Genomic DNA, 60948 nt, shown 5'->3' on the forward strand with positions numbered 1-60948 from the left:
AGAACGTCTGCACGTCTCAGAAGCTGAGCGGTATCTGCTTTCACACACATATGAACATACATTATCGATTTGTACACATATACTGCGTATTAATATTTAGATTGTTTATGTTCCCTATACATTAACTTGAATGATCTTATTAGTGAAAATGAAATGATACCCTGAGGCCAGAAATCATCATCAGAGGCCATTTTATATTACAAGACAATAGCTTCCGGTTTCTGGAAACCAGTCTAAAAGAGACAAACATTACCCAATGTGAGTTTTTCAGTACCCGGGATGATGCTCAGAGGCCAGGAATCAACTCCATACTTCATTTTGAAATCCTAGTTTGCGACTTCCGGTTTCTAGAAAACATCCTTCAATTGCCAAATATAATCCAACAAAGGTATACCAATTTTTGGATTTCAGAATATTGATGTTGTATTTGAAGGAATAATTAGAGTATTTGAAATTTGACATAATATTTGTACTAAATAAATAGTTTTTCTATCATGATGACTCGTAATTTCGAACTTTGATCAAAGCAGCTAGTTTTAAACAGCCTTTGGGTTTTGATTCATTGTAAGTTTGAGGAACAACCCCTTCGTTTGACACCTGTTTTCTTTAAAATAAGTCGTGTAATCTTTGAGAGAATAAACTTCCAATATTTTTTTTTTACAATCTAACACATAATGGTTAAAATAAAAGTCCGATTACACTGGTCAACACAAATGTGTCCCCGAAGGTCAAACTGAGAAAACATGAAAAATCATAGCTTTTGAACCATTTTTGTGAATTTTTTTCTTTCTAGGGTAAATACTGTGAGCTTTAGAGCAGCATTTCTTTCGATTTTGTTACCCAGTGTTATAATCAAATGAAATGAGTTCGAATAAAGCAACTGAACCTTAAAGTTAAAACTAAGATTATTAAAATCAGTCATGCCATCATTGGTAAAACGAGTGAATTTAAAAAGTTTTCTGAACACGTTTCTTTTCATAACCTTCGAACTACATGTTCAATCATCATAAAATTTGTTATTTAGGGGTTTTGAAGACAGTCCGTTTATTTGATACCTATTTCGTTCAAATCGGTTGTGTAGTCTCTGAAATGATGGAGTTTCATAACTTTTACATTGTGATACATAACAGACAAAGCTACAGTCCGATTATAATAAAATTCAACAGGGTCTTATAAGGCAACTAGACTTTTCTATTGCAACTTATTTTGTGAAAATCGGTCCATCCATCTCTGAGAAACATGAGTGAGTTTAAACAGTCTTTGAAACACGTTTCTTTGCATAACTTTGGAACTACTTGTCCAATCATTATAAAATTATTTTATAAATGGTTCAAAAAACAAGCCCGTTTTTTAACCAATTTTGTTCAAATCGGTTGAGTAGTTTCTGAGATAATGAAGTTTTGTAATTTTCACATTTTGATACGTAACCTCGAAACTAAAAATCCGAATACAATCAAATTCAATAGGGTCTTATGGGACAACTAGACCTCTGATTTGCAATTAATTCCATGGAAATCAGTCCATCCATCTCAGAGAAAATCGAGTGAGATTGGGAGAGCGTTACATACATACATACATACACACACACAGAAAATGCTCAGCTCGTCGAACTAAGTCGATTGATATACGATATTCGACCCTTTGGAGCACTTTTATACCTTTGGTTTTTTCAGTGATTGCTATACTGCCGTTCAAAGTATATCTGTCCCATGTTCTATGGAAACCTTATGGACGCTGGGACAGTTATGCTTGGAACGGCAGTATACCTTTCTAGGAGAAAGGCAAAAAGACTACGGTACCAGCTGAGGTCCCGTAGTTTGCAAACTCGCACAAAACTAACGCTGTAAAGGACACCTGATCATACCGGTGACTCTGTGCAAAAATAATCATGATGCGTTCCTGCAAATTTGGCGAATTGATGATTGGAGCCTCGAAGCCTCAATTTTGGCAACGCTAACTGTTTCACTAACCTGCTCGAAAATGACGGCGTCACTGAATAATGATTTAGCGAATTAAATAAATGGAGCCCACCACGATTTCATGCATAACATACCAGGACCAAAATCGCTACTTCGACCCAACTAAATTAAAAACAAGAAACTTTTTATGAGCTTCTCTCGACTCGTACTTTTCAAATTAAAACAGTTTACTACCCAAAGGGGGGGTATTCAGAGCCCAACCGTAATCGTGCAACTCAGCAGCTGGACTGAATTTGCTTCGCGACTGAAATACATGGAAGATAATTAGTAACCGAGCCGTTAACTTGTAACAAGTTTGCAGCAGAAGTAATCTTTTTTTTTTAATTCCAAGCTCACATCTCACCAGCATCACTCGAGCGAATATTTTCAAGAACCACCACTTCTAGTAACCCAGTTACGAACCAAAGGAATCCTCTTACTCATAGCGCTACATTGTAGCGCTAGAGGGTAGATTATAGGAAGGATACACGCAAAAGTTGGATGGTGTGAAACCACATCAATATTGTGTGTTTTTAGCACAACTTTTGATTAAAATCGCAACCAGCACAACTAATGTGTGTTAAGGACAACGCAACTAAGGCTCTAGTGTATTGTCAAGGTATTTGGTGGCTACAAACCACTACACTTACAAAATATCAACCGGTGTTGGTTTAGTCATGATGATTTGTACTGGTATTGGTAAGGGTTTTCAGATGGCTGCTATCCAATGAGCATAAAAGAGAGGTGAGGAGGAGAGTGCATTTTTCTAGTATTAGTAAATGCTTCAAATGTAAACAACTAGACGAACTCAATGGTAAACTCAAATAGCTACGTCACTATTTGGCATCATCTCTGGGCAGAAGGGGGCAAGCAGAGGGGCGCGTGCAAGTGTTAGTAGGTTTTCTCCTCACCTCTCTTTCATACTCATTGGCTGCTATCGTTAAAGCAGTGTAACCAGCAATCATTAATATTTTGGGTACTGACTAGATTTGATAAAACATTAACTGATCGATTCACTTTCATGAATCAGTGGCTGGAATCTGAGCATACATTTCTTCTAAGAAAAGAAAATTTCATTGATAGTACATTTCTCATGTGTACTTCTTCATTCAAAAACTGTACCAAAATTTGTACCTACCTAAAAAATTTGTGTTACATTGAGAGATTTGTTATGTTAACCCTAAAAACAATACAGAAGTTGCAAACTACTGATTAAGTTGATGATACTTATTCATATTCTTAAGCCTGTATTACACTCTTTGACCAATGGTCAGATCAGAGCTGCGATTAATCCAAGCAACATGCTGACTATGACGAGAAAGAAAATATCATCGCACTCGTTTCTTTCTCTTATGAATAGCCAGCAACCATCACAGTAAGCGTGGAGATCCGACAAGTGATTCAATATCTTGTCTCTTTTGTAGCCATTTTCTGGTTCTCATTGTCGACCGTCGTGAATATACAGAGTTCACTCGGAAATATCACTGCAATGCAAATCAAGGTGATTTTTGGAATATCAGAAATCGTTTCAGTAGCGTGATTATGTCAATGCCAGCTAGAAGTTTGTTGCTATCAGGATTTTTTAAATTTGATCTGCTTTGCGGTCCGTGACGATCCCAACTCAAAATATGGCCACCAATGAACTAGGTTTAGAATTTCAAACCAGTGGTTATAGGAGTCGCTTGATGGGCTGGCACAACAACCCCGAGTTTTCGGAACACAACCGGAACAGGTCCGCATTTTTACATTTTTCAATGAGAGGCATGGTAGGATTTTAAGCACTTCTAAGCACTGCTTTGATCATCGTTACCATGTTACTGAAACATATTCCGGCCATATATCCGAAACCAGTCGATTAACTCCGGCCATCCTCTTCGTTAAAACAAAATATGAATGAAAACTAGAAGGAAAGCAAAACCGTTCCGAACCGAAATTGAACAGTTTCAAAGTTGAACCGTGCCAAAATTTAAGTTTTCTGTTTTGCCACCCGCGATTCATTTTTTGCCACGAACTAACACTGTCTTTAGTTTAACCTACAACAAGCACAATATTCAAGAATCAAATTAATAAACTCATGCCGTCAAAAAACAAATAAAAATGCAATATTATTTTTCAGATATGGGATCATTTGAAAAATCTCAATAGAATTCTTTTTATTAAAATTGGTGTTATGAAGAAGCATATTCTCTACTGAGAATAAAAATGAATGATCATACAGATTCAAAATGTACCAAACTAAAATACGCTCAGTTACAAAACGAAGTAATAGTTGTTTATTGACAATGCTTTTAGTCGGCGTGCAGCCAAACCGAACCAAGCGTCGAAAAACATTTACCGCCGCAATTGGTGTGTACAAGCTGTTACAGAGAATTTTTGCTATAATATAGTTATCAAATGCTCAAACGATTTCGTTACTTAATAATAGATAGATTATTACTTCTCAACTGGGTGTCAATAACTGAATCTGAGAAAACGGCGCTTAGTTCGATCTGATCGCACGCCGACCATATATCAATATCATACATATCAATTGAAGAAAAATCATTGATTTTATGTTTGCTATCCTCATAACATCATGCTGTCAAAATGAACTTGATATTTCTGCTGGTTCAATCTCAGTACAGCCATACCCGAATGATGGAGAAAGATAGCAAGAAAAAAATGAGAGTGAGAGTTGACGCTAAGAGAATCATTGTAACATCGCAAACTCTTTTGTAATGAACCATGCATCGTAGTTGGCTGATTCTGGTGTTGCATCATTTTGACGTAATGTCAGTAGTATGATATTGACTTTCCGCAGCTCTGGGTCAGATTTTTGACCTTTTGTCATAATGTTCAAATTTATTTGACATCATGATTGTAGTTTGTCACATTTGAAAATTGGAGAGTGACAAACAATTATCTTTGACCAAATTTTGAGCTGTCAAAAAGTGACAAATATTTGGCCATTGGTCGAAGAGTGTACTACAGCCTTTATTAAATTTGGACTTTGTTTGCCGAGAGAGGCAGCAGGACAGCAACAAAATCTTGAATAAAAGAACGAGTTGGCCCTCCACATCGAACTTTACAGAAACGTATTGTTTCGTTTTCATTCATGTCAAGAGGTGCATCTCGAGTGATTTCAAGTTAACTGAGAGAGAAAAATGCCTGTTTCATAAATGGATACCTAAACAAAATTGTACCCGTCTGTACTTTCGGACAGAAATCTGTAGTCTGTACCATACAAATTTTGTACCAGGTAAAACAAAAAAAAATCTGTATGTTTCCATTTAAATCTGTACCTGTGGCAACACTGACTGCAAGTTTGCACTGTTTGACCGATGCTTTAACGAGTCGGTTGCGGTTTTTGTGTTCCGTTTTTTCGTCGCAAAAGTTTTTCTTTCAGCTCCGATCTCGGATTATTCGTTTGACCGATAGAAAAACCGGTTCCGCGTGTGTGTGTCCTGAAATCCAGGAAATTACTCCAGTTCATCTTTTGCTTCGAAATAAGTTGCGGACGTTTAAAGAACATTTCACGATGAAAATCTGGACCTCCGAGCATGTATTTAACCACCAATGGAAAACTGTGGCGCAGGCAGCTTGGCGCAAACACCCCAACCCAATCAGCAGTTATCGGGAACGACGTGGTCGAGCGTCGGGTTGTGGATGGAATCCTGCACACCCACCAGCTGGTTAGTTACAAATGGCAAATGGTACTTCCGGCAGTGAGCTCAAAAGTTCATTGGTTCCCTCAACGTATGCGATACCAGTGAAAAGTCCACTGTCGATCCGGGGAAACGACAAATGACACTGAAGCCGATCAATCTCACCTTTGGCAGTTCTCTTTCGGTGTACGAAACGCTCACATGGAAGGAAAATTAAACTCAGCGGTAAAAGAATTTGCCACCTCGGCAGCTACCAGTACGTACGAGATCCTCACCCAAACGATAAAATCGCTGGATGACATTACCGACCAGGCACGGAAGAGTATGGATGAGCACAGAGCGACAGCGCAAAAGATTCACAAACAATTAACAAACGCTCCACGACTGCGCCCAACACTGCTGGGGTAGCCCCTACATCGCCGCTGTCCTCGTCTTCATCAGCAACAGTGACAGCGGCGGCTAGCTCCGCTAACAGTAGTTCCACCGGTGGAGGAAACTCTGCCTACCATTCGGCAGCTTCCCGATAAACCGATAAGTATCAACAATAACACCAGTCCACGATCTACTGATAACAGCACAGCAAGAAAAGCAGCTTCTCCATCAACACCATTTTCAGCATCGTTGTCGCAACCATTTATTTGCGACGCGTCAACTCAACCAAGCACAGCGACGGTAGGTACCTTAACTCTATTTGCTTTGGCGGCACGAAGTGCCCCCAGCTGTTCGCACGCCAATGACCAGGCAACAAAACGTCAGTGAAACGGAAGGACGGGAGAGAAAAAAAAAAGGTACTGACGATTGAAGGTGCTAAGTAAAACGTGCGGCGACTAAAGCTTATTAAAACTAAGTGAAAACAGATAAAATTGTGAGCGCATTGATTAAATTGTGAATTGAACTTATGAATTAAAGTACGGTTGGAACTTACGAACTAAAGTACGGTTGGAACATGCGGTATTTATAAAAGTAAGCAAAATCTAATATAGTTCTAAATTATAGCGTTACGCTGCTGCCTAAGAGTGCTAGTAGTATCGCCACTACCGATTGGCTTGATATATGTACACGAAAGGACACTAAACGTGAGTTTTCTGAACTAATTGTTATTCATGCACTATATACACTTATTATAACCTCACTATTCTTAACCATGCATTATATACACTTAATACTATAATAACCGATGTAAACTATATAAAAATGAAAACTAGATATATACTTAACCTAATACTTATGCTATACCGTGATTGTTTCTCCGGTAGGAATTTTTTAACGCCAATTTGGTACGATACATTACGTACGCTAATTTGAATTGCGTTACCGTATACTAGAGTAACCTAAATAAAACGTTATTGAATCGAATCTCTCCGTTCTTGTTATCTTCTTCTGGTATAGAATATCGAAAACTCGCGAATTGTCTCTCAGCGACGAATGTGTGGATTGATTATATATTGCTTTAAGTAGGATATCCGCAATTGAAAAAGAATCAACTGAAGGCATCCCCGGTAGAAAACAAAACAAAGAAAAGTGATACCAATTCTAGTGAAAGTGCTAAACTAGTAAAGTGTAAATATGCCTTTACTAATTTAACGGTCGAGCTGAGTTGACGTGACAATTAAGCATTAAAAAATAAGACAGGTTGTCAGTATTATGGTGAAAACTTAAAATGCTGTTTCCTTTTGGTCATCCTCTGAAGAGAACAAAAAAAAATCAAATTTAAATATGTTATGTCTATCGAATGCGTGGTAAATATCATAGAACAAAAATTCTGGCAACCCAGCACAGTCAGTCAAGGAAGTAGAAAATAAAAATAGTGTTAATACTTCAAATATGAGTTATTTCTTTTCGACTAAGCACCACAATCCGTTACAATCTTATTTTTTTAATGATGGTACCTATTTTGATAATAAAACAGGTTTTTCTTTCATTCTCACTCAGAAAAATCATGGAGTCATTTATTTCCAAATCAATGTAATAGGCGTTTATTCGATATAGACCAACAATTTTAGATTGGAACAAACACTGTTTCGAGATAGTCATATCACTATTTTAAAATCCATCGAAAACACTCGGACAATAGGGAGGCTACTTACACGACGCGTCGCAAGACAAGACACATCACTTATTCTTCTTACCACATAAAAATATACTTGAAGACTATTCTGAAAATTTAATTATTTGTCTACAAAAATGAATCATCAGCTTGTTGTTAATCAAAATTCAAAGTGACAAAACATTCCGCATTTCGTGGGACAGTCACCCGCTCAGGCAGAATATTTTTCTTTCAACTGTCCTGCGATAGAGCTTTGACCAACTCAATATAAAAAATATCGATCGAAAGTTAAAAAGAAGAAAATCTAAGTAAAAGGAAGTAAAAATAGAATAAATATATACTCAATTTGTTCATTGTTCACCTGCAATGTCGTCACACACGTTGTTAGCAAGCAGAGTTATTCTACTATTCAGCTATCATCTTTAGTTTTCTGATGTCAATGCCATTTAAAATGAAACTGAATACGGACGGAAAGGATAATTGTGAAGTAGAACATAAATGGAATAAATATAAAATTACCATCAGTAAAAATCGGTCGTGCCCATCATGCGGCCCGGCAGTAAAGTCCTCCTCCAGTGTCAGTTCATTTTGATTCAATCCATGAGAATTTCGCGAGTTATTCTGCTATTTGACAACCAGGGCCATTTTAGCAAACATCGGGATCAGTACATTGTTGCTGACTTGTCCTATACCAGCTCCACAGTCTAGTGCCCACAATTTAGCAAGATATTAACGATTTCACAAGAACTATACCAATCCGCGAATATCGTTAACTGAAACACTAGAAAATCTTCTCAACAAAAGTGGACTCGTTTTGTTTAGCATATTAGCAATATTTTTATGCCTTTGGATGACGTTATTAAGCAGTATCTTCGTTGGTTTTACTTTTGTTTCCATTGTATTTGGGTCTGATTTCAGTTTAAACACATAAACATAAAAATAAACCTGAAGCAAAACGCAAATAGATTGAGCACGTCAACATTGCGGTTTGATTGTGACTGCCAGATTGTTATGTTATTATTTGCATTTGGCCCAGCGTTATTTGCAGGGGGGATCTATCTGTCAAGCATCGTGTAACCAACATATTCGGCAATATGGCGTTTGTTTTGGTTTCGGTTCTGTTTGGTCACGAAACTGATCGATGTGAAATATTATAGAATTAAAACGTTTTTTATCAAAACTCGAGAAACCGCGGAAAACTTTCACGAATGTGTTGTGCAGTGATTTTTCCCCCATTATTGTTCCTAGTTACAGCGTCATGGACCAACAAACGTCATGGACCAGAGTTGATCTGCGATGACGCACACATATATGAAATTTGACAGCAGTGAATCCCCTCTGGTTGATTGAAAGTTATTCGCAAATCTGAGCCAATGAGATTTAAACAGGTGAGGAAAAAGACATAAATCTCGAAAAACAAGCAAAACGTACTTTTGGGTTGCGTCGTAGATCTCGAAAGCAAGCAAATGCCATGTAAAGCGGTTTTCCGCATCGTTTAATGGCTACTGAAAATTAATGAGAAAACATTTTACGTAATGTGTAATATTTCGAAGTTTTATGCTGTGTGGAATTTAAACCATCTTTATTCACATTACGATAGTATGAATTAGGATGAAATTCTTAAAATCAGTTGTCCTTATCTAGGTCCGTGAGGAATGCCAAAACATTAGAGTCAATTCTCTCATCGCAATAGTTAATATTATAAAAAAAAATCTGTAGAAATTTTAATACAGAGTCGCATTCCGGTGCGTATTGAAGGTGGAAAACTGCGTGTAGTTTAAAAAGCATATCTACGGCAGCAACAATGCTTGTGCATTTGAACATTAGATTGTCCAAAATAACGAAGTGGTTGGTTATGGAACTAATATCTAATCCGATTGCAACTATGTACGATTGAATGGTGGTAGCTCTTGCTTTTGCAATCATACGGCGTTCAGCAATAGTTTCTGAAATTTTGGCTTCACTCTGTAATTTAAAAGTAGTAGTCGTCATACAGTTTACATTATTTAACTAAAAATTTATCACACTTACTTCTATATGCGTTATGAAACTATGTCTACAGTCCCGTAGCGTTGGTTTAAATTTTTTGGGTCCTTTTACAACGAAATATTGGCGTAATATCAGAGGCAGTGAATAGAAAGCTAAAAAACATTCAATGTCTAGAATAAAAATACAGTTGAAAAATATAAATTATTGAAAAACTCTTGAAAATTTTACCCAAATTACAGGTGCTGCCAAAACTTTAGCCACTGTCACCATTACATCTTTGTCTTCGTTGACAAACGAATTGTACTCCGAATAAATGTATCTGAAACGTTTCAGGAATTTTGGAACGATTTCATGAAAATTTGTTGCATCAGGGTGAATTGTCTTGAAATCTACATTAATCTGAAAATGGAAAACGATGTATTATTTCTAGATGTTTCTCTTTTCATTTCTTTTTAAATATATACCAACGATATAGCGTCTTCGAAATGACTTACGATTTCCCAGTCTTAGAGTTCCTGTTAGAGCTTCGTGGCGGCGGAGAGAGTAGCAACTGACCCACGCTTCCAAAATTTCCTCTTTATGGGATATTCCAATGTCCTTCAGAAGCATTTTAGCGGCTGAAAAGTTACATACAACAATCAGGCCAATCTGTAATGTAATTTGATATTAAACTTACCGAGACAACAATTCTGATCTGCTTCGTCTAGAAATACCCACTCATCAACAGTGGACTCAGTCTTCTCAGTTGTTGCTTCGAGTTTGTTTTCCGAAAACCGTTTATCGACCCTTTGCAAATATCTGTAGCGATTAAACAGTAGTCCAGTAGCTGCTTTCTTGTTTGTTGATGGGACGTACCACGTACGTAAGTTTTCTTTGGGTAGTTCCTTTTTTATAATTTCAGCCATCTCGCTAAAAGTTTTGCACCCGGTATGGCCTTTCCCTAGCCGGAAAAAGTGCTCTACAACCGCTTTTTGAATCATTTTTCTGCAGGTTGCAGTGTAAACCTTATTTCCATCTCTTCGGTATATCTGCAGAAATTCTTGGCCGGAATCGTATCTTTCGCATATTTCAATCAGGCAGGGTCTATAATGAAAAGGTTTCATTTACATAAGCTTCAAAGTTCCAAGGTAACGATAATGGTAATCTTTGAACTTACCTCACGAGGACTTGGAGGTTTTTCCAGGTCTGCCTGCGTTGCCTTATCGGAAGTTAGATTTTTCAATGCGTTGCAGAAATCTATTCTGTCCCGCAGGACCGGGAGTAATGCGATTAGTTCACTTTTATTGTCAGCCAGATATTTGAAGTCATTTAATGTAATTGCCGCTGTGTCGAAAATCGAGACGAGGTGGCCTAATTTGTTAAGGTTCAAAAAATCTCTCGTGCGTTCGTCAGCCATTTTTCTCACTTTTACTAACGATACAAAGACTCGCACTGCAGAACGACGTGATGCTGATGTTTAACTAAAACGACATTTATCCCTAATAAACAGGAACCAAAACGAAACAAAATTTATACAGTTTAACAATAACCGATATAGTCGGGACCATAGCCCGAATAGGTTGTTAAGCACGTTGAATGGTTATTGATTACGCGGGATGTCATATATCAAAGTATTTTGAAACCTATTTTCAATGTACTTTGGTCACATGTGACGGCTGAGTGTTGCCATCGGCACAGCTGTCAGCTACCACACCATGTCAATTTTGCCTATCGTTACCAATAAAAATAACAAATAATTAGTTCAAATGTATTTACGCGATTCTTTCATCAGTTCTGCTGTAGTTTTCGACCATAAAAAGCATACTATTTATTTCCGTTTTGTGCAAGGTATCATATAAATTAGTATCACATGAATTTCGACTAAATCTCCGTATTGCACAACGAAATGGTGAACAAGCTAATCCATAGCCGTATGTCTTTGCAGCAACAGGCAACATTGTTGGCTTAGTTCTGGAGATCAACTGTCTTACTGAATACGCGTTTTATATTCACGGTGTTGCAACAGCGGAATTCAAGAAGGGACAGAAAATAGACGAGGCAGTCAAGATGACCAGTGCCCATACTATGCTTCCGTACGAGTATTACTCACTGCAATTTTGCTTACCAAAAAATGGCATTCTTGTCAACAAAAGTGAGAACTTGGAAGAGGTTTCACGAGGTGATCGAATCGATCGAATACACCTTTCGACGTTCGGAAGGCCGGGAATGTCCGCTGCAAGCTATTGTGCAATAGTAAAGATGAGAAGGTAGCCGAACATGATATGAATACGTTGTGCATCTCATACTTAGGGTATACTGGTTTAATGGTCATCATGTTTAACTTATAAACTGGAACAATTGGATTTTTCGTAGCGTAGAGTTTCATATGACAAATTTACGAAGATTGACTTGTTACAATTCACTTCGTTCTTGCTGCTTTTTACTCACCAGCTTGGGGTCGTTACTTAGGTCTCCCGAAGAAAACTCTATTAGGCGGACTTTCAACCCGCCTAAACCGATGGTCACTGAGCGAAATACCCACATCGTATCTTACTCTTAAGCGGAAACAATCTAAAAGGACTCACAATTATCACTAGAAAAGCTTCTTTCATCAATCCAGGATTACCATCGATACTTGGGTACCATCTGACGATAGTTCTTGGATGCGGGAGAATATCTTCGAACGTATTTCTCACAAATTCGTATGCCTTTCGTGAATAATAGCCCAACTTTGTCGCAAAATCTCTAACCTTGTTCGAGTATGGCTGGTTCTTACGATGTTCGAAATTATAGGTAGGGAAAAACAAACGTATTTATTATCAAATAAAACATTATTAAAAAGAAACATTTCTACATAATAAAGAAATAATAAATGAACTACTTGAAAGATGAATTGGATGGATAGTACTTTTAAAAAATAATTTTACATCTACCTAGGAAAATTTCGCAAAAGGCAAAATGATTTTCCGGTGTTTCAGCTCATTCAAAACTTCGTTCAATTTCAATACTTTGCTTCCTAATCGGAAATTTTGTTATATCAATCGATTATTCGTTGCAGAGCACTTGTCAACTGCCAATGAAATATAGGTAGAGCTTCTACTGCTCAATCTAGGCTTGTACGTTCCAAATTCATGACAACGGCGTATTGAAATCTGTAACAATATGATACAATAATCTTAGAGAGATATGAACGAACTTTGCAAACCTTTTATGTTGAGAAATCGATGACTGCGTTGCTTCTCCAAAACAGACATTCACAACAGATGTAAGTTGGTAGCTATCTTCTTCCATCTCGTTTAGAAATAAATCCGGAGGAGCATCCTTCAGTAATCCAGTCCATCCTTTTTCTATGCGGAAGCCACTTGGCTTAGAATGCCGTGAGCATAATCTAGCGTACTTTCCTATCTCCTCCAATGTGCGCTCGTTAACTGCTCCGGAAAATGACAAAATGTTCCACTACTTTTCACGACGGTCTGGATTCGAGGGAATGTCTAGAGGAACAATTAATAACATTAAATAAATGATAGTTTAATAATAAGACAGTAAGATTCACCTGTGTGTTGAAAGCCCGTTTTCTTCTTGATCGAGTGAATTCGACGAGCACATACGCGATTTCTAATAAGGCAGCGCATTTCGCATTTCACTACGCCAAATACCACTTATTAAAATGTCTTATTAAAGCTTCTAAATTGTTCGTATTCCAAAATCAACATCGAAATAAACAGAGTGGTATCAGAGAGCGAAAAGAGTAAACATGTTTGCCAGTCCCTTGGTTGCCATAGAAATTAGTAACGCTACGGTGGGTTTATAGAATTAAACATGGTTTTGCGAACGGTGTATACGAAACGTTTTGAGCAAAACTGTGTTTTCATTATTTTTTGCAAATTATTTATTGATATTTTTAAATGACCGAATTCATCGCCATTAATCGGTCGCATAAAAGTTCTAATATCCTAGGTTCTAATAATCCTGTTCACTGACCGTTCATAAATTTTTGTTTGCTGCTTGCACTACTCCACAGGTAGCGGCCATTAATACATTCGATGTGAAGAATAAAGTGCTGTGTATATGATCTATATGATACATATTTTGCTCTCAATCTATGTCAATGTATTTATTGTACAACTGTTGCGTTGTGCTTTTCACACTTCTTTTGTGTAAAAATAACGCAAAAGTTGTGCGAAATGAGAAGACACATTAGTTGGTTAAGGCTTGAACTTTTGCGTGTACATTTCATTGAAAATATCCCAACAACGACAGAAAAACAGACGGTCCAACTAATGTAACTAACAGAAGCTTTCCATTCGAACAATTCAAAACGAGGCTGAATTTCTTACGAACAAACAAAACGATTCAATCACGATCGAATGCTTTTGATAAGCAAACAGGACAAACAGGGTTAGCATGCTGCTCACGTCGATTTGGCTGAAAACGTTAGTATAGCATTTGCCTTCTTTTGACTTGGCGAAACAATAACGCCCGCTCTTGCATCAATCCGAACCTGGCAAGAATTGCGATTCGAGAGGCTCTAGCATATTCTCCTGCTGCTTGTTGTCGTTGTGGCGAGAAGCAATCGGATCACCGGAAGAGACCGCATCTAGCGGACAAGCACGAGTAACCCTGATGCGTTTGCTTATTCATGGCAGGGACGTTGAATCGACGGATAGAAAGTTCGGGTGGTCTACTGGTGCCGGCTACCTTTGGGCCACCACCATTTCGAGTGATTTAGAAGCTCGAAATCCCTTCGACGAGATTTGCTGACTCCATGGCAAAGGAAGCTTATACGTAATCTGCAGAACGGATGCTGCTGCGAGGTCACATCTGAAGCAGGTGTGTATCGATGTGGCTCCAACAGCGTATGTGCTTTATTTACATATATGCAGTCGAATGTGTGAACGATAAGAGCATTTATGAATGCAATGCTGCTCTTCCCTCATAATAACTGTTGCCCACGTTACTTTCGGGGTTTAGGATAATCGTATTACTCTGCTGTTTTTTTTTTTTTTTTTTGTTGCTCTTGAGCATTGCATTTGGATGATACTGAATTCGGCATGTAGTAAAAAGCTAGTATCTTTAAAAACTGGTGTTGGCTTTATCTATATTTATTAACGTTTTAATTTCAGTCCATCGTAAAATTAAACAAAAATAATTTGAAGCATGTCACGTCCAGATACCAACAGGAATGTAGCTAGTGAATAAAACATATAACATACTTAAGAACGACATTAAGTTCTACAGAACTTGCGGTTCGAGGAAAGATGATTATCCCTTCCAGAGAAGTAGAAGCACTTGGTATAATATTTGAAGGTCGACAGTATACAATAAAAAAAATCTAGCACTATTCAGCTTTACTTGCTTACTAGTCTATACCCAGTGTTATTGCATTCTCAGTACTCCAACCACTTCATTAGCGTTTCAATGCCATTTGTTCAAGTGAACAATCCCATCAAACGCTGCAGTAAAAGATGCATTACAAATGCGCACATCGTAAAATTAACCGCGAAGCAAATGACATTACATATAAACTTGGTATTTATTTGCATCATAGAGGACGACTCCGGAGACGAACCAACCCACCACTCCCGCTTTTTGTGCAGGATTCCAGGTTAACCAGCCTCCGCAGAACACCAACATGTAAGAGTGCGTTGTGATCAAGTCAGCGCTACTACTCCGTCCTCGCGGTGTATTCCTAGGAACTTTCCCGAGCAACAACGATTTGTTGTTTTGTTTCCGCTGTCTGGAATTACGAAGGAAATTGCATGCTTTGTGAGTGAAGTTACCGTATGCCTTGGCTTCGGGGTGGTTAGCAACTTAGCATTTTCCCAGTACCTTTATCTTTTACTCTACGCTTCTTTTAGTCTCATTCGAAGCGCTAAACTTCATCCCCAACCGATGCGAAGAGTCAAACGGCATGATGGTTCAGGGTGACCGAGCAAATGTCCTCAAACGTAAGCGTTAACTAGGAGGGGGAAATGATAAGCGTCAGAACGCTTCCCGCACCCAACCTACGCTAATGGTTGATTCCGGAAAATAGTTGGCCACCTCGAAATGCTGGCCACTGCCGACTTTGCTTCGCAACGTGGATTGCTGCGAACATGATAAAGTTGAAACGAAGCCACCGTGGCAAATATGCTCATTTATTTTACTTTCCAGACTGAGCAGCTTTACTGACTGGCCGGGTAGTAGATGAAGGTCAGCGGGGATAGGGGCGAAATTGGAACAACTTTTTTCTTCCCGTCCCCCAGCTATGTGCTTAGCTAAAAGTTTCGTCTTTTAGTGTGGTTTCACTTATTTAATTTTCTGCTCTCTTTCACTAATGCAGGTGATATTCGTAATTCCGTCACGTAAATGGGATTGCTGGCGGTGTGCGAGCGAGCACGGAGATCATTTCTAGTTTCGGCAGCATGCAGCATCACCACTTGTGCTCGCCTAGTAGTGAAAACTTTTGCACCGGAAAGTGCACTGGCCCGAAACATAAATTGATTGCACCGGGGATCAAACGGGGACTTTATAAATACACATGAACGAGGATCAATACCCACCAGTAAATGAGGGATTTCATACCAACTCACCTAGCCGTTGATAGCACCTTCCATGATTCCAGTGAAACTTTGTGAGCTTGGTAATATTTACCTAAATGATATAAAATAAATCTGTTGAAAAATATAGATTAAAAAATTTTTGTTCTGAAATTGAAACGCGTTTTAAAACAAAAACATGTTTCAAAATCTATGATTAATTTTTTTTGCTACAGAACAGAAGTGCCACAGCGACAATGGTTATTTATTGTAGCTGGCCCTGATTGCTTTACACAGATTACAAGATGCTCGAGCTCATTGATGGAGTTGAGATAGTTGGTTGCAAACCTGTGTCTCAATTCGGTGCTACATGATTGATGACACCAGTGACCGTCTTGGGATTCTTACTCCATGCCAATGCAGTAATAGGTAACTTCGAAATTAGTTGAAGCAAAGCAATTGCGCAAAGCTCTCAGGTTCAGCATCGGTTATGACTTTGCCGATTTTCTTTAAATGCTAAAGAACAGAACAGTCCAGTGAGGAGTCCCGTGATGATGCGTAGTCGATGCATGCGCATGAGCATGAGCATGAGCATTGACGACCTTACATATCGTAGTTGCACCTCCGTGATTGACCTGAGCTAGTGAAGTTGCACAGAGAACCAAATAGATAGTTTTTGGGATATTATACCATCTTCAATGTACAACAATTCAGTAACTCTCACTTTAGAAAGATCATAAACGGCGCCGGTCACGTCCTTACAGTCGTTGGAGAAAAATAGAGAGAGGATTGTTAGTTCGACAAACGTTGTTTTGAAACCGAGTTCACCTCTGCATCTCTACGGATGTCACAGGAAGGGTATTTGTGTTAGTATGATGGGGTAGGAAAGATCAGGATTCGCCGTGGTAGGCAATACGATCAGATATTTTCAAATCCCGCGCTCGAAGAATAATTTTTTAAACCAAGTGATAAATCGTCAGATTCGAAAGCTAACCGCGAATCAACGAGCTGAATCGCAGGCACCGATTTTATGTCCTGTGAGAATAAGCTACGCGATACGAATCTCCAGATCACCAGTCACAGCAAACCGAACTTAAACGATTAATCACTGTACTTAAAACAAACCCTATCTTTCTTTTTTTTTTGTTATTTCAGAATCAATAAAGTTGATATAGTTAATGATAAAAACAGTACTGTGAACATTTAATATATATCGCGATAACGTTGTTTGAAGCGGCTACTACACGGTATTCAGTTGCTATCTTCATCTCATTTGACATGTGACTTATATTTGAATGCGAGTTGTGAAAAGAAAATTATTTTCAAACGCGGGTATGGTCGCATCCATGATATCAATCGTTAACGCAAAAAATACCTATTAAAAGACAAGAAGATAAATTTAGGAAAAAAGGAGACGCACACACCTAAATCAAAACGTCCTAAATTAATTGTGTTGCGTCTATGAATATATAGCAAAAATTTAGATTGGAGCAAAAAATTATCATTCAAAAGCCAGAGAAGTCATAAACAGCAAAGAAAAAACAATTAATATTAAAACAAAGTAATCGAACAAATTTTAATTTCAAAACTTCAAAACATTTTAACAATAAAATAATTTGCGAAACAGACAAACAAGTTGTGCGGTACGCGTCTTTTTTCAGGTAATAAATATGAATATCAACAATGAGAAAATATAATAAAACGCTGCGATTTGCGCCATCTAGCCTCATAATCATAGGATAAAACTCACACGCGGATACTAGAAAATAAGTATTTGATTCAGGTCGGCGAAAGCCACCAGCAGTTTAAATAAACATGTCTGTAAATGCATGCACTTATCTTAGACACCGAAGCAGCATTCAGTGAGTCAAGCACGCCACCACGCTCGCACCCGAGCACAAACAAACCGTTTCCATGATTACAGTTGCCGCTCTCTCGGCTTCTGCCTCTCAGCAGAACTTGCCATCCGCGACAAGCATATATTTTTTTTTTTATTCTCGCCTATTTACCGTCGGTCTAGTTCCGCCACTGTTGTTGTGCCAATCACCGACGCCCGGGGAGGCGACTCCACCCAGGACCCTAACTCACGACCCGTTGATTAACGGACCGGCGCCAACGGCTTTACTTCCTCATGCGATGGAAGGCGTGATCCCAGAGATTTTTCGCCTCAGAAAATCTCCCGGTGTCGGCTAGAATTGAATCTAGACCAGTTGGGTTGGTTGTGAGTGGATCACGCCACCTCACAACCATCGACACCTATGTCGGCGGTGGGATTCGAACCCAGGCGTCGAGCGTGGTTGGCGGAGACGTTACCAACTACGCTAGGCCCCCGCTCTCGACAAGCATATGTACAGTGTAACACTAAAGAAGAGGTTTCACTGCGATGAACTTTAGACACAATACACTCTCCGCATGAACACGAACGCGTTTAAGAAATGTCACCAACACAACACTGCGCTATTAAGACAGCCATTTGCAGAGCGATAAACTGTATGTACAACTGAAATAAAATTCTATCACTCGAATTTCACATTTTTTTGTACTATGCACCACAGTTAAACGCGATTTTTAAGGACGCGATAAACAAAGCGTCTCTGTATGCATTAGCATTCCATTTGAATCTCCCGTGATGATGCGTAGTTGATGCGTAAACTAAGGAGCCTTTTGGTAAACGCTAGGTTGGGGCAGATAACTTGTTTAGTGGCTGACAGTCTGAAAAGATTCCGATTTTCGCATGGCTATAGTTGCACTTTAGACATATTATAGCAATGGTGTATATTGCGTATACCTCTGCTTGAAAGACGGTTGACTACTTACCCAGAGAAATAGTAACCTTTATACCAGATCCGTAAACCCTTGATCCAGAGTGGAATCCGATTTTTGAACCATCCGTGTAGAAACAGATGATGCCCGGTTCTCCATGATTTCACATTAAGCGATCTGTTTCAATCAATCTGTATTGAACGTCTATGCTGGGCTTCGCTTCCATCTAATCAGACACTACTAAAAGAATTAGCCTAAACTTCCTTAGAATGCTAAGGTGACCTGTGAGGTCACCTTCCAAAATGGTTATTATGTTATTGGTTATTGGTTATGGTTATTGGTTATGTTTTGACGTAGAATGCGTCTTACGGCAACATATACAGGGACCCAACTTCAATACAGGGATCTAATTTCAAAACCGAAAACATCGAGAGCGTCACGAAAATTGTCCAATTCCAAACGTTTTAAACTCAGTCAGTTTCCAACCGATTTCTGTCATTTATCTAGCAATCAATTGGCAAATCTTTTGAGCACCCGTCCAAATGCAGAAAACTGTAATCTGATTGTTCGAACTATTGTACTATTCAAAATTGTTGAACATTGTCGAAACGCGAAAGTCGACTTTTGATTGATCGCTTGCTGCCTTTCCCTAAAAAGGACGACATAATGGAGCACCTAGTTAGCCGAGAATCCACCAACAATCAGCCAGGTCGCCAAAAGGTGCCCCCAAACAACACGAAGGAGTTCGCTGCCCTTGGCTCCCGGCACCCCATACCTTTGCTCGCCCCGCTGCCGCTGAATCCAACCACCAAACCAGTCACAGCTGCCTTTACGTATGCTGAAGCAACAAGATCCGGTAGCCGTTCACCCCTACCAGGTCTCCAAGGAAACTCGTCCGCAATGACTTTCTCCCAAGCTGCAACTGGCACAACTGACTACGAACCCATGCTCAACATGGAGCAATAAGTTTCACTGGTCGTGGTATGCATCAACACTTTTCGTACTTGCAAAAGTAGAGCTGAACAACTGCAGTCTGCGGTGATAATCGCTTCCAAGTATTGACCGTGATAAGATTGCTAGCTGGAACGCATGCTCCATCAGGGACAAGAATTACGAGCTTGTTGACTTCCTCAACGTACACAAAATAGACATTGCTATCATCACGGAGACGCATCTCAAACCTGAGGTGAACATCTTCCTTCCCGATTTCCGATAGTCTTCTGGAGGAGGTGTGGTTATTGCTCTTCGGCGTGAAATAAGCTGTCATCTGCTACCGAGTTTTCAACTCAAGGTCATCGAGGCCGTGGGACTAGAAGTAACCACTGGAGTCGGTCCTATTAATATCAACGCAGCCTACTGTTCCAAACAAGTCAACGTAAGGGACGGGTCGGCAACGAACCTAAGCAGCGACATCATCAAACTGACTCAGAGGTAGGGGCAGTTCATCATTGCGGGTGACCTCAACGCAAAACACCAAGCCTGGGGCAACAGTCTACGCAACCAAAACGGCCTGATCCTCTCAACGACCTACAAGTAGGCCACTACAACATCCTAGGTCCGGCCGCTCCCATCCAGAGTACACGCAACCATCGACCTGTTCATCATCAATATGGGCAATATCAGTGGGATCCTCTGCTAACCGATTCCAAGTCTCTTGACGTTACTACCATTGAGTCAATGGGACGCTGTTCCAACGATGCGTGGACAACGCAATTGACTACGACGTCCAACCGGAGTCTTCAGAGAGCATCGACCAGTGTCTTCAGTCCATCGATGAGGCGTTATCTCAGGCCCGGGATCTACATGTGCCGGCTTCCAGACTGAACCTAGACAACACAACCAAACGATATATCCAATTCCAGCGCTCTTGCCTGCCGCACCTGAAAACCAATATCAATTGTCTCAACAAAATCATCAAAGCCAGGTTGGTGGATCTGGGAAACAAAAATTTTTCTCAACATCTTCGCTCCCTCCCAGTCGGTGGAAAGCCATTCTGGAGGCTTACCAAAATTTTCAAAACCAAACCGAGACCTATTACCCCTCTATCAACCCCAACACCAATCCCCGATCATTTCCTTCTAACAGCATCTGAAAAAGCCATACACTTGGTCAGCATTCTGTCAACTCTCACAATTTGGGTCATGTCATGGTTAGCCCGCACGAGCATGCCGTCCAGGAAGTAATAACTAGAGTCGCCGATCTTCCCTCAGTCATTCCCGATGAATTTAAAGCATCTGCTGATGAGGTGTTAGCTGCCATCAAGCGTACCAAGAACATGAAGGCAGCCGGTGTCGACGAGGTCCTCAACCTTGAGTTGAAAAACTTGAGTCGAAAATTTTTCGAACACCTGGCAGCGATCTTCAATAAGTGTCTTTAGCTCAGCTACTTTCCGTCTCGCTGGAAGTTAGCTAAAGTGATCCCCATCCACATACCCGGTAAGGACCCTACCAACGCTAAAAACTATCGTCCCATCCGCTTATTATCGTGCATCTCGAAGTTTTTCGAAAAATTGATTCTTAGTCGCTTACTAGAATTCGTAAACCAGAATAACATCTTCCCCTTAGAACAGTTCAGGTTTAGACAGGGTCACTCCACCGTTCACCAACTGGCTAGAGTTACTCAGATTCTAAGGCGGAACAAGTCCGTTAGTAAAACATCTGCTATGGCATTGTTGGACATCGAAAAGGCGTTCGATAATGTCTGGCATGTTGGCCTGGTGTTTAAGCTGCAGCGATTCAACTTCCCGATCTTCCTCGTGGAGATCATCAAGAATTATCTGTCGAATAGATCATTCCAAGTCTTCCTCTACAACATTCCCTCTGAAACGTTCAACGTAAATGCTGGGGTTCCACAAGGTAGCCTTCTTGGTCCCATTCTGTTCAACATATTTACCTCAGATGCTCCTCCCCTTTTGGGTGGTGACATCCTGTCTATGTTTGCAGACGACACTGCCATTATCTACAAAGGTCGAGTGATTAAAGCTCTGACGCGTAGACTACAAGAGGGTTTGGATGTTTTGTCCGACTATTTCAACAGCTGGAAGATCTGCATCAATGCAGCTAAGACCCAGGCTATTATATTCCCGCATTCAAAATCAACTCGACTTGTTCCACCTGCCAATGTGAGAATCCATCTCAATAACACTCCCATCGAACGGTCGAGTGAGGTTGTCTATCTTGGTCTCTTCCTGGACCAAAAGCTTCTATTTCGTTCGCACGCAGAGAAAACTGTTACCAAGTGCAACATACTGACCAAATCCCTCTATCCTCTCAATCAGTGATGGAAACGAAACGAGTATGATGCAATCATCGTTTAATCTCCACATGTACACATCATGAAGTGTTACAGACCGCGACTAAACTTGAATCCTCTCAACACATAATGAAATGATGATTTTTTTTTATTCTCGCTTATTTTCCGTCGGTCTAGTTCCGCCACTGTTGTGGCCAATCATCGACGCCCAGGAAGAAGACCCCACACCCAGGACCCTAACTCACGACCCGTTTATTAACGGACCGGCGCCAACGGCTTTACTTCCTCATGCGATGGAAGGCGTGATCCCAGAGATTTTTCGCCTCAGAAAATCTCCCGGTGTCAGCTAGGATTGAAACTAGACCAGTTGGGTTGGTTGTGAGTGGATCACGCCACCTCACAACCATCGACACCTATGTCGGCGGTGGGATTCGAACCCAGGCGTCGAGCGTGGTTGGCGGAGACGTTACCAACCACACTAGGCCCCCGCTCAATGAAACGATGATATGGTGCGTAGGTTTCTGGGAGAAAATAAACACATGACTAGACTACATCTGCTCTGAGAAGCGATTCGCTCGTTGCGTTTGTCTCTCCATATGCCGGTCGTTAGGGGAACAAAGAATAGCAGCAGAAGAATATCATGTCGCCTGAGCAGCAGCAATGGTGTGGTGCGGTGAGAAGGAAAGTTTGGGGGAAGGGACTACTTCGGCAGCGGTTGACTTGAGCGAGAGTAGGAGAGCATACATTGTCATTTTCCTTCTTTTTCTGACAAAAAATCTTATTCATGGGTAATAACATAACAAGATCTGATCGCTCTGTGTAACAGAGACGAATAACTTCATATACCGAGTTGTGCGCATTGAAACCATATGTTGTGGTGTACGCTAACGACAAGCAATATAGCGTAAAAAGGAAAGCAAAGAGAGTGAACCAACACCGATACTTAGTTATTCGCATACTGACGACGATGTCAACGCATCTTAGGCTTCCTTTATATGTATTCAAAATTGCTAGAGGTGATATTTTTCCATCGCTGCTCTCAATAATAGGAAATCCACCCTTTCCCTCACCAACAAGCTTGCCGTTCACAAGTAAATAATTTTACCGGTAATAGAGTACGCTTGGCCTGTCTGGGATCCTAAACACCTCTCCGAGGACACGGAACTGTGAGATCCAACGCCTGGCTGGTCTTCAGGTGCTTGAGGAACGGAGAAAAACATCATTGACTAGGTTCAGAGAGTCCTGCGCCAGGTCACCTCACCAGATCATTCGTGAGCTGGTACCTTAGTTCTAATCTAGTTTTAAGTTAGTTAACGTGTGTAAATATCTATAGCGTGTGACGCTAGCTATAGAAGGCGTGCGGCTAGCATGCCTGGCTTGCTATCTAGCGTGCGTGGCTTGCTATATAGCGTGTGTTGCTAGCGTGATTGGCTAGCTATATAGTGTGTGTGGCTTGCTATATAGCATGCGTGGCTTGCTATATAGCGTGCGTGGCTTGCTATATAGCGTGTGTGGCTTGCTATATAGCGTGCGTGGCTTGCTATATAGCGTGTGTGGCTAGTAGTATAGCGATTAAAATTTTCATTTATAATTGCAAAAAAAATCTCCTTATTTTGAATTTTATTATCACTGTAAATCATTCAGAACTAAATAAAAAATTTGTCATGTTGAAAAAGTTATTCAGTTGTCAATAAATGGCATTGACAAACAATTAACCTTTTTTGACTTCAGCTAAGCCTCAAAGTTTGTCTGAAGAATTTTTGAGCTTGTGAGCCTGAATCACATAATTTCTCGCTCAAGTCTTACTATTTGCAGCAATAAGTTGTAACATTATCTACGCTTTCGTAAAATGCAGAAAATTGTTATTTGAATGCACTGTTAGATGGGAAATGCACTATTTGCCCTCGTCTATAGTTTATTCGTAGCCACTGCCTAAATTAAGATAACTATGTGCAAGTTGATACAAAAGTCAACCTCAAAACAATTCAATTTCATTCTTGTTTTGGATACGGCAGTAAGTGAAACCGTATAGCTGCTCAAAGCTTCTGCTGTTGTTCATTGTCGTTACCTGTGCCGTCTGTAGAGGTAAACGTCTTCAGGAGCAGAGAGACCATTAAATTATTTAACCCCGATTGAGTGTATTCCCAAACCTATTTCAAGAAATTCATTGACATAAGACAGGCTGTCGTATTCTACGTTAACTGTGCGGTCGAGTCTTATAAACAACCTCTTCAATTTTTTTCGCAGCCTTTGTGCACCAAGCCCTTCGTCTAGGCACCACTTCGCATACGATTAGATAGAATTGCGTCACATTTTTTCGAACAATAGGAACAACTCCATCAGCCTAACCAATGATTTCTCGGCCAACCTACGATAGCGGGTAAAGGAACATAGTAACGTGACATCGTGCGTCTGGAACCGAGGTTCTGTAGCTTTTCAACGTTCGATTTGAAGGTTTTTGTCGAGCCAGGAAAGTGGATGTTCATAAGAACCTCCAGCGTTTCTTGGGCAGTGACAGTCAGACTATCATTTCCCTTTTTGTTATTGCTCAAGACCCTTTGTATGATCTTTGCAATAACGTTGCCTTAGGCAGAGTCTGAATATCCTCAGCCTCATACAATGGGACTCTGGATCTTCTGTTGACTTCGCGTGACTCAGCGTTGTATTTAGAGAGGATCCCAGCATCCCAGTTGGACGTGATTTTAGCCCTGTTGAACAAGCATCATTTCACCAAGGAACATCTCGGCAGACAGTATATTTAGTTCAGTTTATTAATGGGGGTTACCCTACACACTAATAAAATGTAAATGCAAATAACTGCTGACTTTTTTCCTGGCAACACTTGCTATTGCTTGTTTACGTTGTTAGTGCACTGTTCTATTTTTCGGTTTTATTTCGATTTAAAGCTCTCAATTTTGATATTTTTTTTCGATCTGTTCACTTTCTCGAACTGCTTTCTACACGAGTGATATTGGATCTAATCTCTGGATCAATTCGTTCGCCGATAAATCTGCTATTTCGTTGTGCTTCGCTCATCTGTGATAGAACAATGGCTTCTACTTGCAAAACTTCGCCGTCAATGGAATTGACAAAGTCATCTGTCGTGGTAACTGCCGATCTCTGTTCCATCGTACATGCATTCCTCAATTGACTTTGGAGGTGATTGCACACAGCAGCAATCTATTTTGGCTATACAATGATTGTGCCAGCATCTTCAACAATTGGCTGCAACTACCCGTTACCACCGCCCCCGCTGCTAATTCATTGCAGCTGTGTCAATCAGTCAAAAAATTAAATTCTGTCGTCACCGATCTCTCGTTTCGCATCGAAAAACACTTCCCGTGCGGACCTGCTGTTCCAGCCCAAAAGATATTTTTATCTCAGCGTCTGCCAGGCGAACAACCAACGCCTAAACGTAGTCGAGAAAACAATGCGAAACTTCGTGCTACTGTCGCTGCTGTTTGTGGCCCCAGAACTATACAACGTGAAATCAAAACTGTAGCAGACGAGCGACAGCAATTTTGGATCTATCTGAATCGTCTCGATCCATGCCACACAACGAATGATATCGCCGCTATGACCCAGGAGTGCCTTAATTCCTTGATGAAACGCCTAAGGCAGTTTTGCTTGTGAAAAAAGATGCGGATATCACTAAGCTGAATTTCGTTACATTCAGAGTGGAAATTCCAAGAGATCTCAAAGAAGCTGCTTTAAGTGCGTCTACGCGGCCGATCGGAGATTTGGTGCGCGAATTTGATTTTGATCAAACACGAGCTGACAGATTTCGTCAATAGTATATGTTGGCCCCAACAAATGCTTTTATTATTAACAGCGAGAGTCAACCGACTCTCGCACAAGATAAGTACCGTACATTTTACGCTCCTGACAACCGCCAAAAGTCGTGTTTGCATATTAGAACACTTGACAACTCGTCGTCCCAGCTGATTATTGGACCGAGGATTTCGTATTCACACGTCACAAACTCACATCGATGACTACCTGCTCGCCTTTTCGGACAGTCACTACGACTTCATCACATTAACGGAAACATGGCTTGATGATCGCACCTTATCTTCCCATCGGTTTGGAGCTGAGTATGAGGGTTTCCGTTGCGATCGCGGCCCCCAAAACAGCCGAAGAAGACCGGTGGAGGTGTACTCATCGCTGTCCGTCGCAGCTTATAGCCCCGAAAAATCGTCGACGCGGCCTGGAACATCCTCGAACAAGTTTCGGTATCGTTCCAGTTATCCGGTCGAAATTTATGCATTTGCTTTGTTTACTTTCCATCGGATAGAACACGCGATAAGCAGCTAATCGACACTCACAGCTAGTCCGTTTTAGCTATCCACGATAGAGTAAAAAGGTTTGACGAGATTGTAGTCATCGGAGATTTTAACTTGCCCAATTTATACTGAGTCCCTAAACGAAGCGGCCTCCTTTATCCAGATCCGGATCGCTCTAACTATCATGCTTGCGCACTTAATCTTCTCGATGGATACAACGCCGCAACGCTCGAGCAAATTAATAACAATGTGAACAAGAACGGATCTGGATCTTTGTTTGGCCACCACCAGGGACTTCGCACCCAAGCTAATCTATGCTCCGGCACCATTGGTTAAAACAGTTTTTTACCATCCGGCTCTTCTTCTTATTTTTGTTGAGCAGAATAGCCTAGACAATTCATATAATCCCACTAATGTCGATATGGCTGTAGATGATTTTCTTTCCATTGTTACCGAATTGATTGCCCGTTTCGTCCCACGAATGAGAGTACGACCCCGAAAATATCTTCCCTGGCAGTCAACACAGAACTAAGACGTTTAAAACGAATTAAGAATGCCACATTCAAAAGATATTCTGCAAGTGGTACGTTATCTCTGCGAAATCACTACCGGCCAGTTAACCAAGAATACAAAACTCTAAGAAAACGGTGCTACGCCAATCATAGGCGGAAAATTTAGAGAAAATTAAAAACCGACCCAAAACAGTTTTAGAACTATGAGAATGCTCAGCGGAAAGAAAAAGGCCTTCCGTGTGTCATGAAACTTGCTACTGAAAAAGCTGACAATTCGTCAGATATTTGCCGACTATTTGCTGCTAAATTTGCAAGTGATTTTGTCGACGAATCTCCTACCACTACCCAGATATCCGCAGACCGCCAGAAAAGTCGCCCTTTCTAGTAGCTCCATCGCTTCGATCGATATCGACGATCGCGCAATTCTTGCCGCTGTGACACTGTAACTAAGTTGAAAAACTCCAACTCTCCCGGCCCTGATGGGATCCCTGCCACACTACTGAAAAAATGCATTCATGAACTAGTAACTCCCCTTAAGCATTTGTTTCGTCTATCTATATCATCCGGAAGATTCCCCTTAGCTTGGAAACAGGCGTTCATGTTTCCGGTACATAAAAAAGTTTGAGTGGTGTTTGACCAATAAATAGTTAATGGGTTCAATGATAGCATTTTCGGTCACGGGTTTCTTTAGAAAACGTTTTACTATGTCACCCATTCGCACAGCCGCTATCTCAACTACATCCTGCCAAAACTTCCCAAGGACGTCAAGTTTGAAGACACAGTCAATATTCTCAATAAATTCTTCGGGCATCAAAAGTCAACGTTGCGGAAGCGGTTCATGTGTCTGCAGTTAGTGAAATGCGTATCTGAAGATATTATCAGCCTGTGAAGTTATTCAGTTCCAGAATCTAACACCGGACCATTTCAAGTGCCTCATTTCACACTCACTCTCAGCAACACTCAGCAAGCAGAGAGCACTCAACCGCTGTTCAACCATTGTTGACCTCAGCCAGGTTATCACTCGACGTAATGTGCTGAATGAATGTTCGATTGTGCATGTTTCACATGGTAGAGCAAGTGCAATTTTAATTGCTTTCTCAGTCGCAGGAAAGAAAAAACGGGCTTCAACTAGCAAGTCTATAACTTTCGCCTCTTCAACAAAATTGCCAACTTCGTAAAAAATTACGAAAACTTCGGTTTTACGCTTGAACTGGTAGGCGTATTACATTAGAGGGACGCAGCAATGACTACGCGTAGGCAGGTGCACTATCTTCACCGAACCGTGTTTCCAGTGAGATTACAAGAGAATCAAGGTAAGGAATTGGTCACAGCTCGGTTCCAGTACTCCAAGCTAGTTGATGCAGGCGGATTTGCCCGGTACTTTTGCCACTGCAATTTCTTTGGTGGATCAACTGAAAAACCTGTGCAATTCCTCGCAACATAGGGCAAGCATTTGAATTAATTATTTTTGATCTGGTTGATACTTTACACAGATGTTTCTATGGGCTAAGGATGTCGTTTTGTGCTATGAGCAATTCTTGCTGAAACCGTCTCACTGGTGACATGAGGACTTTCAAAAAAGATATTTTTATGTCTAAATGATTGAAAGTAGAGAAAAAATGAGAAAACCACTCTGGTTAGTTCATATTGATGGACCCCTCGGGCACAAATCGGTTAAACGGTTTTTATATAAATTGATTTTTGAGTAATTCTTAACCTTTTTATTGATTTATTTTTCTCGAATTTGTCATTGAACTCCCTGCAATCAACACATCGTTTTCAAGAGGAATGATAGAGCTTTCATTTGAAGTAGAAAAAAATTGGCCGCTATCTTGGATCTCGCCGCCATTTTGGATTTCATCAGAAAAATGCGTTTTTGAGCAAGTTTGCAACCAAAGGTTTTCATACTTCAATTTAAAGCTTTATAATTCCTCTTGAAAACGATGTGTTAGTTGCAGGGGGTTCAATGACAAATTCAAGAGATATAAATCAATAAAAAGGTCAAGAATTGCTCAAAAATCAATTTTTGTAAAAACCGATTTGTGCCCGAGGGGTCCATCAATATGAACTAACCAAAGTGTTTTTCTCAGCTCCCCCTGCCCCTATCTGGCTACGCCTATGTACACATGTTTAATATTTATCGTCTCCCAAATTACATCACACCGACGACAATGTGGCTAATATCGATTTTGTTCAGGCAATTGAAAAATATCTCACAATATATCAAAAGTGTCTTGCCCCTAGTCCCAAACAGTCAGTGCGATAAAGAGTCGAGTATTTTTGCGTTGAGTACGTGTTCGAATGTCAACACATCCTTTATTCGAAACAATAGACCTTCCTATCTGCGCTAGTATTAGTGGTCGATTTCACCAATACGAGTTTTAGTGTTGATTGCAAATAATCAACACGCTGGTGGTAACAAAATATTTCCACCTGCCCCGAACTTTTATTCAAATTGTAAGCCGATTTTTAGTTTTATTTCATCTATTTTTCCACTAAAACGAAGTTTGTTAAAACAGGTAACACTAATGAACCAGGATTCATAAGTGAAATATTTTTCGAAACTGAATATCAGCTGATATTTTGGTTGAGAACAAATCGATTTTATAAGGATACTCGACTAAGCCTCCATTGGTAGGATCGGGCGTAGAAAGTTTTATAACTTGTACTTATCTTAGTAAATTCATTTAATTCATTGCATAGTCAAGCTCTTCCACGCCCTGTAGTACCTACTTACACAAAACAAAAAAAAAAACAAAACTCAACAAAAAAAAACTGATGGCAAATGTAATGTTCAAGAGCGATGTAAACATTTATAAAGCAGACCACTCACGCGCGCACAACGTGAGCCGTGCTGCCAAAGGCTCTCTTAACTTTTTTTTCCACAAAAGATCATCAATAAATTCTGGAGTACTTTGTGATAAGGTCGTATATCTAAACGTTAACAAAACGAGTGAGAGATGATTTGTGCTTATGAAGTACAAGAGATATAACTCTCACTCGTTTTGTTTACCTTTACACGGTGACAAAAAAGTCCGGTCACACTTTTTTGGGGTCGCCTTTAGCCTACACGTTGCATCTCTCTGGTGCCATCTATATGTCAAATGAAAGGGTTAACTTTGCTGCCCAAAGTGGCAGAGTTTCGTTTCTGTGCAGTTTGTTAACATTGAGTTGTGAGCCATGGCAGAGTTAAAAGCAGCTGTAATCGCTGAATATGTGAAACGACCAAGGTCTGTGAGAACTCCAAGGCTGAAAAACCAAACCAAAGCTACAAAGGACAAGAGGTACCAACGGTCGCGGAAGTAGCTCGGTTGGCGCGCAGATGACGAGATTATTTTTTCGGACGAGAAGCTATTCGTTTTGGAGCAAACAGTCAATCGCCAAAATGATCGAGTTTGGAGTGCGAGCCACCAGCAAGCTCCTGCGGACAAGCTGAACGTTTCCCGGTTCCAAAATAAGACGTCAGTGATGGTTTGGGGAGCCATTTGCAAGAGAGGTAAACTGCCTCTTATTTTTATCGATAAAGGGGTCAAAACCAACGCAGCGTACTACCTGGACATGGTTTTGAATAAAAATGTTCTGCCTCAAGCTGAACTACTGCTTGAAAACGATTACTGCTGCTTCCAGCAAGATGGCGCCCCATCCCACACCGGAAAGGTTGTTCAGGCGTGGTGTGAGGAAAATTTGACCGATTTCATTTCGAAGAATGAATGGCCTCCGTCGTCTCCGGATCTGAATCCACTGGATTATTTCGGGGATACATGATGTCGAAGCTGAACGACTATAAAATAACAAATTTGGAGCATTTCAAGCAAGTTATCACGAAAATCTGGGACGAGATGCCGATGGAGCACGTGCGCGCCGCTTGCGACGACTTTCCGAGACGTCTGAAGCTGGTTCAATCAGAGAAAGGTGGTGTAATTTAGAGATATCGTCTGTGAAGTATCTTTAGAGTTACTGAATAAAGCTATGAAAGCCAGATTCAGATTTTCTTCTTATTCTTTGAAATATTGAGATTTTCCTGTGTGACCGAACTTTTTTGTCACCCTGTAGACATACGACCTTATCACAAAGAAGTCGAGAATTTTGAAACAAAAACAAATTTACCTTTTTAAAGTCTCTAAACTCTAAAGCAGAGTCCGATTAGGTTGAGCAAAGTGACATTCAGTGAATAAGGATTTTACCGTGTAGGGGCCTCCAAAAAAAACTTAAAACAAATTAGTATTGTTTCGAGTCCTTTAGTTTTGGGTGAAATAAATCGAAAAAAGTAAAAAAAAAGAATTACCAAGAAGATGGGTTAGCATGAAATCACTCATAGAGTGACAGTTGGGACCGGTTAAGTATGCTGAACGGTTCCCACTGGCTATCCGGCGAACAGACGACAGAACTTTTGTACGCGCCACCGAACGAACGAACGACCGAAGGAAACCCACCTAAATACGTGTCCGACAATTTGCGCCAACCCGCACTCGAATAAAACTGTCACAATAAACACTAGTAAAATGGGATGCGGCCAGTGGCGACCACTCAGACAAAGTTGGTCCCGCTGGCTTTGTAGCATTTCCACCGTCCTGGGGGGAGAGGAAGGCCGTTCGTATTCCTTTGCCTGTTGAGCATAAACTTCTTCCGAGTATCGGAAAGAAACAGCTGGAGCTTTTCGACGGCCTTGTTTCGATACCAAACCATGATGGGAGCAATCAGTGGAAACGGGAGGACAGTTTAGCAACTGGCTAAAGTTTTGTTGTCGTTAATAATCCTAACACTTGTTCTGTGCTAAGAAATAGGGGTCGGTCTGTTTTTTCGGAACGGATTAGCTCCGGATAGATGGACTAGGACTTTTTCAGCTGCTGCAGTTGAAGTTTAGTCGATCGACTAGCGAGAGCGATTGAGAAGCGATTCAGCCGTGAATATCTAATTATGTTGATGCAATATTTATTGTGTGCACTCGGTTGTTTTCAGTTGGCACGTATCGAAATTAAATTAAATTAGCTATAATGAGTGAATATGATTGCACCCGCACGCGGGCCCCTCGTCAGCAGCCAAACCGTAGGGTCAACAAATAACAGGATGGTGATGTTTGAATTTGGCGGCTTTTACGTGATCAAACAGCTCGACTGCCACTAGCGCATTGACTTCAAAGTTTATTTCTAACATCAAATGTAAACAAGCGAACTGTAATTACAATGGGAAAATCAATGCCATAAATTCAATGTTTCGAGAAAAAAATAACTTCCATAATTTCGCTCAGTTAACACTCATCGGGGGTTTCAACTGGTATTCACTGATGCTAGCACAACGGAGCGATAGGAGCACAAACGGCTTATTACTTATGAAAACACTTCAGAAACAAACCTTTTGTTGCATGGAAGTTTCTATTTTATTTGCCCTCGGAAACCCGCAAGCCAGAAATAATAGAAGACTCCCTTCACCTAGACTGCAGCAGCTCTTGACGGCTGTGTGAAGTTGATTGAGTTCCCAACCGTTCAACCGGGTTTGTGTGTATATCTTTGGGGAATATTGCTACGCGGCTTGTGTCAATAATTTCCATTTTAAAACACGACGGATTCAACCAGATATCTCTGTCGTTTTTCATTCATTGTTTCCTGTCAATTATTCAAGAGCGGGGCAAAATTTTCACAAGAGCTTCGGTCGTTATACCAGGAACCCGTCGCCTTCCTTCTCCACCACCATCCATCGCTCTTGAACGGAAAATACATCTATACCACTTGAGACAAACTTGCCACAATGGTGCGAGCCGCAACAAGCGAGAAAGACACTGAGCAAATCAGTGATAGACAAAGCGGGGCCAGGCAAGAGTGCAGTCGGTTGGTCAGAGGGGGGTAAAAATCCGAACAACATCCACCGGAAGAGTGGTCGTCGAAACCCCTCGAGGCGAGCAGAAGAGTTTGAAAATTATGATGCTTCTCCGTTCTCATCCGGCTCGATATTCGTGCCCGTGGCCACCCGTCCGGAGGGGAACGTGGAGTGTGGATGTTCGACGACGCCTCGAGGATAGCTTATTTTGCACTTGAGTGGATAGAAGTGAAGAATTCTGAAAATTTCATTCAACACTTCAACTTTGGTCGCTTGTTTGGCATGTTTAATGTCTGTCGTCGGGTTGCAAACGAAAGTTGGCGAAAATAATTTGGCAAATACGAAAAAGCAACACAACGTTTTCTGAGATGGGGCAGGCAAAATTGTGCTGATAAATTGTCACTCCTCTTGGCTGTATTTCCAATCGATGGAGAGAAAGAAAAAACGTACCATACACACATCATTTTCTCAACTTTAAACAATTTCATGCAGATGGTACCATTAGGAGTTCTCACCGGGGTGGAAGGTTCCGTCCTTTGGCTGAGTTTCTCCACCGGCAGTCGAAAATGGCAAAACGATGATAATGATTTCTGTATGATAAATGCTAACAACTTTCCCATTGAAGGTGAATAATGATCTGAACTTGCCACCGAACTTCTCTCTCGGTACTGAACAAAATCGATATTTGCCTTCGACTCATGCATGCATGCTGGAGGCCCGCTTAGGCAACTTTGCAGATAACGTGGAAACTTTTTTCTCCCCGAGGGATGTTTAATTTTTGACTTCATGACTGCGGGAGAGAAAAAATTTCCTTCCGTATAAGTTTGGCCGTGATTGGCAACTTTAATGCAGATTCCAAGGAAATTCCAATGTAATATTTGCTTCGACCTTTGCTTTCACCCGTGTCTAGCAAGGTCAAATGTCAGATACAATATAAACAACTGGCACCAATTACTGCGGCGCTGATTACGCACACCTTCAGGGGTCCAGAGTGGTAATCAGTGGTGCTCTGCAACAGCTGCTGGCAGCAAATTCCCAACGCATGGTTAAATGCATGTGCTGTGTTCGTGCGTTCGGTAAAGCTTGGGCGAGCCACACTGGGGCCGGAGAGTTGTTGTGTGACCTGATGCCAATTCTACATACTCTCAGGGCAACGTGCTCTAGGCTTGTGGCCTCCAGGGGCAAAGAACCGTATCAACCGGCTGCATCTGTTCTGGATTAGTGCCAACTTTGTGTGTTAGTGTGTGTGTGTATGTGCGAGTACGTTTCTGTACGTAATCCACAAGCTGTCAGATGGTTCTGTAACTCCATTTATGGTGAAATTTTCCCACCAACAAAGGGCATCCGGAGCACAGGTGAATTGATATGGCAGCAATTATTTCCGTAGAGGTTGCATAACCTTTATGAGTGAAATAGTAAGTACTATTCCCTGAAACATGCGTTTTAACGCTTCTATCCATCGCGTTCCACCACCAGATCTGTTATAAAATCTTCAATTTGCTTCTTAAAACGTTCAAAAATCAAAAGTGTTTCTTAAATATGGATGGTATGACGAAATATAGGTACTATGGCCTTTTTCATGATTTAAGTCTTTTGAAAGTACTTGTGTTTGATAACTATAAATATCCCCTTGATATAAACTGCCGATCTCCTCCGACAGAAGTATTATTATCGTATAGTTGAACAGGACACTAGCCTTGGTTTTCAAGTGAATTCTTGTAAGAATGACCAGTTTTTTGCTCCTAGAGTGACAAAATTATAACCTCGTGCTACTGAATCCGGGATGAAAACGAAGACGAATTTATGCACGTTAATTTTAATTGGGCCGTGATAACATACAGAGCGTTAGGGATCTCACTTAATATCCTATAAGGGGTGATAGAGGACCCTATTTAACGAAATAAATCCTTTTACGCAAATGACCAAAAATCAACTACTGCAGAGTTTTTTACTTCTCTCAGTTTTCGGTTATGTTTGCCTTTAACGAGGTCTATCACAAGAAGTATGAGATCTAGCTCAATTTTGTTGATTTCTTAGGAAAGCTGAGAAAATTTCGTAATCAATTCTGTCTTTAAAACGTCGAAATAGTGAGAATAAGAAGCATTTAGAAAGGAGCAAAGGTGAAATCGAATGTTTTTTTGAGAACTAAACTGCAGTCTGAAAAGTGTGATGAACATGGGTTTTGTTGTAAACAAAATTCAACATTGAAGTTTGCTCTACAAGTTGTTTTTCGATACCAAGCATCTAACTCTTTTCGTTTATCTGCTATTTCACTTTCAAAGCAATAAGCTGCGTCTTTATTTAGTGTTGTAAGATTCACATTTTTTTTAATAAAGCCCCGATATGTGGGCGATTGTCAAACGTGTAGAGTTTAGATAGGGCTGCCATCGTCTTGATGTAAACTCAGTGGAGCAGAAAATTGTGAATCGTACAAATGTATTTATGGTTTTTTTATTTAATAAAAAAGCGGAGTCACACATAAAATATGATGACAAACAAAAAAGTACACTTTCAATATTCTACTGACCCCCTGTTTAAAACTAAGAAGCAAAATAATTGATAATTTTCTAAACAAAAACTTAAAACTAGTTATGGTTATTATGCTAATAGTAAAACTGTTATATCTAAAACATTGATAAAATAATCGCCGTTTTGAATTTGGCCGCCATCTTGGATTTTATCAGGAAAATGCAATTTTGATCGCGTTGGCAACTACCGATTTTCAATCTGGAAAGCTGAGAACAAATACTATAAGAAGCAAGAATAAAATTTTGTGAGCTTCAGTGTTAACCCATCAATTGAACCTATTTTCCAAGCTGAGTTTCAAAATATTCAACGTACACCGCGTGATCAACGTCTACTAAGACCAAAAAGTGGATGCACATGTTATAATCCGACTAGCTCCATATACCATAATCGATTGATGCCACAACTAGTTCGCCACTACTGTTTTCTTTTTTTGAGTTTAGTGAGAATAATTAATACAACACTAGCATGTTTGATACTAACAAAACAATAGGTTTTTTATTACTGAGCAGTTCCGCAAAAAAATGTTCCAGGTTAAATATTTTATTTAAATTGCCATTTTTGATTTGTCTGAAACTTTGCATAGACGTTTCTACAGGCAAAAGATGCCATTTTGTGCTATTGGTATAATTTTTTGGAACACGACTCATTTTTGAGAAGCTATTGAAAAATGCTATTTTGGGAAGGTCTTGATGATTACAAATATTTTCAGGGCCAAAATGATTTGTTCAATCGGTATGACGTCTTTGATAAAGTTGTAGATAATAATTTTGTCTCTCCGAAAAAAATTAACACTCTATACCTTTTTTTTGATTGCATTGTTTAGGTAATCTTATGTAATTTTTATAAAAATAAATTATTTTTTTATAAAATGAGCTTTTTTAGATAGTTGAATTTTAATTTTGCTTTTAACTTTTTTTCAAAAAAAAAATATTATTTTAGAGTGTATGTTTTTTCGGAAAGACACAACTTTCCAATGCGGGCTTCAGATCGAAAATCGGTAGTTGCAAACACGGTCAAAAATGCATTTTCCTGCTATAATCCAAGATGGCGACCAAATTCAAGATGGCGGCCTAAGTTTTGATCACTTCAAATGAAAACCCTATCATTCCTTTTCACAGAAAAGTGCTACTTGTAATAGGTTACATAACGAATTTTGGAGATACAGCTCAAATAATAGAATTGCTAAAATTTCAACATTTCTGAAAACTGTTCCGCCCCTTGGTGACGGTGGAGTCAAAAAATTAAATCAAACTACGTGCATTTATATCAAATATGTGCACCTAGTGGCCTAGTTTCAGCGAGAATTGCTCATATACAGTCCACTTAGTCGTCGAAGGCCAGTCCGCTAGTTAAAGAACATTTTTCGGGGTCGGTTAAAAACTACTGAGTTTTACACCCCCAAGCTTTTCCGCCTTTTTTGACGTAGAACTACGTCTCATAGGTATGTAAAATGAAAATATACAAAAAATATCTACAGAGTGACAAAAGTGTCCGGTCACACAGGAAAATCTCAATATTTCAAAGAATAGGAAGAAAATCTGAATCTGGCTTTCATAGCTTTATTCAGTGACTCATAAAGATACTTCACAGACGATATTTCGGAATTACACCACCTTTCTCTGATCGAACCAGCTTCAGACGTATCGGAAAGTCGTCGCAAGCGGCGCGCACGTGCTCCATCGGCATCTCGTCCCAGATTTTCGTGATAACTCGCTTGAATTGCTCCAAATTTGTTATTTCATAGTCGTTCAGCTTCGACATCATGTATCCCCACACGAAATAATCCAGTGGATTCAGATCTGGAGACGACGGAGGCCATTCATTCTTCGAAATGAAATCGGTCAAGTTTTTCTCACACCATGCCTGAACAACCTTTGCGGTGTGGGATTGGGCGCCATCTTGCTGGAAGCAGTAGTAATCGTCTTCAAACAATAGTTCAGCTTGAGGCAGAACATTTTTATTCAAAACCGTGTCCAAGTAGTACGCTGCGTTGATTTTGACCCCTTTAGCGCGGTATGCAGTTCGAAAAGGAATTCATTTTCCTATCTCAATCCCATGTAAAATTCAGGCACTGAATCAGGAAATGAAATTTCTTCTGGTAGCTAGTACGCAGCTAAAAAAAATCATAAACTGAAAGGGAAAACAAAGTTCACTTGCTGTGAAGCAAAATGTCACTTGTTCATGCACGGAATAATGACCACTGACATTATTCAGGTACTGAAAGTGCCAGGCAGTTGGTTGGTCGTCTCACACCCAGCGATGCCAGATTGGAAGACATTAGCCTACATTCAAAATATTTTTCCCGTTATTGTTACCGGAAAAGTTACGTGAATATTTTTCACTTTCGTTTTCTAGTAGATTCTACGTGATTGTTATTTGAGTTCATCATGACCTGGTGAGATGATATATCCTTTGAACCTTGTTCAGTAGATTCATGCAATTGTGAGTTCCACGTAAAATTCATCTACTGGTAAACGACGAATTTGCATACCTGAGTGATTTATTACGCAACATATTTTGATAATTTCTAAAACCCGTTTCCTAGCTCATGAAAATTAGAGAAATAAATGAAAATTGTACATTTCGTAAAACGTGATTGATATCAGATATCACTCAGGTATGCAAATTCGTCGATTCGTAAATGAATGAAACAACATAAAAACTAATAAATATTACGACATTCTCGGGGATTATTTTTATCCACTGCAGCTGTTTTCGTTCAGGTAACTCTTCCACCTTTGAACAGAAGCTGTGTGAAACCTGTAAGCTCAAGTGTCGAGTTTATTAGGATTTTTCAAAAATTCACTTATTTGCAAGCCAACCAGAAATTCTGTTCTACGTTCGAAATCAGATAACAGTTTCGCCATTTTGATTTCTGGTTATTTTCACACAGAGAATTCACACGATACATCTTGTTTGACGTTGTCAAGTTCACGTAGATGGTACGTGATTAACAATAGTATGCATGGGATTTTCACGTAGATGTTATGTTTGTCACATAAATCATGCAAAATGACAGAAAATAAACAAGTATAGAAACTTTCACGTAACAATAACGTGAAAAATATTTTGAATGTATGATGAAGTCATCCATTTTTATGACGACAGCGTGAAGACATTACACAGTGGTCCAATATGGCAAAATGTGTAACTTAATTCCATAGCGCCTTTCAACTTCATCCTAGCTTAATAGTGTCTTCGGAACAATTGTTTGTATGAATGACCCGCATAATCGCAAATTATCAAAAAATATAAAAAGTTTACTATGCTAAAAACAAAATAAAATAACTTTTTTGTGTTGAGAGATAGAAGAATAGTTTATTCAGCAAAGTTGTGGGAAATTCAAAAAAATGAAACTTTGTTGAACAAATGAAAATCCTGTCTCTTTTCGGTACAAAGCTATAAAGTACACTACATGAAACTTATTTAAAAGTGAGTTTTTTGTACTTAACTTTTGTTAGTTGCATTTTACACGAAAGTGGGGTTCGGAGGAATTGTTAGGGCACACAAAATACACATTTTTGCCGAAGACCATATATCTCCAGGACTTTTCCTTTCAAAGTTATATCATATTTTAGCTTATTTTTTCGAAAACTTCAAGAACGTATAGGTTAAAAAGGGGCAAGTGGAATCATGATGTCAATACTATTCCTTGAAGTTAAGCTTAAGTACTATAAACTTCTTTAGGTTCCATTTGTCCCAATCCACCCATTTTAGAGTACGGCGAGCATATGTCACAGTAGGTTCTCATATATCAAAAATACTAACTTTTTTGTGTCAAGGCATAGAGGAATGGTTTATTCGGCAAAGTTTTAGAACGTACAAAAATATAAAACTTTGTTGAACAAACAAACTTTCTATCTTCATTTGGGAACAGAGTTACAGAGTATTTCATGTAAAAGTTACTTGAAAGTTAGTTTTTTGTACTTAACTTTTGTTAGTTACATTTTACAAGAAAACGTTGTTCTAAAGAAGCATTTGGGCATACAAAACACACGTTTTTGTTGAAGGCCACACATCTCCAAGACTTTTCCTTACAAAGATATAGCACATTTCAGCAATTTTTTTCGATAACTTTAAGAGCGTATGAAGAAAAAAGGGGCAAGTGGAACCATGATGTCAATTCTTTTTCTCAAAGTTTAGCTCCAGTGCTCAAAAGTTACTTCGCTTTTTGATGGCGAACACAGTAGTCGTGTTATTGTGTGGTGATATAAAATTGTTAATTTGCGTGTGAAATAGTGAAGTGATTCACGATAGATATATTCTAACGTGTTTCGGTTGTGAATCTACACAAGGCTAAGTACAAGAACAGTTGCTTTAAGCAGCAAGTTCGCGTTAAAGTTTGATAAAATAAAATCCCCCCGGCGCTTTCACAGCAGCGGCGGTGGCAATCGTTTTTTTCCTTGCCTCTGTCTCTCTTCTCTGCATGCTTGTTGGTGTAGCGTCCCGCGTTTAACCTGTATTGTGTCAGGATTTGCTCCGGCTGTAGTTCGGCAATTGTATTATCAGATTTGCCGTTGAAATGTGTGGGCTTTAACTGTGCACGTTTGTTTCACTACAAGTGCACCGGGCTCACCAAGGCGACGGCAAAGATGATTACAGACAACGATAATCTTTGCTTCAAGTGTGATGAGTGTTTATCAAATTAGTGTTGTGGTGGGCAACATTTGACTCCGGACATGAAGCGTATCGAAGAAGAGATGCAGAAATTATCTTCTCTCTCTGACTCGGTCATTGAAATGCGGGATCAAATTGCGACCCAGATAAACAGCGCGATAAACATCGGTATGGAACAGTTGAGATCAAATGTAAAGGAGTCTCTTGAAAAATTATTATGTGAGAAATTTGAAAAATTGAATCATTCGGTTTTGCAATTAAATACGAATCAGAATATAGCTGCTATTAATAATGCTCGCGCGCGGATTGGGACGATTCCTTCTGAATCGGACCAAATCGGCAAAAAGCGTAGAATCGAATACGAAAATAATGACGATGTTTTTGACGACGGTGCAACTTTTGCGCAAGTTGTTAAAAGTCGCGGTAAAAACAATAAATCTAACTCAAGTAACAAAAGTAATACTAATATCGGATTTAAACCGGTTAAACCTAAGCCTCGTCCGGTTATTGTGATTAAACCGAAAGAGTCCAAACAACCTTGCGAGGAAACTCGGAAGTTTTTGAAAACTAACTTAGATCCTAAAACACACAAAGTTAGTAATTTCAGGAACGGTAAAGATGGTTACATTATTGTCGAATGCGCCGTTGGCTAAAATATTGATTTAGTAAAAAATGGCATTCAACGCAATCTGGGTGAAAAATACAGTGCTGTTGTTCCCACGTCGGTGCCTAGATTGAAAGTAGTGGGCATGAGTGAGAATCTTTCTCCTGATGTTTTCATTGACTATTTAAAAAGTCAAAATGATTGCATCACAATCAATGAGGTAAAAGTAGTTAATATGTACGAAAATCCACGCTTCACCTATAACAAGTATAGCGCGGTAATTGAAGTTGATTTAGAAACGTATAATAGTTTGTTATCTGCTAAGCAAGTAAATGTAGAGTTTGATCGGTGCTTAGTATTGCCCGCGATAAATGTGCTAAGATGCTTCAAATGTGGAGAATTTGGACACAAGAGCATGAATTGCAAAAATTTTGATGCATGCTCTAGGTGTAGCCAAAACCATAAGACATCTGAGTGTACATCTACTGTATTGAAATGCGTCAATTGTGTAAAAACGAATAAAGAGCGTAAAACTAATTTGGACGTCAACCATGCCGCTTTTAGTTCAGAATGTTTAATTTATAAAAGACTATTCTAGCAAAAGAAAAGCAGCTTGCGTTTCAATAAATAGCAAACAAGTTCCAACGAGAATGTGAATAAGTTTGATTTTTTGTATTTTAATATTGCGGGGTTGACAACAAACTACGTTGCATTACGTCAGATTGTTGAAGATAAACGTCCACTTTTGGTGTTTTCATCAGAGACTCACATTGTCGATGATGAAGCATTTGAACAATATAGTATTCCAGGATACAATGTTGCTGCTTGTTTATCACATTCTAGGCAAACTGGCGGTGTTGCTATTTATGTCAGAGAATCAGTTCAATTCCAGCTTTGTCACAACGAAGCCAAGGATGGTAACTGGTTCTTTGGCATTACAGTAGTTGGTGGCATGAAGGTGGGCAATTATGGTGTTTTGTATCATTCTCCTAATGCTAGTGACCGCCGGTTTCTTGAAATATCGGAAAACTGGCTTGATGAATTTCTTGATTTGAGTAAAATAAATATAGTGACGGGCGATTTTAATATTAACTGGCGAGATGATGCAAATTCGAATCATTTGAAGCGTTTAGTTGAGTCTTTCAATTTGAAACAAAGTGTAGATAAATATACGCGTATTTCCCAGCGGAGTAGAACTTTGATTGACCATGTTTATTGCAATTTTGATTCGATTCGTTCAGTTACGAATTCTGATATGAAAATAACCGATCATGAGACATTAGTAATTAATGTTCTAGAAAACTTGAATAATAATAATGATTCAATAAAATTGAAATGCTGGAGAAAATATTCGAAACAGGCTGTTTCGAACCTTGTTGAGAGAAGCTTGGGTTTTCCAATCGCGACCGGTAGTTTAGATGAATCTGCAGCTGTTCTTACTAACATTTTGAAGACGTGTACGAATCAATTAGTTGAACATAAATTTGTTTCGCTGAAAAACTCGAACAGCTGGTATAGTTTGGATCTTTTGCGCCTAAAGCGCAAGAGAGATAAACTGTACAAAAAGTTTTGTAGATCAAACAATCAGAAGCATTGGATTGAGTACACGTTCGCGCGTAATAAATATTCACAAGCGATTAAAAAGAAGCGTTGTGAATATATCCAGAGAAAGATTGTTCATCATCAAAATAACAGCAAAGAGTTATGGAAAATTTTGAAATCTTTGTTGAAACCTAGTAATTGTAAACCGCGGTCCATAACTTTTGAAGGCACATTAGAACATTCAGAACAAATTATTGCATCTAGATTTAATGATTATTTTGTCAATAGTGTTTCATTGATCAATCAATCCATTGAATTGGTCGAGGAACCCGACGAAATAAAACAGCCGATTAACAGTAGTTGTACATTTGATGGTTTTCACCCAATCACGTTAGATGAACTGAGAAAAATTTGTTTTTCATTAGGTAAAACGGCTGGAGTAGAAAATGTAAATGCTAGAGTTATTCAAGATTGCTTCAATGTCATTGGTCACACTTTGCTGGACCTCATTAATGAATCGTTGCAAACAGGGCACGTGCCTTTGGTGTGGAAAGAATCGTTGGTTGTTCCGATTCAAAAGGTTGCTGGAACGATTAAAGCCGAAGAGTTTGGTCCCATCAACATGTTACACACATTAGAAAAGATATTAGAACTAGTTGTTAAAGGCCAGCTTCTAGAATATTTAAATAGTAACTCGTTGCAAATTCCGGAACAATCAGGCTACCGGGAAGGCCACTCATGTGAAACCGCGATAAACTTAGTACTAGCAAAATGAAAAGATAACTTAGAAAATAGAGACACAATATTTGCTGTTTTTTTGGATCTAAAACGCGCTTTTGAGACAATTTCTAGGCCCTTATTGTTGAACACAATCAAGCGCTTTGGAATTTCGAGTACTGCATTCAGATGGTTTGAAAGCTACTTGTCTGACAGAACTCAACGGACTGTTTTTAATGATTCTGTTTCTAGTCCCGTGGAGAATGATCTTGGAGTTCCACAGGGAAGTGTATTAGGGCCCCTTTTGTTTATTATGTATATAAATGACATGCGACGAGTTTCACGTTTTTGTGATATTAATCTTTTTGCCGATGACACCGTATTATTCATTGCAGCTAAGAACGTTGAAGAAGTCGTTTCACACTTGAACGAAGATTTACGTTCTCTAAGCAGATGGTTGAAGTATAAGCAATTGAAATTGAATATTGATAAAACTAAATTTATGATTTTCTCGCGCACCGTTGTAAATGATGATGTCTCTGTTTTGATTGATGATGAGGCAATTGGTCGCGTTCGGGAGATTAAATATCTTGGCGTGATTATTTATGACAATCTTAAGTTCAACGCTCACATTGACAATGTCATCAAGAAAATTGCCAAAATGATGGAATTCTATGCCGTCTGAAAAACGAATTAACGATTAGTAGTAAAATACAGCTATACAAGTCAATCATCTCTCCACATTTGGATTTTTGCCCTACTTTTTTATACTTAGCCAATAATACACAACTATTGAGGTTACAGCGTTTGCAGAATAGAATAATGCGTTTGATTTTAAATTGTGATAGATTAACTTCCTCTGTTTTCATGTTGGACGCTTTGCAATGGCTATCTGTGAAGCAGCGAGTTGTTTATTTGTCTATGGTGTTCATTTTTAAAATAATTAATGGTTTGCTACCTCAATATTTGAGTGATCGAATTGAAAGAGGAAGAGATTTTCATAGATATAACACTAGGACCGCGGATGAAATAAGAACACCTTTCTTTCTAACGAGAGCTTCACAAAATTCATTGTTTTATAAAGGTATAAATTTTTTCAATTCGATGCCAAGACATGTTAAACGTGCACCAACACTTGCGGAGTTCAAGAGACAATGTATTTCACACGTGAAAGTTTCTATTGTATAGAACGATACTAAGTTTTACAAAATGATGTAGAGTTTACCTGACGAAGTTTGAACAAACGGATCTTAAATGACGAAGTTTTAACAAACGGATTTATTTTGGATGAACTATTTGTTTTGGTTTCTATTCATATATTAATTGTTTTATTGAAGCTTGTAAATGACGAAGTTTTATACGAACGGATCTGATTGTGTTGTAAAATTTTATTTATATGTTTAATTTAAATTGGACTTTTCTAAATTTATAACAACAAAACTACTGTGTTCGTCACGGTGATGATGATGGATTTTTTTTCTTTTCATTATTGTTGTTGTAGCTTTAAAAATAATAGAAAGAGACTACAAAAGCTTGAGCCTCGCGCGCGATTTCAGATATAAATGATTTCTTTTAGCAAATTAAAATTGTTATTTGAATGCTTAGAGAAAATCATGAAATAGTTGTGGTTGGTCTGGCTGAAGGTCATGAAAACCCTGTACTAGTTTTGTGTGCTCTATGAATCAAGTATACAGTTTTTGAAGAAGTTTATATCTGGAGGTAAAATCAGTTCGTTTTTTTTTTGTTTTGTATAACTGATTAAAATGTGATCACATTAATTATCTATAGATAAATCGTCCAGCTCAAACCTTTGTAGGGGTATGTGGCGGGACCATCATCATCATCATCATCATCAAAACGACCATAAATTCCATCCGTTCCAATCCACCTTATCTTTATTCTATAAATTCTTCTTGTTAAAGTTATCCAAAAAATATGCTGAAATGCGCTATAACTTAGTAAGGAAAAGTCCTGGAGATGTGTGGACTTCAACAAAAACGTGTGTTTTGTATGCCCAAATGCTTCTTTAGAACAACGTTTTCTTGTAAAATGTAACTACCAAAGTTAAGTACAAAAAACTAACTTTTTTGTAACTTTCACATGAAATACTCTGTAACTCTGTTCCCAATGAAGATAGAAATTTTGTTTGTTCAACAAAGTTTCATATTTTTGTACGTTCTAAAACTTTGCCCAGTAAACCATTCCTCTATGCCTTGACACAAAAAAGTTAGTATTTTTGATATATGAAAACCTACTGTGACATATGCTCGCCGTACTCTAAAATAGGTGGATTGGGACAAATGGAGCCTAAAGAAGTTTATAGTACTTCAGCTTAACTTCAAGGAAAAGTATTGACATCATGATTCCACTTGCCCCTTTTTAACCTATACGTTCGTGAAGTTATCGAAAAAATTAGCTAAAATATGATATAATTTTGTAAGGCAAAGTCCAGGAGATATATGGTCTTCGGCAAAAATGTGTGTTTTGTGTGCCCTAACAATTCCTCCGAACTCCACTTTCGTGTAAAATGCAACTAACAAAAGTTGAGTACAATAAACTAACTTTTAAAGGAGTTCCATTTGGTGTACTTTATAACTTTATACCGAAAAGAGACAGGATTTTCATTTGTTCAACAAAGTTTCATATTTTTGAATTTCCTACAACTTTGCTGAATAAACTATTCTTCTATCTCTCAACACAAAAAAGTTAATTTCTTTTAATTTTAGTATAGTAAACATTTTATATTTTTTGATAATTTGCGATTATGCGGGTCATTCATACAAACAATTGTTCCGAAGACACTATTAAGCTAGGATGAAGTTGAAAGGCGCTATGGAATTAAGTTCCACATTTTGCCATATTGGACCACTGTGCATTGGAGAAAACATGTGAAGACATTGAAAAATATGTGAACGACCCGAATTTTGCATTAGTGCATTAGTGGTGACCTTTTCTTTTTGCTCGACAGTTTTAGATTTGCAGAAAAGTTTCATCAGCCTTCGGGCTTCGGGTAGAAAGACATTTTTTCGCGGACCATGAAGACTTTTGAAAAAATACCTGGCATCCCTGCTCTCACACCCGATCGCGGTAAACAAGTGTGTTCGTGTTCTAGAAAAAAAGCAAAAATCATGCGCTCACTGACGTCAGATATCGTTACTGTGAAGCATTCTCAGCTGTCAAAATTCCGTTTGGTAAAAAAGGCAAAATTTCGTGAACCTCTTTTCTTTTCAACTGCATACCACGCTTTTATCGATAAAAATAAGAGGTAGATTACCTCTCTTGCAAATGGCTCCCCAAACCATCACTGAGGTCTTATTTTGAAACCGGAAAACGTTCAGCTTGTCCGCAGGAGCTTGCTGAAAGCTCACATTCCAAACTCGATCATTTTGTCGATTGATTGTTTGCTCCAAAACTTCTCGTCCAAAAAAATAATCTCGTCATCTGCGCGCCAACCGAGCAACTCCCGCGACCGTTGGTACCTCTTGTCCTTTGGAGCTTTGGTAACCCCATGAACCACCTGTTTTTTTGTACGGTGTAAGTTTTATATCCTTGCGCAGAAACAGGCGGATTGATTCTCGGTTCATTTTAAGGTTCCTGGCCAGCTTCCGTGCAGATTGGGCGGGGTTCCGCCGAATCCGGTCTCGTATAATCTTTTTCAGCCTTGGAGTTCTCACAGACCTTGGTCGTCCAGATCGTGCCTTGTCCTCGGTGCCTCCGGTCTCTAGGTACCGATTTATGGTCCGGTACACGAATTTCCGGTTGATTCCGAGCGGTTTTAGGTGTTTGAATATGTGTCCGGGTTTGTACCCTTTCACATATTCAGCGATAACAACTGCTCTTAACTCTGCCATGGCTCACAACTCAATGTAAACAAACTGCACAGAAATAAAACTCTGCCACTTTGGGCAGCAAAGTTAACCCTTTCATTTGACATATAGATGGCACCAGAGAGATGCAACGTGTAGGCTACAGGCGACCCCAAAAGAAGTGTGACCGGACTTTTTTGGCACCGTGTAAAGGGAAAAATATGTCCAATTCGTCCAATACCAATAAGTCGGGTAGTTTTCAATAGATTACTTTCGTTCTTGCAGCAATCGATTAGAAAAACATCTATGCATTCGCTCATTGCAACGCAGAATTCGTTCTCTGATTGGTCGTTCAATGCTTGCTTAATCCTAGCACAGACAGAATTATGCACCTACCAAACCGGGAATTAGTTATTTAGGCTGAATATGGTCCTGTTTTTGCTTAAATCAATCAAATTACTGCTAGATGACGACTAGGATGGTCCTAACTTAGCAGCAGCAGGTAGTACTAGCAGTGCCAGCGTATAGCAGCAGCAGTGGTACTTCATTTATTTAAAAGTTGCCTTTGTGCAGGGTAACGTCAGTCGTAATGGCAGCGCTAGCTGCAGCGGTAGTCGGACACTGGACTATCGTCTTGCCTTATAAGCCCGGTACTCGTAAGTAGCTCTGACCAGAACCTGACAAAGTCATTTTCAAATAATAATTATCTGTTTTTTTTTTTTTTTCAATAGGGGCGGGATGTTTTGTGATGAATTAATTATTTACTAATATTGATCCAGAATTTTTATTGTGTGTTCTGCCACAAAGGTTGACATATCAACACTATTACATATATTTTAAGTTTTATTTCATTAAAAGATTGTAGTTGCTCCCGCAGTTAAGTGAATTTGTGAATAATTGTAGGAAAATTGCAAACCTACTTGTAACAATTATCAGGCTATAAGAACACTTTGACCCGTCGCTTTGAATTGAAAAGCTTTTGTATCATTCTCAAACACTTCGTGAGTCACATGAAAACTACTCGAAAGCTCTTGCCTTGATTTTGACAACTGAAGGGCTTGAAAATGATACAAATGCTTTTCAATTGAAAGCGGAATTTATCACCGTCTCTCTGACAATGAGCGCTGTCGGAGACAGGGTGCTTCCATACAGTACTTCATGTATGTATAGGAAAGAGGAAGAAAAGAAAATCATGACGATATAAAACGGAGGACACCAACACCAGTTTTACAATTCCGAAGTGGTTACGCAGCGGTAGTGATCAACAGCGAAAAAAAATTGCGAAACATTGATCGGCACCTGAATGACGTTTTTATTGGATGCCATTGCCGTTTTAACTTCGACTACTACAAAACTATCTTCAAACGACGCGATGCGGTGCTAGTTTCAATCGAGGTGCTTAAGAAAAGGAAAGAGTCTCTCTCTCTCTCCGTTAATTGATATAGTCTTCAATTTCATTTGAAATGATCCGATGAACAACAGACGGGAAAGAAAGGAAGAAGTGATTCGATGACCGTAGCCGAAAGGAATCAAGTGAAAATGAACCTGTTCGAATCGAAATGACAGCGCGAAATGCTTAGAGATGCTTAGATGATTCAATCTTTCCAGATTAGTAGAAGCGACAGATATTGGTTCTGCTGCCGAAGGCCGGGAAACCACCAGGTAATCCATCGACATATAGTCCAATCTGTTTGCTAGACACAGTGGGCAAGGAGCTTGAAAGGATATCCCTAATAGACTCGTAATATTCACGGAAGGTGAAAACGGTCTACCAAGCAACCAGTTTGGTTACCGCAGGGATAGGTCTACGGTGGTTGCTATTCTCTCTGTCACTAAGGGCAGCCGAGATAGCACTCCAACGTAAAGGAGGGGCATCCGCTATTGTGCAATCGTCACACTCGACGTGAAAAACATGTTTAAAAGCGTCAGTTGGAAGTCTATAGCTCTTGCGCTACAGAGTCTTAACGTGTCGGTGCCGCTGTATAAGGTCCTGTAAAACTATTTCCAGATTCGTATACTCATTTACAACACAGACGAGGGTCAGTAATGCGCCACAGTCATCACAGGAGTACCGCAAGGTTCTATCTTGGGCCCGGTGCTGTGGAATGCTATGTGTGACGGTGTGTTGAAATAAAGCTCCCTCTCGGAGTGGTGATTGTTGGCTTTGCGGACGACATAACTCTAGAAGTCTATGGCGAGGCCATGAAAGAGGTCGAGTTTCAACTGTACTTTCAATTGGTATCGTAGAAGACTAGATGTGCTCCATGAAGTAACCACGAGACGGAGGTCTTTGTGGGAATCAATCGCAAATCGGAGCAGGAGGCGAAAATAAATGCCAGTGCACCTAGCCTCAGAGCGGTCTTCGAAACTCTTGGGTGTGATGGTCGACGACAAGCTCAACTTTGGTAGCCACGTTTTTTACGCCTGCTTCAAATCTCAACGGCCATCGCGGCATTATCACGTATGGTGACTAATAGTTAAGCGGTATATGGCATTCTAAGAGACCTATGCATTTCGCCAAATCTATATGATCTCGTTTAAATTGCTGCATATAAATATTACAATATCAGCCTAGAATGTGAAAAAAAAAAATTGCATGAACTCTTTTTTTTTAAACTTGTATTAGATTGTCATTTTTTAAATTTGTATTACTAAACTAAAATATATTTCTACTTCGAGAGCAAAATGTAAGCATATAAAATCTGTTGCAACTCGAATATTCAGAACAGGTTTCTTTGTAATCAAAACAAAACAAATTTCTGAAGAATATATTACATTCTTTACAAAAGCACCCGAAGGCTGTTTGTGTGTGTCCGTACCTAAAACCAAATCCAACCTGAATGAGCTTCGCTTTGCGGGTGTTCCGTCTACAGCTTGAATAATCATTTTCGTTTCGTACCTGGTTAGAAAAACATTTCCGAGACCCTTTTTCATCGCACAGAAGCAGCCGAAGCAGCAGCAGCGGTGTGATGAAATGAGAGCTGGTTTGCTACCCGGTTAGTTCCAGAAGGCAGCCTCTTCAATCATCACAGTAGCGGTGGCAGCGGGCTTCCACTATCACAGATGGACAGTCAAAAGGGGAGACAGAGAGATATGGTATTATTTTGACAGAAAATAAATTTAATCTAATGGAGTGGAAATGCGTTCGCCAAAGCAAGCGCAACATTCTCTGATGTAAGTCGGACAATTTCACGTACCGAGAGTCTAGACAAGCTCGATCTAAGTGCGCTGTTTCGTACAGCAGCACACATACACATTGCCGACAGGATAATGGTTCCTCGGCTTCAAAGAAACATGAAACTTAATTTACGACACGGACACTTAAGATAATGTTCCTACGTTTGTTACGGTGAGTTTTCCGCCCTTCGAGCGGTGGATCTACTTGCGAAAGACGACGATCGAAATGAAGTGCTGCAGGAGAACGTTGGGCAGGGCGCCTTGTTATGCTGTGGCGTGGCGGAAAACGTCTCCGACTTTTATGCTGGCTATAAATTGGAACATTATTTACTTGTTTTGAGATTTTACACTAGTACCCAGCGCAAAGCTGCAAAGCCTTGGGGTGCCGTCAACGTCTTTCGATTTACTCCTAGAATCTGGTTTATCGACTTCTCGATTGATATTTGCTTACTTTATGATCTTATCGAACACCGATTCCAGTGTAGGTGGCCATTGTAGGTCGCAACGGATGTAAACTTTGAAACTGTCAGTGAATCTTCAATGGCGGCGACAGATTTTGCTTTAGAAAGTGGCAACAAAAATCCAACAGTGCTGCTTGGTTCCGGTTCGTATTTCGTAAAAAAAGTCATCTATTTCAGAGACATAAACAAGGTTCCGGCCATCATCGGCTGGGGAAATAAGAAACATAAACATAAACATCACATTCCTCCTGCTGGTGTTCTCCTGGCGTCAAGCTGAGTCCTCGACATTCTATTGCAGATTTCGGCAACGATACTTCCGGCTCGTTGCATCGTTTTTGTCAATTTTTGAATCCGCTTCCCGTGTAACCTCTGGTGGCCATGAGCTAGTGCTATCATTCGGCCACACGGTGTCTTGTGCTGGTAAGCGAATGAGGGAAAATCCGCGCGCAACGGTCTGCGCTTGGCAAGGACAAAAATGTATCGAAATAAATGAGAACATCGTCTGTTTTCGTTGTCATACGTACATACAAACTTGCAAGTGGCTATACATGCATACAGATAAGGGTAGTTGATTTGGTCTGTCTTGGGGTCGTTCCCATACAACGTCATGGTTTGATCAATTATTGTTCATTACTATTAATCAGAATTCCCATCGACCAATTTCGAGCGGTCTCGGTTTAAACAAAGCTCTGCACTCTTATTTGGTTTAAAAAGTGTATCGTAAAATATAGTGCCCTGTTTTACAAAATGTAATTCACGACGGTTGCTCGGATGAGGTTTTCAACCACTTCTTAGTAGATCCTTTAGGGATCACTCAATACCATTCAGGACTGACCCCTTACAGAATTAATCTAAGCACTGAGAAAATACATGTGTAACACTGGTTATCACAGCTTTTGCCTTTGAGCTCAAACAAAAAAAAAATTTCGCCTTTGTCAACTGGTGTGAATCTCTCGTTCCGATTCTTGATCAATCTAGTGAATTTATTTTCTCTGGTGCAAAATTGCTGCAATCTGTGTTGACCGTCTGCTGACTTTGTGTGTGTTGGCCAACTGTAGTCTAACTTCAAAACTCCTGAGCGTAAGAAATATTTATCAACAAGCATCGCCGGCAGGGATAATCGCGTGCCTAGAGTACATACATAATATGCGATTTATTTGTGCGGAAAATGAACGAGTAAATTTATATCTATTCGCTCGAACGAACGAACGAACGAATGGCGGCTGGGATGTTGTGCTGCCGCCGTTCGTTTCATGGCAAACGCGAAAGGAAATACATTTGCGACAGCAGTTCTTTTGCTCTGCGAAGAACGCACACACCGGCTGTTGATATTGTACTTGTAGGCAAACGTTTACCATTGTTTGCACTGTTTGGTGAAAAAATTTTTCAAGCATCGCTGGAAGGTGGCCTAGTTTATGTGCCAGACATGAACATGTTGGTTTATCTAATAATCTCAGCACAGATTGAAAAGCAAGCGCATTGTATGGAGTTTATTTAGCAAGAAGTTACTTTTAACTGAGCCTCGCATCAAGGGGGACTCAAGAGTAGTTTGTTTCTTTGTATGATATGGTTGAAACCAATTTATTTTTGACATCTTAGTATCATTTTCGAGAGAACATTTTTAATAGATAATCAAGACAACAACTGCCATCTGAAAGCAGGACATTGTTGTTTTCGTAGATTCAAAAGCAATAGGTTTCCTTGGAGCTGTCTGAAATGTATGTGTGTATGTGTGTGTGTGTGTGTGTGTGTATATATATGTGCAACTTTTTTTCTCACTCACTTTTCTTAGAGATGGCTGGACCGATTTTCATAAAATTAATTGCAAATGAAAGGTCTAGTTGCGCCATAGGTTGCTATTGGATTTCATTGTAATCGGATTTTTAGTTTAGAGGTTATGTATCAAAATGTAAAAATCACGAAACATCAATATCTCAAAAACCACACAACCGATTTTAATAAAATTGGTTTCAAATGATCGGGCTGTCTAAAGAACCATTAACTTTTGAATTTCGTAATGATTGAACATATGGTTCAAAAGTTATGTAAAGAAAAGTTATCCTGAGGTTGTTTAAACTCACTCATTTTTCTCAGAGATGGCTGAACCGATTTTCACAAAATTAATGTCAAATGAAAGGTCTAGTTGCCTCATAGGTTGTTATTTGTCCGTTGTTCATGAAAATGTGAAATCACATAATGAAAGTAAACATATTGACTTCCTCCTAACGATCACTGGCTAATTAAAAGGTAGAAAAGTGATCCAAATGGCCGAATGTCATGTACTACTCGACTCACTTAGACGAATCGAGCATTTTCTGCATATAAGCATGTATAGGTGTATATGTTTGTGTGTGGGTGTGTATGTGTGTATGTGCACCTTTTTTCGCACTCACTATTCTCAGAGATGGTCTGACCGAACAGATTTCAATGAAATTAATTGCAAATGAAAGGTCTAGTTGCCCTATAAGACCCTATTGAATTTTATTGTAATCTGATTTCCAGTTTAGAGGTTATGTATCAAAGTGTAAAAATCACGAAACATCAATATCTCAGAAACCACACATCTGATTTGATTAAAATTTGTTTCAAATGAACGGGCTACCTTAAAAACCCTTAACTTTTGAATTTTATGAAGATTGAACATGTGGTTCAGAAGTTATGGAAAGAAACGTGTTCTGGAGACTATTTAATCTCACTCATGTTTCTCAGAGATGGCTGGCTCGATTTTTATAATATTAGTGTCATATGAAAGGTCTTGCTGCCCCATAAGACCCTCATGATTTTTTTTTTACAAACGGATTATTACTTTGCCTGTTATGTTAAAAAATGTGAAATCCAGCTATGAAAAGAAACATATTCCAAGACAACTTACTTGGACTCACTCATATTTCTCAGAGATGGTTGACCCGATTTCCACAGAATTAGTATCAAATAAAAGGTCTACCTACCTCATAACACCCTATTGAATTTTGCAGTGATCGGACTGTAACTTCGTCTGTAATGTATCGAAATGTGAAAATCACGAAACTTCATTATCTTAGAAACTACACAACCGATTTGAACAATATTGATATCAGATGAACGGCCTTGTTAAGGGTTAACTGATGAATTATGATTGAACTCGTGGTTTCAAAGTTTGGCTGCCCCATACGTTACCTTTTCATTTGATTGTAATCAAACTTAAGCAAGCGTTATGTTTTAATTTGTAAAACAACGAAAGTCTATTATCTCAAGTATTACACGACTTATTTGAACATAACTAGTGTCATACAAATGAGTCATCTCTCAAACTTACAAATAACAAACTTCATAACAGTTTGATATGCTGTTTAAAAGTTTTAGAAAGAAAAGTAATTCAAAGACTATTCAACACTTTACCTGCTTCGATCAATATATATGGCCTCAACATGATTTAAATGTGGTATCGTACTATCTGAACGTTCCCGGCATCGCTCGTGATTAAATTGTTCGAAATTAAGAGTCATTGCTTTTATTTCGCTATTTCTTAAGTACTAAAATTACGTAAAATTTCATACTTAATACTTTAATTACAACATCAATATTTTAGAACCCAAAGAGAGGATAAACATTTATTGGATTTAAGCATTCATGTAAATCTATTTTTACAAATAATAAGTTTGAATGAGAAAGGCTGAGTCTGACCGCTAGGTGGATTAATTTAGGTTTTATGGAGAAAATGACATGTAGACACCTTGAAATAACTTTTTAAATCTTATTTATTAAGATCTTCGAAAGTTTCGTTTAATTTGAGCCGTTGAAAATATGAGATTTTCAAATAGAACTGTTCGGATAACTAAATATTACGTAGCTGCACTTTTGGAGTCGCTCAAAAACTAGAATATGCATTTAAATTACCATTTTGTTTGCGATTTACATGTTCATCACTTACCCACATAGTCTCCTCCTTTCTTACAGTATTTGTTCTTCCTGAACTCTTGGTATTTCCCGTTTATTTTTCCTCTCATTTAATGCATTAATTATTAAATTACTTGTTTATTTTCTTTACAGATACTCACAATCAATCACCGTAACAGTCCATGTGACGTTACGGTATTACCCGGGATGGTCAATTGCAGTGTTTCAATCTAGTTAAGTGTTTTCTTATTAATTTTTAGCTTTTGAACACTATATAAACTTTATTTTATTTTCTCGTACAGGTCCTCAATCAAAGAGGATTTACCATATTTTCGACTACGGTCCAATTCGGTTGAATTGTACTATGAAACTGGTAGGAAAGGATTGTACAAACCGCACCAGTTAAGCATTTGCGTGATTTACAACGCTTCCAATCATTATCAAGCGACATTGAACGTGTAGGATGATTGTATGATCTATACAGGTCGGACTCGATTATATACAGACTCGATTATATATTGACTCGATTATATATGATTCGATTATATATAAAATTGTATATAATCGAATCATAAAAATTTTTTTTTTTTCAATTTTAACTATAACTTACCTAAAGCAGCAATGTCGTATAGGGATCGTCCAAAAATACGTAACGCTTAGGGGGAGGCAGAGATCTGACAAAACGTCGCAATCAATACTAAAAATTTTTAAGATCTATACAAAGAGCGTTATCTAGAGGAAAGAGAGGTCGAAAATAGTTTTTATTTACGGTACGTAATTAATGGACGTTCCCTTCAGTCCAATATGACGTAACGCAACATTTTTTGACCCAAAACGTTGATTCTTGAGCCATAATGTTTCAAGTAAAGTGAAGCTGATCTAAAATAGAAATATCGCTAGGGAACGTTTACAAATTATGCAACGCTCAGGAAGCGGGAAAGAGTGTTGGGTTGGCAAAGTGTTGTAACCCATACGGAAAATTTAAACAAAAAGCATGGCAAAGGGGAAAAGGAGATCAACAATAATTATACTTGCGTTACGTTATAAATAAGCGCTTTCTTATAGATTCATAAAAGTCCGTTCAAATGTTACATAACGCAAGCAGGGCTGAAGCAATTTTTTATGCCTGGTGTGCTGAGTATTGGAAACATGCTAGACAAAGAGGTGAGGGTTTTCCGGAAGTCCAATATTTATGTCACGTTGAATTTGAATGGACCCTAATATTACTATTTTAATGTTAAGGTTGAGGTGATAGAGATTGACTCAAATTCTTATTTTCATGAAGTTGAAATCAATACTGGTGAGCAAAAATTTAAATAAATTAAAGGCAATGATTTTAGCTAATCTACTATCTACCTAATACGCAAGTCGCTAATCTAGCTAATCTACTATCTACCCAATATACATCACGCAGTGCAAGCTGCAATACACGCCGTGTATGTAGTGTTTCTATGCAAAAGTGTTACCCGTGCAGCACGGTATAGTGTTCTTGCCATGGCTGACTGCAATAACATAAAAAATAACTACGAAATCTATACATACATATATTTTTGTAAGAGAGGTTTTTTGCGACTTTAAGGGTGTTAGTCAAAAAAATTCTACTTATTTATTTAAAAACAACAAAAGATGTATGCAAAATAAACAAAAAAAAATCTGATTCGATTATATATACATATATTTTTGTAAAAAAAGGTTTTTGTGCGATTTTAAGGGGGTTAGTCAAAAAAATCCTACTTATTTATTCAAAAACAACAAAATATTTATGCAAAATAAACAAAAAAAAATTTTTTTCGATTATATACAAGATTCGATTATATATAGTGAAAATTTTTCGGAGACTGTATATAATCGAGTCCGACCTGTATTATGCATGTTTATAACGAAGTTATTGCTAAATCACTCGATTTCAATGCTTTTTCGGTAAAAATTACCATTGCCACCAAACAAGCCCGTGACCAAGACGCACCACAACAAAGGCAAATATGCTCCAAAGCAGAAGGGTAACATGCCACTAGCACAAATCAGCACGCGAAGTAAGAAGCTTCTGAAGTCTCCGAAGTAAAATTAAGAGCAACGGAACGTTCTTCAGGGGTAATATCTACCAAAAAAAATTTTTTTGGTCTAATTTTTTATTAGCTTAAATCATGCTATAACCATCCTAGAATCAAAATCTACATCGCTCAAGTACTGATCTTAACTCAAAATTCGTTTCAATCAATTTTCTACCGAACAACTTTTGTGCTCCAAAATCACATTTTTCGTTCGTTTTGACGATGCTTGTTTTTTTTAAATTTCGAGGCTTTGTAAAATAACAGAAGTTGCCTATGATCGATATCGTGTTTCAAATTTGAAATATAGAGTTCGCTGCATCAAGTTTCGACCGTTATAGCGTCTCTACAGCACGTGTTTACTTACAATTTTCCTTTGTTTAGTCGATCAGCCGTTCTCGTTGTGTACGTTCTTTGTTTGAGTGTTTCTATACTTTTTAACTGTGAGTTATATTCAACAGTACTTAAATATGAGTGACAAGTTTGAGTTTTGCGTGGGGTCGGACGCCAACCGCGTCAAAGTCGCTGAGCATCGCATGTCTGATATCGCGAAAGAGGGTAGACGCAGCCTTACATCAGTTAAAAAAAAGGAAGAAGAGAAAAATAAAGCCCAGGAAGAACAACTTTACGGCGCAGGGATAGCTGACTGAGGGTAAAAATAATTTCAGGGGCTTTATTATTGCGATTGTTGAGATTTATAGCATTTTGAAACTTTAAACGCGTTTTTCCCAAAACCATGTTTTCAAAATCGGCGAAAAAGTTTACATCCGATTTACTTGAAATTTTAACTGTAGCTTCTTCATTAGATTATCTGGTGAAGTACACACGATTTTAGCGATTGATTAACAACAACAAAAGTTATATACAATTTAAGTCGATTCTTTTGTCGAAAAAGAACTTTTTTTTCAAACCGTTGCCATTTTGCGAAGAAAAATTCTTAAAATATAATCATGTGTACTTCACTAGCGACACATATGTAGATAATGAAAAATTTTTTGTTTTGGTTATAGGTGGAGTTGGGTACGACTTCTACTGCTCGCCGCGGAACAACTTTTAAAAAAAGGTGTTCACGGCAATCGCTGCACAGCCGCCATTTTGTAACAAAAATAGCAATAAAATATTTTTTCTATTCTGCAAGAGTTACTCAATCCGATGATATATTATTTATATACCTTACATCTCAAATGTTCTTTAAAAAAATCATGAAAAAAGCCTTGTTTTTTGAGCATTTGGTAGATATTACCCCTTGAGTTGTCAAGCAATCTCGTGCAAGGGCTTCTTAGGCGTCGTACACAAATGACGTAACGCTAAAAATCTAGATTTCAGACCCCCTCCCCCCATGTAACGATAAGTAACGTTCGATATGACTCCCCCCCCCTCTCAAATTACGTTACGCTAAACAACCTGCCCCCCCCTCAAAATTTTCAATTTCGAGCCAACATGCGGTACGTAATTTGTGTACGACGCCTTAGTGCATTCTGCCCAGTTTCAATTTTGATCATTTTCTGGTGAAAGTTGACGAATTTTAGTGATATAAACTGAAACATTTAGAGTACTATAAATTCCAAAAATATGATGGTTGAGGGAGCCACAGTTTTTTTGTATTATTTACAAGTCAGGTAATCATGTTGTACATGTTGGACAGAGCCACAGCTAATTGTACATTTTTTAAAGTACTGTAGTCACTATGGCATACTTTTTTATATGAAAACTGTAGAAAAGGTGGGTTTTTATGAGAAAAGCGAAGGAATTCGTCGTAATAAGCCACATGTGTGAGTATTTTGGAGAATTAATAGCAAGGGCCATCTTACCCAACTGGTACGTCTTGTAGGGTTCTCCCCTAAGCATTCATTTATATAAATGCCATGTTCCCGTTACCGATATTACGCAGCCATCAGTTACAGCCTGGGAATCGACATGACCAGACTGTAGTTCACTTCTCCATTAACGACTGACCGTAGATATACCACGCAACTACGCTCGCATCCGAGAAAGTGTGTAACTCAAGGGACTCTCGCAGGGAATTCGCAATGCCTCGTCTCCCAGAAGCAAACAAATCCACTGCTGCAAATAGTTCCAGCCACAATCGTCGATTTCTTGGCCCCAGTTGCAACCGCTTCGCCAGAAATGTTGGACGAGCATCTTCCCATGATTCGCAAATGGACAGTGGTGGGCACCGCTAACTGAAAATTTAGCGACGCTAATCGCTAATCCGCTAACTGTAAAATTTAGCTCGATAATCGCTAAACGCTAAATGCTAAATCCGATTTAGCGGTACTTTCGCTAATCGCTAACTTATTAACACATAGATTGTCATATGAATATGTTTATTGCTCATAAAAACAAACGAAAATAATTACTTTTGAGTGCTATTTACAATAAGAGGTTCAAAATTCACAAAACAGTCTACTTTAGAATTTTGTGAAAATAAGGAGCAACAAAAGTGATTCTGCTCGTATGTAATACAAATGTTTTTAAAATCTTAAATGTTATCTAATTGAAAAAAGTAGAACCGAAGTTGCGCATGGCAATATGCAGATGAGTCGTATTTTTCCGGTTTCTTCGGATTAAGGACCACATTCAGCGGAAGATGTCTTCTTGGGGTTCACAATGCACAGCTTTTCTTCGGTAGCTCCATGGGCGTTTCCCTTAGTATTATTCTCCTCGATCAGATTCTGAACGTTTCGATTTAACTCCGGCGATTTTTCCAGCTTCCTTTCCAACTACTTAATCCGCTTTAGAGCCATTGGATAACTGTTCGGAAAGCTTACTAGCTCGTCCTAGGTCCAGAGGAGTCCCGTCTTAAAACAGTTCCTCACGCGTTTCGCAGCTTGCTCCAGTATCGACCGAGCCTTTTTTCCATGAGCTGATTCCTGAAGCACCCGTACTACAGTCTCTTCGAGTGCATAGTGGTTCTTGAAAAGATCGTGAAATTTTTTTTTGGAGACTAGCAAGTCTCCTTAGTAACTCAGATAGTCGCCTTGCGACTCAAGCTCCTTTGTCACTACGTGCCGCGCGGCCAGCTGGCTTCAACTTAGTTCGTTGGGATCGGAATCGGGTGGATATAATTGACATCTGTTAATTTCCATCGCCCGAATCTTCTCTAACGTTCACAATTACTGATCCTGCTTCTTCGACATTTTCGCAAATTTTTTTTCTCTAATTTCAGCATGAATCGAGTATCGGTAGGAGGATTTACCTTCGTCGAATTTGATATCGGTAATCCGACAGGATATTCAACTCCTCTCGTATTTCTTGCTCTCTAGCTTCCATACGGCACTGGAGCTTGGTTCCACGGACTGCAGCTCAATGTCAAGCAACATCTGGTATGCCGCTGCTGTTCCTCAAACTATGCTTGCATCTGATCTAGCTTTTTCTGGCATTCGCTAAGTTGCTTAGTTGTTCGCTTGTCGACCCTGGATTTGTTTCATTCCGTGAAGAATCTGTGACAATAATCGATGGATTTAAAGCTGTCCGTGCGGCCACGCACAACTCCAATCTTCCTCCTCGATATCCTCATTCAGGCCATATACTCGAAGTGAAACCATAATGCACAATCGTCGCAGCAAACCATCCGATTATTGTATAGATTCCGGCACACACCACATCTCACGTTAGTTTTGGTCTTTGGCGGTCTTCCCGATCACGAAATAATTATTTTTTTTTATATTAATTGTAAATAAATTGCAAAAAGCAACGGAAAAGATTCCGATTTGCATTTTTGCAAAAATTGAGCCGAAAAAACACAACATACGGCCTAGTCGATCCATCTGGGTAAAGTTTGAATAGTTCAGCTTGTTTTAGCAAGCCAGGTTTATTTTTCCTGAATGCTTTGCAAGGTGTACTAGGAATATCAGTTCGAAGGTCAAGTGAGACAAGGGACACCATCGTGTGCTCCGTACAAAATCAAAGCCTTGATGCTACATTCAGATTCGAAACTCGACCTTCTGTTTATTATACACAGACTTTGCAGCCAACTGTTTGGTGTACAGTACAATTGCGGGGCTAGCGCTATGATCCTACTGACACTAACAGTCTCTCCCGCGCCGAGACTCGAAATTTATAGTTGCTTTAAATTAAATATAGTTGTTTTAAATTAAATCGGTTTGCTTCTCATTTCACTACCTTCACATTCGTTCTTGGTCTTGCTTTATTTTTCCTGCACTTCTTAATAATTCGTTATTTTGTTTTTAGCTTTATTTTTTAATTTTTTCTGCTGATTTCTGTCAATGCCTTTAAATTTTAACTTCTTATATCCGTTATATTTTTTTTTATTTGTTATTTAGTCCTGAATAATTATCATTTTTTCCTAGTTTTTCGTTTCTTATTTTAGATTAATTACATAATGAATGAGTTTGATAATCAAGAACATTCCTATTCTATTATCGAACGTCTTCGGGAGTGCTTGTCTTCGGCAGGTTTTCTGCAGCAGTCTTATGCAAAAATCTTCCGGAGATTTTTGATAATCAATTGTTTGTGCCAATTACTTTGTCATTCTTGTTATTTTATTGCTTGTTCGATATTTTTGACACAGTTTAAAAGTCCCTAATCACTTCTCTAAACCTAAGTTCAAACTTTTTAAAATATTTTCTGGTGCTTGTCACAAGTTTTCTGTGTTGTTATAATTTTTTTTTTCTAGGTAGCGGGAGAATTGGCTCACAGGCACCTGAGAAGAGAGCTCATGGAGGGAGGGTAAATTAGTAAAGAGTGGTGTTGATATAGTGTGCTCCACAAACCGCGTTCAGATATCCGAGTTTTCACACATTGTCCGGAGTAGTGTCTGACCCACTCCCTACCATCACGTCGCTTCTC

General features: G+C 39.1%; 1 long non-coding RNA gene and 1 pseudogene across 1 annotated transcript; both read left to right on the plus strand.

The window, feature by feature from the left end:
* Positions 1 to 5475: 5475 nt before the first annotated feature.
* On the plus strand, positions 5476 to 6010 carry LOC129716791 (protein slowmo-like; annotated as a pseudogene).
* Positions 6011 to 6370: 360 nt separating this feature from the next.
* On the plus strand, positions 6371 to 54310 carry LOC129733342 (uncharacterized). The gene is made up of 3 exons (XR_008729459.1): positions 6371 to 6535; positions 6599 to 6678; positions 54242 to 54310. It is a non-coding gene; the product is annotated as an uncharacterized LOC129733342 (long non-coding RNA).
* Positions 54311 to 60948: the final 6638 nt, after the last annotated feature.

This window comes from Wyeomyia smithii, chromosome 1 (assembly GCF_029784165.1).
Source record: "Wyeomyia smithii strain HCP4-BCI-WySm-NY-G18 chromosome 1, ASM2978416v1, whole genome shotgun sequence".
NCBI lineage: Eukaryota > Metazoa > Arthropoda > Insecta > Diptera > Culicidae > Wyeomyia > Wyeomyia smithii.